Genomic DNA, 72,089 nt, shown 5'->3' with positions numbered 1-72,089 from the left:
CATCCTCAACTCTCTTCATGCGATCGGGCAGAAAGTCGAGAATCGCGACGTCATAAGGTACGCCCTAAACTCATTTCCGAGGAGTACATTGTGGGCATCAATGGTAGATGCCTACAAAGTCTCCAAGGATTTGTCTTCTTTAAAGTTAGATGAATTATTTAGTGAATTTGAACATCATGAACAAACTAATGCACAGCCAACCGAGAAGTGTATTGCTTTGGTTGCAGGTACCAGTCGAACCCGCGATCCGAGATCACGGTGAAGAACTGAACCGGAATCAGAAGACGAACCCGACTCAGAAGATGAAGAAGACGAACTGACCAGCGAACTGGTGAACCTCGTGAAGAAGCTCTACAAGAAGAAGAAGGGCTTCAACAAGAAAGACCTGAAGAAGGCGGTACAATCCAAGGAGGCCCAACCGAGTTTTAAGGTAAAATTTGAAGTAACATGCTACGGATGCAACCAGAAGGGGCACATCAAAGTCAACTGCCCCAACCAAAAGGAAGCCAAAAAGTAAAGAAGAAAGAAGGCCCTGAAGGCGACGTGGGACGAATCTTCTTCGGAGGACGACGACGACGAACTTGATCAGACAAGTTTACTCGCATTAATGGTCCGGGACCAGATCGACGAATCTGAGAGCAAGAGCGAGTCAGAGGCTGAGTCCGAGCGAAGCCACGGATCCGCATTCGTTTCCGAAGGGCCAGACTCCACTGTAAGTATTCCTAGACTTAATAATTTAGTTAATTATTTATTACGTAAGTTAGCTAAGTCAAATCTTAAGATTAAGTCACTTCTAAAGGAAGTAGCTGTCCTTAAAGAAGTGACTAACACTAAATCCTTACCTGATCAAGTTCAGACCGAAAATTCAACTCAAGTGCAAAAACTTGAGGATGAAAATTCGAGTTTGAAAAATCAGGTCAAGGATTTAAAAAATACCTTAGAACGGTTTTCTTTAGGCTCCAAGAATCTTGACCTAATTCTTGGGACACAAAGAGTCATTTACAATAGAACTGGGCTAGGATATAAAACTAAAAAGAAATATAAATCTTATTTATCCTTAATAAACAAACCAAATAGAAAGGTAATCCAAGCATGGGTCCCCAAGTCCAAATTGGTCAATCAAGTTGGACTTGGCTAATACTGGGTTCCGAAGGATCAAATACACTACCTCGATAGACCATATCGAGGTTATGAGCCAGGGGGAGTAAACACGAAAATAATTCAAATTTTAAATCAATATTCGAAATTAAATTAAATTCAAAAATTCAAAATTCAAATTACAAACTTAAAATTCGAAATTAAATTAAAATTCAAAAATTCAAAATTCAAATTACAAATTCAAAATTCGAAATTAAATTAAAATTCAAAATTCAAGTTACAAATTCAAAATTCAAAATTAAAATTCAAATTACAAATTCAAAATTCAAAATTAAATCAAAATTCAAAAATTAGAAATTCAAACTTAAATTAAAAATTCACTTAAAAAATTCAAAATGATTCGAATTCAAATCAAATAAAATATAGATGGAGGATCCAGAATAGCTGGCACCCCTAACTGAACTACCCGACTGGGTAACTGAACTTAAACTACCTGAAATGGGTAAAACAAGAGTAGATTACCCGGCAGGGTAATTAAGGTTAGATTAAAACGAGCTAGGTTTAACTTGACCCACAGTACTGGTGAAGTTTTTGGATGATAGTACGTTAGGGAAGCTTGGGCATCACATGTCTAGGAAGATATGGCTTCGACCTGGTGCATTTGGCCAAGTGGAACTGACCGAAGCTACCCTTAAATGGATCCTAACTAGTTAGACCAAGGTTTAGTATTAAGTTCAATGGGTAGGACTATTTGGGAAACCTCGAAGGCATGGTTACTTTAATGAGTTCCTTGTGACTCACCATAGCCTAGAAGTTTATCCAAATAATGCTTACTTGTTGAACCCAAAGCTAAACCTGAATCTAACACAAAGTTAAACCGAACCCTAAGGCTGCGTTTGGTAGGGCGTAATCTGTCTTGTAATTTAATCCTGATTACATTACAAGGCAGATTATTTTGTTTGTTTCACTTTTAAACTTGTTATGTAATGTAATCTGGATTACAAAATGTAGTGAAGTTTTGTAATCTGGATTACAAAGCAAATGCTATGTAATTCGATTACATTACGAGGTCACCGTCCCACCAAAATTTAAATACCGAATATACCCTTAGTCCACCGTCGGCCCCCGCCGGCCGCCGACCGCCGCCGCCGGCCGCCGACCGCCGCCGCCGGCCGCCGACCGCCGCCGCCGGCCGCCGACCGCCGCCGCCGGCCGCCGACCGCCGCCGCCGGCCGCCGACCGCCGCCGCCGGCCGCCGACCGCCGTCGCCGCCGACCGGCCACGGCGGCGGCGGTCGACGGGCGGCGTCGATGGTCGGAGGCCGGCGGCGGTGGTGGCGGAGGCCGGTAGCTGCCGCAAGCTCCGGCAGAAGTGCAGCGACCGTCAGTAGAGGTCGTACGACATTGTTGTCATTTTATAATAATACAAATTACATTCCTGATAAAAAATAATAGATACCAAACAAAAGAATGTAATCATTCTTGTAATCAAATATTACATACATTACATTTCCAAACGTAGTAATGTAATCAAGATTACATTACATTACATTACAAATTTGATTACATTACAAGCTTGATTACATTACAAGCTAGATTACATTATACCCAACCAAACGTAGCCTAAAATTCAACCATAATTCATCTTATAACAATTATAGGGTTCCCTGATTGAAAATTTAGATCGGGTGAGATAACTAAGAAATTAAAACTAAAGATTACTTAGGAAAATTTACACCCAAGTCTAACCAAGGAATATTTTTAGGATACTCCTCAACCAGTAGGGCCTTTAGAGTATATAATCAAAATACCTTGAAAGTTGAAGAAACAACTAATGTAATCTTTGATGAAGAAAACAACCTACCTAATATAAATGAAAATATTGACATCAATCCAAGAGCTATAGAAGATGATGAAATCCAACCTAACCTTAATGAATCAGAAGAACCAGTTTCTGACCCACAGATAAGACCAACTAGAGTAAGTACCTCTCACTCACCTGACCAAATTTTGGGTGACCCAAACCTAGGAGTCAGAACTAGATCCTCCTATAGAAACCTTAGTCATATTGCCCTTATTTCTAAAATTGAACCTAAGACTATAGAAGAAGCCCTACCTGACCCAGACTGGATCATTGCAATGCAGGAAGAATTAACACAATTTGAAAGAAATCAAGTCTGAGACCTTGTACCTAAACCCATAGATAAATCAATAATGGACAACAAATGGGTTTTTAGAAACAAGTTGGATGATCAGGGTGATATAATAAGAAACAAAGCTAGACTAGTAGCCAAAGAGTTTAGTCAAGTTGAAGGCTTAGACTATGATGAGACCTATGCACCAGTAGCTAGACTTGAATCCATTATGATGTTATTAGCCTATGCAGCAAATAAAGGGTTTCGGTTATACCAAATGGACGTTAAGTCAGCCTTTTTGAATGAGTTTATCAAGGAAGAGGTCTATGTAAGCCAACCCCCAGGATTTGAAGACTTAGATTACTCAAATCACGTATTTAAACTAAAAAAGGCTTTATATGGACTAAAACAAGCCCCTAGGGCATGGTATGAAAGATTATCTAATTACTTAATATCCAAAGGCTTTAACCAAGGACAAATAGATCCGACTCTATTTGTAAAAACTATAGAAAAAGACATCTTCATAGCCCAAATCTATGTTGACGATATAATTTTTGGCTCAACTAACTCTAAGTTTTTAAAAGAATTCGTTAGATTAATGGAAAATGAATTTGAAATGAGTATGGTTGGAGAACTCAACTTTTTCTTAGGCTTACAAATAAAACAAAACAAAGATGGAATCTACATTTATCAAACTAAATGTGCTAAGGACTTAATTAAAAAATTCTACATGGAAAATTCAAAAATAATAAATACTCCAATGACAACCAACATCAACATTGACTCTGACCCAGAAGGAAAACCAGTAGATCCAAAGTACTATAGGAGTGTCATAGGTAGCTTACTTTATCTAACTACAAGCCGACCCGATATATTGTTTGCAGTAGGTATGTGCGCAAGATACCAATCCTGTGCAAAAGAGTCACACCTAACATATGTTAAAAGAATACTTAGGTACATTAAAGGAACTCTAAATGTAGGACTTTGGTACCCTAGAACTTGCACCTTTGACCTTTATGGCTATTCTGATTCAGACTATGCCGGGTACAAATTAGACAGAAAAAGTACAAGTGGTAGCTGCCAAATTCTAGGTCAATGCTTAGTAAGTTGGTCAAGCAGAAAGCAACACTATGTTGCTTTATCTACTACAGAAGCTGAATACATAGCCCTAGGAGAGTGTGCATCTCAATTGTTGTGGATGATGCATACATTAAAAGACTATCAACTAGAATATAAAAATACAAAAATCTTTATTAATAATATCAGCTCAATTAATCTGACTAAAAATCCTATTCACCATTCTAGGACTAAACACATAGAGGTAAAACACCATTTTGTAAGGGATTACGTAGCTAAGGGTGAAATTGCACTCAACCATGTTGAGTCCAAATCAAACCTAGCTGACATTTTTACAAAACCCTTACCTGAACTTGAGTTCAGTGCACTTAGAAGGCAAATAGGAATGTGTTGGGTTGAATAGGTATTACTTTTTAATCAACTTGCTTTTACATGTTTTTTAAAAAATTCTAGGAAAAATGATTTTAAAATCCCTTTTTCTTAGAAGTTTCAAAAATTGGATTTAACTTAGGTTTTCCCCCTAGAAATCATGTTCCCCTATATTTAAGCCAGAGCATCTCACAAACACCTAGGTATACCTTGATTGTGTTTGAAAGACATAGAATGGCGTGAGATGCATAGGGTACAGCCTGGACTCAAGAATGCTTATATCTGTGCATCAATATGAGTCTGGGCATTAAACACGTAATATACATCAATCAAGTCAAGTTTTCCAGCTCTAGTCAAATATATCTGGACCAAATTAACTTAACTTGACTAACCAAGTGAAAGTTGTTGCCCTCTAGGCAATCAGCAAGTAGCTAAAGGTTAGATTGTTGGTAAAAGGATACTCAGTTTTCAGATTAAGCATGTGTGATCTTTAGGGCTCTGAAACCTCTAAAAGTAAAACTGGATAATTTGAAATCTATTGAACTTGACTCATGTTTGGACTTAAGGACCAACTAAATAACCTAAACCAAATTTTTAGCTACTCCACTACCTCCTTGTCCTAAAATTTAATATTGTTTAAAATTAAGCTAAGTTTTTTTAACCTAAGCTATAGTTTTCAAAATACAATACTTGGAAAGAGCTTAGCTAAGGTCCAATCTTTATTTTCAAAATTTTAAAACTTAGCCCACAAAAATATTTTCTTAACAATCACTTGGCTCCAAATATTTCACTAACAAATTTTCAAAATCTAAACAAGTACTTCTTTACATATAGTTTTACTAGCTTTTTCAACTTAGTTAAAGACTGTCAAAAGGTTCCACCTTCTAGTGGTTTTATAATTTTAACTAAGTTTCCAAAGGGCTAACATTATCAACCCTTATTAGCTTTTAGATCTTAATTTCACTTAGCTAAATGTAAGAATTGAAAATTATAAAATGTTAAGTGTTATCAAAATCTTGTTATCCCTCTTTAAAAATCAAATGACTATTTTTGATTATTTTTGATATATGGCAAAGGGGGAGAGTAGCAAATTGCAAATTCAAATACTCAAATAATTGTGAAATTCAAATTCAAAAATGAGAGTAGAAAATTTAAAATAATGAATATTAAAGGAGGAGTAACAGTTAAGGGGGAGCTTAAATTTGATGTTATACTTTAAATTCATAGAGTTTACTTTAGCAAAATTGCTAAGCTTGCTTTAAATGTTTTCATCTATTCGTTATTTGATATCTGTTTACTTAACTTTGAATTTGAGTTGCCATAATAAAAAAGGGGGAGATTGTTGGTGCGGGAAGCATCCGACGATCGAACTCGTGTTTTGATAATGACAAATGATTCAAAGTTAAGGTGTTTTGTGATCTAACAAGTCTGCTTGAGTATTTCAGGAAAGTCCTAACTGCGGGTAGGCAAAGGGAAAACCCTAGGGGATGGTAACCCTAGGTCATAGGGGTGGTAACCCTATGCGGAAAGTCTTGGCAGGTCGATGGCTTCAGGCAAAAGTCCTAGGGGGTGGTAACCCTAGGTTGAAAGTCCTGGTGTCGCGAACCAGGTGAAAGACTGGACTAGCCGGGAAGCGGATGTCCAGCAGAAAGTCCGGAAGCGTCGAGTGCTGAGCAAAAGTCTAGTCGATCTGGAGGATCGCACTGCAATAGGTAAATCTCCTGAGTGGAGTAGGTGAGGACGTGTTCCCCGTAGAGGGAACAGTAGGCGTCGGGTCGACCTAGGGTTTCCGGTCGGAAATTTGAAGTCAGACCCGGATAGTTCGGAGACTGTCACAATATTCTTTATCATATTCATACTATTGTTTTATGCTAACTTTGTGTTGCAGGGTGTTTTTGTGATTAACATATCTTGCAGGGACCAAAGTGCACAATTACCCTAGGATGAACAGTATTCGAGGCGCCTCCATGGAGTTTGGAGGCGCCTCGGGTGCAAAACCTGATCTGGCTGCGAAACCAGCTTGGAGGCGCCTTGGAGAAAGCCAAGGCACCTTGGGCAGAAGCCTGAAGGTGCCTTGAAGGGCGTTGAAGGCGCCTTCAGGTCGCAACAGTCAAAGGCTTATCGCAGTGAACTGATCGGGATAGAATTCAGCTTCAAGGCGCCTTGGAGCTTGTTTAAGGCGCCTTGAACACTGTATAAAAGCAGGGGTCGAGGCAGCAGCTGAATCAACAATTTACAAGCTTTCCTTCTGCTGTATGCTGCTCAAGAATCGATTCTAAAGTGTTGTTGCAGTCGCCGACAACCCGAAGCTTCATTTATTATTATTCTGTTGTCAGTATTATTTCAATTCCAGTTGTACTTATTTCTACTTGTACTTATTCACGATATTTTAGTTGTTGCCCACGGAAAGCGATTAAGGATCGCGGGCCTTCGAGTAGGAGTCGATCTAGGCTCTGAACGAAGTAAACGACTGTGTTCTTGTGTGTTTGCTTATTTTTATTCCGCTGCTTTAATTACTCGATCAACGTTTTACGATTCCGATAATCGAACGAAATAGCCGCGAGCGCTATTCACCCCCCCTCTAGCGCTTCTCGATCCAACAATTCCATCATCGATTTCACCTTGCGTTTTCGGAATCAGACGAATTTGAAAAATCTCCTCTATTCTTCGATTGTTGGTAAATTTAGGTTGTTGCGAGCTAGGTGGGCGTTCCCTGAAGGCTATGAACATCACCTGAATGAACTGGGTGTTCAGAATTTCTCCGTTGAGTGCTTGATGGGCGTTCCCAGATGCATCTTTGCTTCACGACAGAGAGAAGAAGTTTGAATCTGGGATTTGGATTGTGGAATGTTCTTTCATTTGTTTTACTTTTGATTCCTTATACCTTTGCTCAGATCTAAAGATTTGATAGATAGATTGCAATTAATTCCTTATTTTGCATTGCCTACTTCAGTTTTTGATTGAGTTTTCTTATGCAATTCAGTTCTGATTTTCTTACTTGAAACCCCCCATCTTGTCGAATTTTTGCAATTCAAATCGTGTTTCAGATACATACTTAATTTGCAATTCGTGTCCTATTTAGACTTTGTAGTTCAGTTTGTTACTAACTTGTCACTTTAGGTTAATTAGTTAGAAAGTTTTTGCTCTATACCATTACTCTTGTGACTATGAATATGCTCGAATGATGAATATTTGACTTGAGCTTTTGAGATTAATTGTTGAATTTGACTATGACAGTGAGTTGAATGCTAATTTGATAACCTATGAATTTCATTGTTTTCTTTTGCCTAATTTTGTTGATCATAATTTAGAATTGAAGACTTGGTGGCTCATTTGAATTAATGATGCATTAGAATCTGAATTGAATTATTCTTCATTACTTTTGATTGTAGAAGGATTCAATTTGTAATGTGAATGAAAAAGAAATGCCGAATAGACCTTGATGATGTAAGAATTCCATTTGAATCAATTCTAGAATTCGCACATACTAGTTAGCTATCCTTAGAAAAACACGACTTGGGACTCATTACTACAACGCTTGTTTTAATTTTAATGAGTTTCAATTTTAATTAATTTGGAGCGCCTAGTGACATGTGAAACGGCGACTACCAAATAGCAACTGAGGTCGACAGATCAGAGGACTCCCGCCCGAACGGCTACCCCGCTCGGCCAAGCAACGGGACTTGACTGCGGACGGAGTGGTCCCGACGGAGTGACTACCTCGGTCGGCCCTCTAACAGGACCACTGTAGTATCTCTTGACATCCTTTTGGGAGGTAGTGCCGCTGACATGAGGCATGGTCGACAGGCAGATCGTACGATGGAAGCTTCTACTGTTTTATCAGGGATATGCATGCTCTGTTAAGATATGGTGTCAGAGGTACTTTCTATTAGATCGAGACATACGTGAGAGGGGGGGGGGGGGTGAATCACGTGGTTTTTAAAAACTTGTTTTATCATTTTTTAAAGGAACACGAGTACGCAGTGGAAAACTAAGTAAGAAAATGAACACAAGAAAAACACGATCGATTTTACTTGGTTCGGAGCCTTCGGCGACTCCTACTCCAAGACCCAGGTCCCGTGGACCTATTGATGAATAATCTACTAAAATGCCTTTTCCAATACCTCCGGAAGAGGGAATCAAGTACAAGGAAAGTTAGAACAAGTGCAACACCCTGCACTCGGCTACCCCGCTCGGCCAAGCAACGAGACTTGACTGCGGACGGAGTGGTCCCGACTGAGTGACTACCTCGCTCGACCCTCTAATAGGACCACTGTAGTATCTCTTAACATCCTTTTGGGAGGTAGTGCCGCTGACACGAGGCATGGTCGATAGGCAGATCGTACGACGGAAGCTTCTACTGTCTTATCAGGGATATGCATGATCTGTTAAGATATGGTGTCAGAGGTACTTTCTATTAGATCGAGACGCGCGTGAGAGGGGGGGGGTGAATCACGTGATTTTCAAAAACTTGTTTTATCATTTTTTTTAAAGGAACACGAGTACGCAACGGAAAACTAAGTAAGAAAATGAACACAAGAAAAACACGATCGATTTTACTTAGTTTGAAGCATTCAGTGACTCCTACTCCAAGACCCAGATCCCGTGGACCTATTGATGGATAATCTACTAAAATGTCTTTTCCGGTATCTCCGGAAGAGAGAATCAAGTACAAGGAAAGTTAGAACAAGTGCAATACCCTGCACTTGTTCTTTTGCAATAATTAATTACAAAGAAATAATTTCGTTACCAAAACACTTTGATGTGAGAGAGCTCATGTGTCGGTATGCCGGTCGTGATCGCCGATCGAAAATCCTCGGAGCAGTAGTTGGGCACAGCATCTTCGGAACAGAGTCGCAGCAGGAGCCCGGAGCAATCGGAAGGTTGTTTAGACGCGTAGAAGCTCGTATGAGTGTTGTATATGAAGCTTTGGGCGAGCATCTTTATAAAGGGCTTGGAGGGAGCCTTCCATAGCCATTGAAGGCGCCTCCAACTTGAGAAATCTGATTCTGATCATCCTGGCCTTATCCGTGATGAAATTCAAATTTTATCCTGCGGAAGGCGCCTTCAAGGCATGGAAGGCGCCTTCCATGAACAGTGCGAAGGTGACTTCCATCAGTATTCAAGGCACCTTCAGGTACTGTTCATCCGAATTTTTTTTTCTCTTTTGTCCTGTAAAAAGATGTTAGTCCAAATCTAAAACATCTACCCTATAAAATAAAGTTAGCATAATTATAATAATGAGTAGTAATTAGTTCATATCCTTCCAGGACCAGGAACTAGTCAAGGTCTCATATTAGGGATCTGAAATGAACCTAACCTGGACCGACGCTTAACATCCCCTCAACCAGGACGCGTCCTTACTTAATCACTCTCCTTTAGTGACTTACCTTTACTTACAAGTTTGCTAGTTGTCTGATTCGCAGACCCAACTGTATTTCCTGCCAGATATCCTGTCAGCCCGTCGACCTATCTGGACTTCTTGTTAAATATTTGGTCAGTCCGTCGACCTATTTGGACTTCTTGCCAAATATTTGGTCGATCCGTTGACCTATCTAGATTTCGAATCAGATATCCGATAGGCCCGTTGACCTATCTGATTAACTCCTACACACTTGGTAAAATTGTTAGATCACAACAATACCTAACTTAACTTACTTTGTCATTCATTAAAGCCTTAGTAAGACCGTTAATGCAAACTGCACTAACACTTTCCTGACAGGTCCTTTCGCGGGATATATTAGAGAGTGTGCCAATGCCTGAGAAGCGCTCATGTTACCCACCAGAACTCTATATAAAGGGAGTCCATCATAGGTGGAGGTATGCGTTGTCCACTGTTTACGCATAGTTCTACAGTTGCTCAACTTTTCTCCACATTCAGGTGGTTGACTTGAACGTCGAAGAGCCAACGCCGGGGACCCCTTCCCTGGCTCGGCACTGACGTTGTTTGTTTTGTAGAGCGAAACGAAGTCCATAGCCGGTCAGCGAAGCCATCATGTCCTAACTTTCCAACTTTCCGTATGGATCAATGAGCAAACTAGGAACTCCAAAAATGTAACAATGCTAGTAATGCCTATTTAACACAAATATGAAGCTTTTAAAGCTATCAATTACTTTTGATTAAAAATATTTGAGGGTCATTTAGGGCTCAAGATATGAAAAAAAAATATAAACAAGTTTAGGAGGACCTTAAGAGTACAATAATGTTAATTTAACCTGAATCTAAGTATATGATATAAAATATATTTGATGACATGTTGATTGAAATCACATCTAACTCATTAGAGCAACTTTTAGTTCATTGACCAATCGACCAACTAATGGTCATCAACATCTTTAGCTAGGACTGTGAATAAATGCAATGTTCATGAATAAATTTAATACTTAACTTGATAAAAGTTTGTTTATATTTATTCAATATATACAAGATAAATTAAATGAATAAATTTAATCAACTCATTAAATTATACGAATAACTTGAACATATATGTGTCAAATTTGTTAATATTCATAAATAATATTCGTGAATAACGTTCGTAAACAATGTTCAATAATCTGTTTATCAGTAAAACTATTATCAATATTTTAAATAAATAAAGAAAATTTTAAAATGATCAAACAAGTCCAAAGATAATCAAACAAATTTAAAATATAAAAAGTTTCAAACAAACTTGCATTGAAATCTTAATAATATCTAAATGAATCAAACTCAAGCCAAATTTAAATTAAGCTCAAGATCATTAAAAAGAAACCAAGTGAGTTTAAATACTTATTTTAACGGTTTAGTTCATTTTAATAAAAATGGTTAACAAATGACCAGCTCGACCCCACAGAAGTTTACCACCGACCACTTAGATAAATTAGGAAAATACTCATGGAACTCCATTCTGACAGCCAACATTTTCAGGTCAACTACCTATTAAGGAGAAAAAAATTCTAATAATACGTCATAGTTGAGTTTCAAATTCTATATTCCTGATCTATTACTGGAGGACTTAACCATAAACATCCTACCTCTAGAGGCAAGATTTGATTCATTTTAAATTCAACTTGACTTGATTTGATTCGATTTGTTATTAAATAAATTTGAACACCATAAAATTTGATTTTACTTGACTAATTTACCATTCTACCTTTGGTAAACAAAAATTTGATGGCAAGAAGGACTCAAAATCTGGAACTAGATGACTCAAAATTCTAGGAAAGCAACTATTTCCATTTAACATAAATTCGAAGCTTTCAGATTACCCATTTATTATTATTATTATTTATCAAAAGCATCTGGTATTCATGAAAACTCAAAATTGAAAAAAAAAACTGAGTATGATCTTAAAGAAATTTGATGATAGCCTATCCACAAGAATCAATATCTGTACTTTTTTAAATATGTAATTCAGATATCTAAGTTTTCAATTCAATTAATTTTGAGAAAATTATAGTCATGTAACTTGCATCTTTTTCAATTTTAATCTGTTATGAATTAATTTACGTTTTTAGTCTTGTAACTTATAATATTTTCCAATTTCAATCCTTTTTCCTCTAAAATTAAAATTTTTCAACAGAAAATGTCTAGTTTGTGGTTGGAATATAAAAAGCAAATGAGTCATAAAAAAATCAAAATCCTCAAATTCAAATTACAACTCATCATTTTCCGTTGAAAAATTTCAATTTTAGAGGAAAAAGGATTGAAATTGGAAAATATTACAAGTTATATGACTAAAAATATAAATTGACTCATAACAAGATTAAAATTGAAAAAAGTGAAAATTACAGAACTAAAAATATAATTTTCTCATTAATTTTAGAGGTGAATAACTCAATCTCACAAACTAGCCACTAAATAATACAGATGGATATCTAATATTGTTCCAATTTCATGACCATTCCAAACTATTCCTCATGAGATTTAAATTCTTATTATATAAGAATCATTCTGACCTCTTTCCGCGGTATTTATATTTAATTGATTGATGAGTCTTAGAGGCGAATGACTCGACTCCACAAACCGACTATCAAATAAAATCAAAATGTATAGACAAATTTGACCTAACATCCAACATCACTAGTGATTCAAAATTAATGAGCATTCTAAAATATCCCACGTAAGATTGAAATCAGCGTTACTTAAGAATCATTCTGCCTCTTACTTCACATCTAATCGATTGATTAGTCAAATGATCAAAATGGTAACGCATCTGATAAAGTAGGTCGGATGAAGGCTATTTTGGAAAATTTGTATGCCTTTTGGTGAATTTAAAAGTAAGACACACTTTTTTTTGATTATTTTTCAACATTGGATGCATCATTTAGTACAATATTATAATATTTGAATAACGCTTATTTTATTCTTTTTAACGAGTAATAAAATAAATATTTATACGGGAGAAGTAATTTTCAAATATGACAGGAGCAAATGTAAAAATACCGAATACTAAGGACCAACATACAATTTTGTCGAAAGAGGGAAATAAGGAAATTCTGTCGATTTCGTTGCGCGATCTCCTTCTCCTCCCACAGTCAGATCTCCCGATTCGCTGCCCTTCTTCGATTTTCCCGTCCGAGTCTCAATCGAGGAGGAGGATGTTCAAGTTTTTGAAGGGAGTAGTGGGAGGATCTGGGACAGGCATCAAGGATCTCCCCTACAACATCGGCGAGCCCTACCACTCCTCCTGGGGCTCCTGGACTCACTCCCGCGGCACTTCCAAGGTTCCACTTTTTTGTTCTCGGGCATAGCTATTATGATATTTGATCTTGTTGATCTCTACTCGTTAAATTTCTATCTCGAGTGCCATTTACCGGTTCCTGCTGTTTATTTGCCTTCGTCGTCGAATTGGGAACAGTTTGGCTACGATCTGATAGTGGTAGGAATGGTAAAATCGATCGATCAATTATTTTCTGGAATACCATGTTATATTATTTCTTTTTTCCGTTAGGTTTAGCGCTTTGGGTGAAGTTAACTAGCTGAAGTTGCACAAGTTTGCAAGGGTTTTTAGGCTAGTAATACTTTGCATTTTGGGTACCTCAATGCTGTCATTTTAACTATTTTCAGAGATCACAAATCAAAGTGGGCAAGCAGTATTGATTCTTACCCTCATGGATCCTGTTTAATTAGCATAGGCCATAGAAAACCTTCAAGACATTCTCTGTAAACTGTTTGTTTTCAGTTGTTGTTGTTGTAGTATTTATGTTTCATCCTACAATTTGTCAGTTTTTCCTTCTAGTTTTATTGACTCGTAGCTTTGTTGATCGTGCTTCCAGGAAGATGGATCGGCTGTATCGATATTTATTCTTTCAGGAAGCAGCAGTCAAGATGGTCACTTGATAGCAGGCCGTAATGGTGTTAAGCGCTTGCGGACGGTATGCACTTATATTGAGCTTCCACTTGTCGGTTTCAGTTATGAGTCCTTTTCTTTTGATCAGAATGATACAATATGTTTCACTTTTCTTATGTATAAAGGACCAAAAGGTCACGGGTTTGAATCCGAAATAGCCTCTTGCAAAAAGCAAGGTAAGACTGTGTCCTTCCCCGGGACCCCGCATGGCGGGAGCTTCGTGCACCGGGCCGCATTTTTTTTTCTTATGTATAAAGGACAGGAATTCTTATTTCCTATTCTAAAACTTGTTGGATTAATTTCCCCTATTTGCATAATCTTGTTTTGGTGAAAATTACTCTGCTGCAATTCATCACATCATGTTTGAAATTTTAATTTCATTGGATTATATTTGTCACATTCCTGGCATGCCCATATGAATGTATCAATATCATGTTCTCCATATTCATCTCTCATGTTCTATGTTGCAAGTGTTCGAGATTTAGTTGGCAAAGTAAGTTGATGCGTTTATTTCCAGGTTAGGCATCCAAATATCCTGTCTTTCCTACACAGCACTGAGGCTGAGGTTTCAGATGGATCTGCTATGAAATGTACTATTTACATTGTGACAGAACCGGTCATGCCTCTGTCAGAAAAGACCAAGGAATTAAATTTAAGTGGCACACAAAGGTAAGTGAATTTTCTCATGGATTACATGAAAATGTTATTGTGGTAATGAAATATTTATGGAAATTTACCCATTTAGGTTCTGCCACCATGCTCATTTTGCTGGCGAGTAACTCCGTTTTTGTGACAATATTTTCTTCTGATAACCTGATAAGGTCCATAACCAACTTAAAGCAACTAACTTTATTCTTTTTGACAATGACCTGATAATGCATTTTCAATAAGGTCCACATTATTTTACCACTTACCTGAAATGGATTCACCTGTTTGAGTTTTGATCCATTATAAGGCATGAGATTTATAAAAATGAAGTTTAAGAGACTATGATTTTCTTACCTTTTTAAGTGAGTTTGGCCATCTGAATTTTTGTTTTCTGAATCTTAAACTTCGTATTCGATGTCATTGAATTTTGTCTTCTTTTTTTTCCAAATTATGTTGATTTTCTTCCCATTTCACCTGAAAGTCTTTTCATGCAGGGATGAATATTTTGCGTGGGGTCTACATCAGATATCTAAAGCTGTGAGCTTTCTAAATAATGATTGTAAGCTTGTAAGTAATCTCTTACCTCTTAGACCCCAAAAAATTCAATCCAACTTTTATCTTGATGCTCAAGACATATAGTTCTATTATTTCCTGACCTAAAAACTGCTATATTTGATCATGCCGCTACTTTCTTAATGTAACTTTCACCATGTTTATAGTTTAGAGGTTTACTTCATATAATATTTTACAAGATATTTCACTCCTGTCTTTGTTACCATGGAAAAATGTAGCTGTTAGTTATTTGTATTTGTCATGTTTATCTTCTTGCTATCGATTATGAGCTATTGTTCATAAATATTGAATGTTTGTCAAACTTAAAGACACCATTGTGTGTGGTAAAGAATAAAAAGTTTTTTATACCATTTATTTTTATGCTTGGCTGTCAATTTTTTCCCTAGAAAATGAAGTTTTTATTCAGTATTCCATTGACTTTGCAGACAGATTCTTCATTATGAACCAATCTAGGATGAGTAGGACAATTACTCTTCAAATTTCTGGTGCACTAATCCTTATGTCATGTAAAATTACTAAAATATATTCACTTGAATCTGGAATCCTCTGGCATTATATCTTTCTATTGGACAATGCTGTTTCCATTATGGAACTTTGACATTGAAGTAGCATGATGCTAATGATTTTTTGTACTTATTTGATTCCAGGTTCATGGTAATGTGTGCTTGGACAGTGTTGTGGTGACTCCAACGTTAGACTGGAAGCTACATGCCTTTGATGTGCTATCAGAATTTGATGGGAACAGTGAAGTTTCTAACAGTGCAATGCTGGTATTCTAATTCTAGCTTTTCACTAGATTCTATTTCAATTTCAGATGACATTCTTTAGTGAATAAATTATTAGTTGATCTTGTGACATGCTAAATTCGTACAAAATTGAAAAGACATGTCTGCAACATGCTTTTAGCATATACAAAATTGAAAAGACATGTCTGCAACATGCTTTTAGCATATTTCTTCTTATTATAATCAACTAAACCATTTTCACAAGAAAAGTGATTTTAGGTGGATAATTTTGTAGTTATACAAATCGAAGTATTTGCAAAGTTTATTCACAAAAAGGATCCATCTGATGCAAAATGGATTTAGGTCTGTTTTTTTGCTTTTGATGTGTGAGGTTTTACACCAATTGATCTATAATGGCATCTATTTCCTGTAGATTACAGTAAGTGCTCCTTGTCTGGGAATTGGTAAAGGCCACACTCGCCAATTTCTAGGAAATATCAAAGTTAAATCCTGCTAAACTAATCCAAACTACAACAAATCCCAGACCATAAATTACATTTACTATTGAAAGAATCTCTTCATCTGTACATACTACATAGTCAGTTTGAGATGGAGAAGTTCAAGAGCGATGTTAGTATCAGTAATCCAGGAGATAAAAGTCGACACCTATGGTTCTCAGCTGATGCCATTTACTGAGATCAAGGAACTTTTGATGTTATTCAGAACTTGACTCCAGAAGAACTGTTAAGGATCTTTCTATTTCATGAATCACTAAACATCTGATTCATCTTATTCTGAGTTCCTAATTATCAGATCTAAACTACCACATGAACATAAGAGAACAAGATAAACTGAACTGGTATGTCATTAGTGTAGGATCAAATGACTTGCCTCTGTGTGTGTGCGTTGGGGGGGGGGGGGGGGCATACACCTTTCTTTTGATTGTTCTAGCAAAACACAACTATGTAATGTTAAATACAAAGTGGGACATTGTGATCAATATTAAAATGTGATATGTGATATAAGCAACACTAACAAAAAAAGTAAATAAGTAAACACTAATATGATAATGCAATGTAGTTTGGAATTTCCTTATTCCGCGACCTATGACTATTCCATGACCTATGATGTGCCCTTTGCATCACCTTTTATAGTTAGTTAAACCAACCCTTTAAACGAGATAATAAGGCAATGCTCTGCAAGTATATGATATATTTCTAGTGTCCCTTCACAATGACTAGCTACTAATAAGCACTTGGTGAAAATGACCCAAACTAGAGCCCTTTATTTTACTCTAGTCAATCCTTTGATCTAGAGTTCATCCTAGATAAAAAGCCTCAAGCTAACTTTCAGTGACCTGCCTAGGTCATTTTGGTTAAGTTCTTGTCACTTCTAGAGATCTTCTAATATTCTAATATATGGTACAATCTAAATCCATTGTTTCTAGATACCCTCTAGAAGAAAATACATTCTCAAGAAGATATAATAAGAAAAATTCTTTCTGTTTCACCCCATACCCCATAGATAAAGATTTAATCCCAAGTTAAAAGAATATTATCGAGAGAACTTTCAAAAATAAGAATGATACATTAACTTTTACTTTTCAAGTTCCTTGGTGTTACTTTTGGCACTTGTGTAAAATTGAGGAAATTAGTGATGTGTTCTTTGAAGCATTAGTGCTAAAAGATCTGCCATGCAAGCTTTCAAATGAAGCTCCAATGGCTCTATTTAGGCATCTAGGCCAACTGAACAAATACCCTTGGTCAAAGTTACGATTCTTGGAGACTCCAACCTAAAACATTATTTTTTGTTAAAAAAAATAATTAATTAAGCGCAAACAAATTGCGACTACTCTTGAACTTGATCCTTATACCACTTGACGCAGCACAAATGAATATCATGTGCTTCAATCAACTATCTCAGAGCAGAGAAAATTGTAAAAATTAAACTTTATTGATGTTTCAAAGGTATAATTCACTAGGTTTGCTAGAATTGTTAGAATGTGTTCATCAAAAACGAAGATGATTAGGCTATTATGATTAAGATAATGCATCTGTTGGAAACGGGTAGGGCAGCGGTTTAAATTATCATTCCCATTGACATAAAAAGTGAACAATGCAGGTTATGAAGCAAATTCATCTTCCTCATTCTGCCCTATCTTACTTGTTCAAAGCAGGTTCAAGTACTGAAACATAATCCACATGCAATAGAACAACTCATAAAATATTATATTCATTAGATTTCATGCATCCAAGTGGGGGAAATGCAGTAGGGCAAGGTGGGGCATAAAATTCTTGTCCCATCCTTCTCCAATCTACTTAGGGGTTGGCAAAAATGAGCATGGTGAGCTTGTATGGGTGTTCACCAGGGTGGATCAAATTGCCATCCTTACCTATGTTGGTGATCTCTGAGAGAGGATTATATTTTGAGAAAAAGAAATCCATTGAATTATGATACCGATGAAAGGGAATCTCCTTTGTAGGTTTTACAATAACTTGGTATTGGTTCTCATAAGATTCATACACAGTTTACTAGGTTTGATAGAAGATAGAAATAACAAAAGTTAAAAATATTAATTTTACAAGTAGAAATATATTTTAATAGGAATATATTTATTGCATCATTGTCACCCTTCGAGAGGAATATTCACCCTTCAAGAACAACATGATCAAACAGATGAGACCTAGGAATCACGGTCAGATCTTTAGATGATGAATGTAATACCTAAGTGGTCAGAGTGAAGCCTTGGGGGAGTTAATTTTAGCTCTTGCTGTTGGAGCCCAAAGAATTTGTTTGGTGTCACAAGCACACTTTCCTATATGCATTTTTTTTATGGAAGCATGTGACCTATCTTGATAATTTGTGCTTCCTTTTGAAAAGATCTTTCAAGTATTATGTGTCATCTGCTTTCCCAGGCCACAATTATGAGGGAAATTGAGGTATTGCATCAGATAATAAATGGTCATCACGTGATATATTATACTTTCCATGTTTTTCTGATAAGAAATGATGTTTGGGTAAAGTATATTGACTTAATTTTTCTAATTTTTCACTACACAAATACTACAGTATTTCTTCATTATGTGCCAGTCATCAAATGGTATCATGGATTTCTCATGTATATGTCTATACAAAAATAATGCATCTAAAATCATATTTTTCTGCATTATTTTCCTTAATGGTATTTCTTTGCTCCCGTATAATTATAGTTAAGTGTGGTATTTCATACTTCTCATCCTTGCAATGCAGCAATATGAGTGGCTGGTTGGATCACAGTACAAGTCAATGGAGTTGGCAAAATCAGATTGGCAAAATATTAGGAAGTCACCTCCTTGGTCTATCGACTCATGGGGTTTGGGTGAGTAAAGTCTTCAATTAAAAAGCATATCAATTCCTTTTTCCTTTTTTCCCCTTGGGCTAAAAAAAGTATCAGTTCTTCTTCCTGTGCATGCTAAATGATGTTTATTGATGCACATATATAAATTATGGGTCTTTCCTTGAAAGAAATATTTTTTTTTTAGAACTATCTCCACAAATCTGTTTTTATCTACTACTATTAATGAACTATGGACTCATTAGCATAATGCATGAGAATGCAACAGTATTCAGAGTTTTACCCTTTGACATCTAGCCATGAGCAGACATCATTCATTTTATTGATGCAAACTAGCTTGCATCTGTTCTTAATTGATGGCAATTATTCCACATACTAAATCATATACTTAAAGTTATACCTAAAAGCCTTAATTTAGTTGCCACTAGCAAACGTGAGGATGTCCAATCTTAAGATCTCAAGTCATGGAACCTAAAAGGATCTACCTACTTTGATTTAGTTTAAAGTAGAATCATGATAGAAGGCTGGATAAATGAAGCTGATAGTTGATGAATCACATGCATCTAAGTATACCTATTGCATCTTCCTATGGTTACTACAACAACAACAACAACCAAAGGGGTCGGCTGTATGAATCCTTTACGCCATTGAACTCTATCTCCTACTATATCATCATTTATATTTAAATAAATTGTATCTTGTTTTATTGTTGCTAACCAAGTCTTTTTTGGTCTTCCTCTTTCTCGTTTGATATGCATGTTTATCATAGTTTCACATCGTCTGGAGCATTTATTGGTCGTCTAAGTACATGTCCGTACCATTTTAAACGTGTCTCTCGAAGTTTTTCCTCAATAGATGCAACTCCGACTTTCTCTCTAAAAATCCATCCTCGTATGTCCACGCATCCACCATAATATCCTTATCTTTGCAACTCTCATCTTCTGCTCATGTGCTCGAGTCATAGTCCAACATTCAGCTCCATATAACATAGTAGATCTAACTGCGGTTTTATAGAACTTACCTTTAAGTTCAAGAGATACTTTACGGTCACATAAAACACTCGACGCTCCCCTCTATTTCAACCATCTTGCTTGTATTCTATGTAAGCCATCTCTCTTAATCCCTCAATCGTTTTGCAAAAATGATCCAAAATATTTAAATCTCTCGGTTACGGACAACTCGTCCTCTCCTATTTTAACAATTATCTTATTACTTCTAATATTGTTAAACTTAAATTTCATGTATTCTGTTTTTAATCTACTAAGCTTAAAACCTTTCCCTTCTAGTGTTTTCCCCCAAGATTCTAGTTTAGCATTTATTCCTTCACGTGTTTCATCTACCAAAATAATATCATCTGCAAACAACATGCACCACGGTACTGTGTTTTGAATGTGCGCAGTGAGTTCGTCCATAATTAGTGTAAAAAGATAGGGACTTAGAGCTAATCCTTGATGTAACCCTATCTTTATTGGAAATGCTTTAGTTACTCCGCCTGAAGTCTTTACTCTGGTCGTTACATCCTTGTCCATATCCTTAATTAGTTCAATATATGTTACGCTAATACCTCTCTTTTCTAGAATTCTCCATATAATTTCTCTTGGACTCTATTATAAGCTTTTTCTAGGTCAATGAATACCATGTGTAGATCTTGTTTTTGTTCTCGATATTTTTCAATTAATTATCTAAGAAGATGTATAACTTCTATTGTCAACCTTCTAGGCATGAACTCAAATTGATTTTCGGTCACTGTGGTTTCCTTCCTTAATCTTTTTCTATTACTTTTTTCTAAAGTTTCATAGTATGACTCATTAGTTTAATACCCCTATAGTTTGCACAATTTTGTATGTCTCCCTTGTTCTTATATAAGGGAACTAGAGTACTTATCTTTCATTGATCAGATATTTTTTTCGTTTTTAATATCATGTTAAATAATTTTGTAAGTCATTCAATACCTTGTTTCTCTAGGCACTTTCATACCTCTATCGGAATATCATTTGGTCCAACGATTTTTCCATTACGCATCTCATTTAAAGTTTGTTTTACTTCTGAAATTTGAATTCTATGATAAAAATTAAAATTTTTATGTTCATTTGACCTACTTAAATTACCTAAGTTAAGTTAGTCACCTAAACGTTCATTAAAAACTTGATGAAAATGCCTCTTCCACCGTTCTTTTATTTCTCCATCGTTTCCTAATACCCTATTACATTCATCTTTAATACATTTTATTTGGCTAAGATCTTTTGTTTTCCTTTCTCTCACTTTAGCTATTCTATAAATTCTCTTTCCCCTTCTTTTGTATCTAATTTTTGATATAATCGTTCAAAAGTTTCATTTTTTTGCTTCACTCACTATTTTCTTAGCTTCTTTCTTGGCTATTGTATATTTTTTTATGTTTTCTTCGTTCTTACAAATATATAATTCCTTATAAGCTATTCGTTTTTCCTTCACTTTCTCTTGTACTTTCTCATTCCACCACCAAGATTCCTTACTTAGTGATGCATGGTTCTTTGACTCACCGAGTACACTCTTAGCTACTATTTTCAATTTTGATACCATCTTATCCCATGTTGTATTAGAGTCATCGTATATTTCACCTAATGCTTCTACTTCTACCTTCTGCTTAAATATATTTTGCTTCCCATCTTTTAAGTTCCACCACTTAATTTTAGGAATCGTATATATTTTCTTTCTATTGATACTATGTTGGAGGCGTATATACAACTACTAACCTATGTTGGGTAGTTAAGCTTTCTCCAGAGATGACTTTGCAATCTTTACAAATATTTATATCCTTCTTCCTAACCATAAGAAAGCCAATTTGCGATTTATTATTCCCACTTTTAAATGTGACTAAGTGTTCTTCTCTTTTCTTAAAAAACGTATTAGCTAATATAAGGTCATATGTTATCGCGAAATCTAATATAGTTTTCCCTTCCTCATTTCTCGTTCCAAACCCATAACTCCCATGTGTCCTCTCATATTCCTCATTTTTCACTCTAACATGCTCATTTAGATCACCTCCTATTAAAGTCATTTCATTTCATTTGGTGGAATTTTTTATAATATTTCATCTTAAGTCCTCCCAAAACCTTAATTTGGTATCTTTATCTAATTCTACTTGTGGTGCATATACGCTAATTATGTTCATAGTTTCTTTTGCCACTATTATCTTAAGGGCTATAATTCTATCCCCATTTCTAACTACTCCTATAACTTCATCCTTTAACAAATTATCTACAATAATACCCACTCCGTTTTTTGCTTTACTCTTTCCATATCATAACTTAAAACCCGAGTTCTCTATCATCTTTGCCTTCTCGCCTATCTATTTTGTCTCTTGTACACACAAAATACTAATTTTTCTCCTAATCATCGTATCTACTATCTCCATTGATTTACTAGTGAGAGTTCCTATGTTTCATGTTCCAAATCTTAGATTATTAGTGACGACCAGTCATGGCCGATCCCAAGCCCGGATAAAGGAGGAGGGTTGCATTAGGTTGCCAGCCAGTGTTAAAACTATGGTAAATATTCAATTAATGGATGCATTAAACTATCTTCCTATGGTTACTGTAGACTCAAAATACTTTCACATCTCTATAAGTGCTACATTATTGAAATTCAAAAAATGAAGAAGTCTGGATAATAATCTTCCATGTTCTAGGATTGCCTGTTCGAGTTAATTGTGAAATTTAGAAGGTTTAGTTTAGCGTGTGAATGAATTCGTTGCACACATGCAATGGCAAAAGTTAATGTAAATTGAAGACAAGGCTTCATTACTACTCAATTGATTTGATTGTGTTGACATCCTTGTAGGTTGCATTCTTGCATGATGCTTATTATCCATGAGTGAGACTGCAATCTTTGTTGTTTCCTGACTGTCTACTACTCCTCACCCTATCCCCAGCAAACCATGTTCATTACATTGGTTAAAGTGGCCTAAGTTGAAACACCATCAAGTTGATGGTTATATTATCAATGCATGTTTTCACTTGGGTAATACTGATACGGTTTTGTTAATGCTTGTCAGATATTTAAGTGTGTGAAGTTCCAGTTGCAATGGCCTATGTTAGTGCATATTCTGTGGATCTGCATTTGATTTAAGTTTGCTTAGCTCTGGAATTTTGGTATGATAACTTATCATCCCCTTTCCAGGGTGTTTGATTTATGAGATTTTTTCTGGCACAAAATTATCCAAAACAGAGGAACTTCGAAACACCTCTTTCATTCCAAAGGTTAGCATTGATTAGTTTCATTCTCTTTATGCTTGTTCCTTCTTAAACAAACTAATTGCTGCATTGTCATTTTGAAAATGCTTACTTACAATCTATTATATTTTTGTATGAATGGAGGCTTAGTAAACAACTAGAAAAGGTTATTTGTTGTTCTTTATATTTAAATGTTAAGCTACTATTGAAAGAGTACTATAACATGTGTAATTTGTCTTTTTCGTCGTGAAGTCTCTCCTTCCAGATTACCAGAGGCTTTTGAGTTCCACACCATCTCGCAGATTGAATCCATCAAAGCTTATTGACAACAGTGGTGAGTTCCTTTTCTAGTGTTTATAACCTGTCTTTTAGGATTAACATCTACTATAATCTCAAATTCAGTGCTTAAATAGAAGTTTCCATTTTAGAGAGATTCAGTTTTACTACTCCTGGAAGAACATAGAATCACCAAAATATAGTTTTTGTATTTACTAGATATGAACAGCTACATGTTAGGCCTCTTTTGTATTAATCTGTCATTCTTCCCTTGCTGACACACCTGTGCTGTAATTTATTCAAGTCTGCCTAGAATTTTGACATTTTTGATAGTGTAACATGTACTTTATGTAACATTTCCTACAGTGTTAACTGCTAATTTTCATGTTACTTGAAATATTCTTTGTCATGTTCTGTTTAACTTCTTTTTCATGCAATGTTTTTCCAAAAAAATTTCCTGCCAACCAAAATTTTCATTTACTATCTAACCATATTAGTTTAAAAATAGATAACATTGTATACAATAATGGACTAGGTTATATTGTTTTCTACTTTCTAAAATCTCATATCAGTGTCTCTGTATGAAGAATTTTAGCAATTAAATGCTAACCTTGTTCAAATAAAAATGAATAGTTTGAAAATAGGTGCCAAGAAATTGTTTTTTTTTGGGGAAAACAATTTGCAGGAAAGAAAAACATGATGAAAAGTGAAAAGTTACTAATAGTTTGGCCAATAAAAATGAAATATGGTAATTTTTGACAGACTCTTATATCATTTTTCATTATATTTGATAAGCATGTTTGACTTTCTAGTATGAAATATGGTAATTTTTGAAAATTCTTGGACCTATTATAGGACATAGATTTACTAGCCTTGTGAATGTGTATTACTCAATTATACTTTTGGACATTATAGATTTACTAGTGACTGTGTATATATTTTTATTTAATTTTAAAACTCATTATATATAATAAATTATGAAATATAAATTAATAAAACATGACTGGCAAGAAAATGTTCTTGGGTAAACCACTTTGTGTCAGCAAGAGCTTGAAAAATATATATAAAATATAGATAGTTGGCTAAAAAAATTTAGATACTACTTATTCTTTCATATTCTGTGTACTTTTTAATAGTAAATGGATATATTTTGTAGATGCTCATTCTAGTATCATGTACGTGCATATCAATTAAATGAGATTGTTTCCCTAAATTTGGCATGTTAACAAAGTCTTCTAAAAAAATCTTTTGATTTAGAAGGTTGTTATGTAAGCCATACGCAAGGACTTGGATTGTATACTTATCTGTTTCAGGGGGCTAATTTGCAGAAGTTGCAATCATCAGCCCCAATAATGAGGTAATAGCATTTTGAAAACTGTACAACTTCCATGGGATCTGTAGGGAAAAACTAACTATTGTCATCCACAGGAATATACCTTTATATTTTTATTATTCCTAACGACAATCTTCACTTGTACAATCTGTTACATTTATTTATTGTATTATGAGCTTTGTTAGATGTTATTTAAGGCCTTTCTCTTTAAAAGGGAAAAGAAAACAAAGTCTGACCCAATAATTATTACTTGTTAGAATATTTTCATAATAAGTTGGTGGAGACTATTCAATTCATGGAGATTCTAAACTTAAAAGACAGTGTTGAGAAAGATTCTTTTTTCCGTAAGCTTCCAAACCTAGCTGAACAGCTTCCTCGCCAGATTGTGTTGAAGAAGGTTCCTGAATTCTGCACCCTCATTTGTTCATTTTATATTAACTAACCTTATGATGCCTGCAAAAGGTTAACCTTGCCTTTTGATTGTCTACTCTAGTTGCTTCCGTTGTTGTCTTCTGCCTTGGAATTTGGTTCAGCTGCTGCTCCTGCCTTAACTGCATTGCTGAAAATGGGTTCGTGGCTTTCAGCTGAAGAGTTCAATATGAAGGTCAATATACCAATTTCATCTCTTTGATTTCACCATCATTCTCTAATTAAAATAGATTGTTAAATTTCTACTATTATGCAGGTATTACCAACCATTGTGAAGCTGTTCTCCTCAAATGATAGAGCCATTCGAGTTGCACTTCTGCAACACGTAGATCAATTTGGAGAGTCATTGTCCTCACATATTGTTGATGAGCAAGTGCGTTTCCAATATCAATGTTACATATCACAGAAAATTTTGAATTCTTCTAATGGAAAGCAATGTTCTAAACTGTCAGTATATGCTAATTAATTGTGGTTGTACTTTACAGGTTTTTCCTCATGTTGCAAATGGTTTTGCTGATACTTCTGCATTCCTACGTGAATTGACATTGAAGTCCATGCTAGTTTTAGCACCAAAGGTGGATGGAAGTTATCCTTCAACCCTTAAAATTTGTTTTTGTAATCTCTGAAAGTTGGATCTCCTAAGTTATTGCATACGATATCATATTCTTGCATGCTATAGTTTCATATGTTGTTTTTCCTTGTAGTGCTTATTATTGTTACTTCATATTCTTTTTCTTTCATGACTAATATTTTGACTCAGATATGAAAACTCTCCCCTAATAAGGCATACTGTTATTCAGGATAATCATATTTTTCATGGTCAGCAGATTGGTGAATGTCTTTTGTGGGCACAGTCTGGCATGCTGCTGACGTTGATTGACACCTTACCTAAGTTTAATCTACTCACCTGTAGGTATCATCTAGATCTGCATAATCTTAGCAAGGAGGACTCTGTTTAGGTTGGTATCTTACTGATGTATGGCTAAAGATTGGAGATGATCAGACTAAGAGACAAATGAAAAAGTGAAAGTGATAGTAATATTTCCCAAGTTATTCGTCCATCTATTGTGTGAGTGCCTTGTCAAGCACCAGAAATTGAATCAAGTTAATCTTCTAATGCATGCACATATGCTTCTGGCTTGATCTTTCTACTACATGTGCGTGGTTGCTAATTTATCCTCTCCAAAGAAATTAATTTGGCACACTTGCTCCCTGTGTCATATAAAATGTCTATCAGAAATTGGACCTTTTTTTATCAGTGTTCACGTTATAATATGATGTTTTCATTTTTCTATTGACAAAATTTGCTGCATAAAATACAGACAGTTTCATGTTTGTCCTATCTGTTTGAGAGTTTGATTGTTCCTAACCTATAAATCATTAATCTCATTGCAGTTGTCTCAGCGTACTATGTCAGGATCTTTGTTGAAGTATCTGTCCAAATTACAGGTATCTTTGAATTTGATTTTAGGATGTAGAGACATATCATGGCAAATCATGTTCAGTTGGAGATTTTTTTGCTTGATAATCTGGATTAACTACATGACAATCTTGTTGGCAGGTGGATGAAGAACCTGCTATTCGAACGAATACTACAATCCTGCTGGGAAATATTGCTAGCTACCTAAATGATGCGGTTTATCCTGACCCTTTTTCTTTGCTTTTAACCAGTTCGGTTTGGTTGTCACTTAATATTTTGACAAAATGCATCACATGCTATTTAAATGAAAATTACTTAAGAGTTTTAGAATCACTTTTATGCTAAGAAGTTTATATTGCAGCAACTATTTGCGATTTCATGTGCTTATAGGTTCATTAACAATGGACACTGAAAAAAATGTCATGCTTAATGCAGACAAGAAAGAGAGTGCTAATTAATGCATTTACTGTTCGTGCTTTGAGGGATACTTTTTCTCCAGCTCGAGCTGCAGGCATGTGAATTTTTACAGAGGTTTATGTCTTTGTATCTGTCTTAGTATCATTTTGTCTTTAGTTATTCTAGAATTCATCGGCTGTTTTACCAGATTAATAAGATGGATGCATTTGCAAGCTACAGAGCCATAATTTGTTCATATACAATCTTATACTTGGTTACGTGTGACAGGAATTATGGCTTTGAATGCGACTGTTCAATACTATGAAATGACAGAGATTGCCACACGTATCCTTCCTAATCTGGTTGTTCTGACAATTGATCCTGATGGGTGAGCTCATTAACACTTTTTCAAGTTGATTTCCATGTTCTTTTGCAATGCACATGGGCTCCATTTGTTTGTTCACTTGTTCGTTGGTCACTTTGGCACTCCCTTCAATGATGATAATCATATATAATTGTATATTCTTGTTGTTCAAGTTTCTCAAAGAACAAAATCATGAGATTGATAGAATGCAAATTGCATGAAAATAGGACGATATGTGCTAGTGTATTGATCTGAGAATAAGTTTAAAGTTATATTAGCCATACCTGAAACATGAAGCGTAGAACTGACTCATCCTCTTTCAACTACAGATCCTTAACCACTAATATGATCCCTCATGATACTCATTGTACATCTTTTATATTTAGCTAAATCATTATGGGTGTAATCAAGGAAAAGAATGTCGTTCTGTGTTGGGCGGCATGGACGGTTTTTACCGTTCCGTCGCCTTGGCAAAACCGGCACTCGACGCGCGATGATTTCGGTGTGCCTCACGCACACATCGCGAAAGCATGCTATCGTGATCGATTTATCGAGCGACGGAAGGAATCAAATCGATTGCTTGTATCGTGGTTGATTAATCCCCGCACGGTAGAAGGTAAAAAAAACCTATAAAGAGGCACCAGAGAGCATTCGATCAGCAGTGGCGAGGTGGCAGCAACGATGCAAGTAGCGAGAGGCGACCACTCCGGAGGTATGATTTTCCCTAATCACCGGCGTCCCTGTCTCGGATGCGTCACAAGCGATGTTGGAGGAGTCGCTGGATGCCACCGGTGGCACCGGAGGTGTCGGAAGCATCCCACGACGCTTTTAGTGCCGGAATTGCCGCCAGACTCCTCCGACAATCCCGGAATCATTGCCTGGCGCCTCCGACAGTGCCGGAGATGTCCCGTAACACTTTTGGCGCCCGAGGCTTCCCATGGCCCCCAGCTGCTCGCGGTTGTTGCCTAAGAAAATTATATTTTAAATTTAATTAATTTATACAATTCCCATGGTATGTGTGATATTCCAAATAGATTTTTATAAACCCTAATTAAATTATCCCAATAAAATATATAAAAAATATATTTAAAATTAAAATTTTAATTAATATTCTGAAAACTAATTTTTTAATTTTTAAATTGTATTTACAATTTTTAAAAATATTATAATAAATCTGATTTATATTCTAATATTTTTTTATTATTTTAAATTTCGTTTATTTTTTTTAAAATTATAAAAATTCAGATTTATATTCTAATATTTTTTTTTATTTTAAATTTTATTTAAAAATTCTAAAAAAATCATAATAATTCAGATTTATATTCTAAAAAATTTACAAAATTCTATAAAAATTTAATTTATATTCTGATGTTTTTATTATTTTATATTTTTTACTATTTTACTATTTTACTATTTATTTGATATTTTTTTAGTATTTAAAATTTATATTATTTAAATTAATAATTAATTAAATGAATAAATAATTAATTTGTATAATTATTATATGTAAAGTAACATCTTTGTGTTAATTTATATATTTAATATAGATAATATTTTTTTTATCTTAGAATTAATTTGAAATTTGGATTCATAAATATTAACATATTTAACTTTTTTACTTTTAAGATTTTTGTTTACTGAACCTATAAAATATATATTTTTGTCTTAGAATGTTTGATCTATCACATATATTTTTGTCTTAGAATGTCTTTGTTGATTTTTCTAGGAAATATTACATGTCCTTTATTTTAGAAGTTTTGATAAAGGTATGCTTTTAAGTTTATAATTCCTAATAAAGCATTTATAATCTTGTGCAATGCTAATCATTCTAAATTTAGAAAGTTGAAATAATATTCTTAGGAGATTGTCAGGAAGTTGCTCTTTATAATTTATATACTTAATTTATAAGTTTACAATGATAAATACATTCTTGATGTTATAAAATGATGACCGTTACCTGGAAATGTGTATTATTCTTAATTTTTTATAATGTATAGGTAATGACACCAAAACAATAATCTCATGATCTAGCTTGGAGACATGTACATCGATTAGAAAATTGATTCCATTGGCAATGTTTGTATTGCGATATGATTGGACGTGGCGGTGGGGTAACACACCTAAAACATCTTGCTGGTGGATATCCGGATGTTTCTAATTGTCCAAAAGTTTCTCAAGAAGTTCGTCGTGTAATGAAAGAGGAACTTGATGACAAAAAAACATTAAAGTATAACCAATGACGACAATGTGAACTTGTTGATAGCCGAAGTTCTAAAGAACTAATGTATGATGAATTTGAAGGTCATGGTGAAGTTCCAAATGACGAAGACTTTTTAGCAGCTCTTATTGCTTCTCGAACTCAATATGACTATGAGCAAAATATGCGACATAGAAGTGGCTCTGGTGCTAGTGGCAGTGGCTTAACTACTACAGCAACATTAGAAAGAAGTGCAAGTGTTCGTATTACTTTAACACAAGGTGGTATTGATCGTTTTTTTCTTCTATGGGATGAAGACGTGCAGTTGATATTGCTGTTAGCATTCCTAGACTAAGCTAACAAACAGGATAGGATTGATGACGCATATTCAAAAGAGAAGAAGAAATCAAAGTATCGCTAAATTTTTTCATTTTAATCATATTCCCCCTCATGCAACAAACAACACATATACTGTAGCATGATGTCCAATATCCAAAAATCTGGTCCTAGTATTCAACTTCTGACTGCATATGAAATTACCAGCCCATATTTAGATGAACAAGTGGAGGAGATCAAGACTTAGATCCTATCATGCAAGAAGCAATGAAGCTTATATGGGGTTACGTTGATGTGTGATAGTTGGACAGAACCTACACGGATGAGCATTATCAACTTTCTACTATACTACGATAGAAATGATATTTCATAAATCTATTGATGCAACTATAGACTATCATGATGTATCCTAGATATATCGTTTGACGGATAGTGTAGTTCAAGAGATAGGTGCAGGACATATAGTATAGGTGGTTACTGTTAATGGCGCTAACTTTAAAAGGGATGGAGAGTTATTGGGGCAAAAGTATCAAACATTATTTTGGACACATGCGCAGCACACTGTATCTATTTGATGATAGCAGATATCGGTAAACTCGATATAATGAAGAAGATAGTGAAAAAAAGGTCAATCATTAACAAAATTTCTCTATAATTATCATTGAGTTCATGGATTAATGATGAAATTTATTGATGGGGAGATTCTGTGATCAGGAGTGATTAGGTTTGCGACTTATTTTCTCTTGCTAAAATCGTTGAATAAAAAAAAGTTAGATTGGAGGCCATGTTATCTTTTGAGGATTGGGAAGCATCTCGATATTCTAATACGACCGAAGCTAAGGAGGTGCAAAAAATTATTATATTTTTTCAGATTTTGGGGCTATATTATATTCTTATAGCAGTAGAACCATTGTATGTTGTTCTACGTAAAGTCGATACAAACAAGAAGCCACAAATGGACAACGTTTACCGCCTAATTCATGAAGCAAAGAGGAAATTAAGAGGCATCTACAATCACCAATCAAGTATCAACATTACATTGATATAATCACTACAAGATGGGATAATCAAATGGGAAAATATATTCATTTGGCCGGTACATATTTTTTAATGATAAAGAATTTTTAATATTGTTATTAATAATTATATATGTTTAATTATTGTAGGTTATCATCTCAATTCGGCATATCAATACCGTTATAATCTTGGAACAAATGATGGTTTATTAGTGACCCTCAGACATATAATATTAAGACTACATTATCCATTGCTGAGACTGTTAATGAAAGTTGCTTATTTCAAGAGGCATATGACTCTTTTAGCGATCGTATTGCAGCGTCATGCAGATATAAAATGGATGTAGGTAAATATAGTAAAAATTATTACTAATGATTGTCAACAAATATAAGTACTATTTTAATTTTGTTCTTATTTATCTTACAGTTGAGTGACGGTTACAATATGGAGAATCAACTCTAAATTTGAAAAAAATGCAGTACAAATTCTCTCACAGACAATGCCTTCAAGTGGTTGTGAAAGAAATTGGTCAACTTTCTCCCTCATTCATACAAAAGTACGAAATCGTCTTTTTTATCGTCGCTTGGAGAAGATGGTCTACGTTCATTATAATATGCGTCTTCAACTAAGTGCAATAACAGAAGAGAATGAAGAATTAGAGTCTGGTGATGTAGATCCATTTGATATTGGATTTGTTTAAACTGAGAATGATCCAATGATGGATTGGTGGAGCGCTGTTGAGGCTGAGAATCCATTACTTGATGAAGCAGGAGACCGAGCAAGACCATCTCAATTTCTTACTCAAAAGATTGAAAAAATACAAGCTAGAGGAGATATCTGTGAGGAACAAGATGATGATGAAGCTTTTGATCAAGAATTTCTATTTTCTGGATCTCGGTCTAGACATTCTCAAACATTCCAACCCCAAACCCAACTAAAGTCCATAGATAAATGCAAAAGCAAAGACAAAGCTATTGCAAGTTTTACTAAAAAGAAAGAAAAATTTAAACCTCCTACTTTTACGGGAAGGGGTCAATTGAGAATTAGAGAAAATCCACTTGATGCAATTGATGAGCAAGAATATGCTGATAGTGATGAAATATCATCACCTTCTGACACTGTAATTCAACGAGAAGTTTGAAATGAGCATAGTGATGTTGATAATAGTGCAAGTACTTATGGAAGTGATGACAGTGGTGATACATCTAGTGGTAAAAATTATGATTCCCCTACTCTAGCACCGGAGCCATGGACATGTGAGATAGATTACACACATGCAACTCAAGATTATGATCATGGAGCTAGAAGTAGCGCTATTCAATTTCAACATCGATACAAGGGTGACAAACAAAAGAAAGCTCATAATTATCAAAATATACGAGGGAGTTTTGCTGAGATTGATTCTGGTCGAAGTTCATCCGACTCTCTACCTTCTTATTATAACTTTGATGCATCATATAATAATCCATTATACTAGAACTTGGGGATGTATACTTATCCTTATCCCATGCTTGTACCTGTACTCGTTCCGATTTCAATAGTGCCAGTTCAAATCTAACATCTAATAATGAATCGAGACACGCTGATGGACATGTGGAGAAATCAATATCAATATTACATGTCATGGGATGATTATTTAATCTGGGCGTTGGAGAACTATGGAGTTGACCTAAGCAGAATGTTGCAAGAACCAATGTTTCCATCTGATTCATGCCACTCCTTTTGGTATTAGTAAAGTAACATATTATGATCTATCAATTTTAATTCAAGTTATTGATAGATCAATTTTTTTTTAAAGAATTATATTTAATTATTTTTTCTAACAATATTAAGTTGTTCAATAATTGAGAATTTATATAAAATTAATATACAATTTATTTTAAAATTATATACATTAAGTATATTTATCTAATAATTACTATATATAAATAAAAAAATACTGAAACAGTATCGGCACGGCACGATACGATACTAAAATTGTATCGTTTCAGTTTGGGATCACTTCGGCACGGGTCGAGATTTTAAACCTTGAGTGTAATATTCATAAATGCTACTTTGTATTGTTTAGAATGTATAAATTTGATTAAGTCCTAATAACTCAGGATTTTGGATGAGTTGTCACCTAGTCAATTTTAGTTCTATATCTGAGCAAGAGGTTCTGTATGTGAATCCTAACATGTGGAATTGAGTTGATTTATTACTTGTAGAGCTTGATCCATTCAAGTCTACTTTTCCCTCCCACATGAGGGAGATTGAGGCTACAGAATTTATTCCTCTTCCTCTTCCTCCTTCCTCCTTCCTGTTGCTGCTGCTATTCCAACTACTTCAACTCCTGCCAGCTCTTGGGTTCCCTCTACGTCTCAAAATCCTCTGTTGGTAGCAAAGAGACTGATGATGGTTCGAAGAACATTATTGATGATAAGAGTGGCAGGAGCAAGGAGGAAGAAGAGGATTGGTAGGAGCAGGAAGGAATAGGAAAGGAGGAAGAAGTTGAAGGTATTTTCATCCATTAAGTGGGGGAGGGTGCCTTTTTTGGGGAAAACTCAACTTGGGCATCCTCTTTAGGAATTGTTGATTAATAGGGCCCCTCCTAGGGTAGCTGCTCTTGAGGCTATAAATATGTAGATTGATTTTTTTTTTTGGCCAAAAGTTCTAGTTTATGGGATAAGTGGTCATTAGGTCAACCTCAACAAGTATATTCTAGTCATGATTTAAAAGTTGAGGATAGTTGTTGGAAAAAAAATTCCTTTCATTTGATCTTCAAGCTTTCTCTGTTGCTATTGACACTAGTTGATTCTTTTAAGATTCAGCGAAAAGATATGCCTCAGTCTGCTCCAATTATTGATATGCTTATTGTTTAGTGTCATTTTTACATGCAACAAAAATCCTTTAATGCAACATGTTCACGAACTGCTGAATATACATGCAAGCTTAACTACTATTTATAACAAAAACTAAGACACTTAAACAGTTTGTTCTACATTTTTGACCTGCAAGATTTTGAATTTGTATTTTACACTGATTTCTTTTTAATTCAACTATGCTCGCTTGTTCCTCTCTGTATATTTCTTGTTTCAAATTGGAAACATGAATTACTAGATGAAATTGTTTTGTACAGTATCTTCAATAGAGCTGATTTTTAACAGGAAAATACACAGAAAGAAGACCCTTTCTTCATAATTGTAATTCTATGAATGAAATCTGATTACCTTAAAAAATTAATTTCACTTTAATTGTTTGGTTTGCTTCAGCGAGGTGAGGACAAAAGCATTTGAAGCTATTGATCAGTTTATGCTTATTGCAAAACAACATCATGAAAAGGTGTGTGCTGGTGGACAAAATGCTCTTAAAATTTGCTTCTTTTGGTTTTCATGAATCTGTTGCATATGTTAGGAGGCCTTATCTTTAAAATAAATGTTTCAAACATACAGTCACAACATACCTAGTTGGTCCAGTTGATGCTTGATGGGGTTGATCAAGTTTTACAGTCAAAATATGATAAGTAGCGAGCATAAGATGATTGATAAATTGCTAAACTGTCTCACTTGCATGATCATCCTTTTGTCTTAATTCTTCTACACGATATGTACAAATAAAATCTGGCTTAGGGTTGTACTTGGTAATGAGTTATGGATCTGTCACAGGCACATTCTTGGTACATGGATCTGTTTTCCATGTGCATTGGGTGTTTATTACACGAGGGAGGATCATGGCATGGATCACTTTTCACTCTTTGCATCCTACTATTTATTTCCAAAGTTACATATTTCGCTGCATGTAATTTGCTATTGTAGGACTTTTTTATGCAGCAAGCATGATGAGTTAATGTTTAGTGATGACCTGGTCCTTTGTATTAATGTTAAACTTCAGCTTCAGCTTTAAGCTGTCTTTTCTTTTCTGTAGCTTGTCACAGGGGATACAAATGAGAGTGGACTTTCTGGAATACCTTCAGTGAGCAGCAATTCTAGTTTACTGGGGTGAGTTATTGGCCCTAGACTTTCTCTAAGATCATGACTGTTTTCTTGTATATTTATTAAATTAATAACTGATTGCTTGAACAAGATTTGCTATAAGGTTACATATTTTTCATTGATTTGAGGTATTTGGAAGTTGCCTTCTGATTGAAATGCATTTTTCTCATTTTGTTATACTGCCATACAACATAATTGGAGAAGCATCATACTATTCTGTAATCTGCCTGATGATCATGCAGAGCAATCTTACCACCATCCTTATCCTGATTCTCATTATTGCTTGTACAATGATCGATTTCTATTATTAGGAGGCATGCATAAAGTAACATGTGCATCTGCGTGTGATGTTTATTAGATCGATCATATATTTCTTGCTGGTATTCAAGTATTCTTCTACTTAGACAATAATTTTGAACAAACTTATGCAGATGGGCTATGAGTTCCTTAACATCAAAGGGGAAAGCATCTGAACATGGTTCCCTTACATCAGCAAATGCTAGTACGGTGCCAGTTCTGGCAACTTCAACTAGTAGCTCTGGTACTTTTCTCTTATCTATTTTACCTTGGTTATATGATTGCTTAAGCCTTGTGTTAATATCTTTGTAATTTGTTGGAAATAATCAGCAGATCATCAACACCCATTTCTGAAACATCAGAAGTATTTGTAGGGATATATGTTAGGCCGTTCAAACTGAAAAACTGATCAGAACCAAATAGAGAATTTGGTTTGGTTTTATTCTTTACCAAATCATTTACTTTTCTGTTGTATTAATTGAAGCATATTAAAATTTGTTTTGGTGTTAGTTATGCTATTGGAAAACCAAAATTTTGTTTTCCAAATAATAAAAGAATATTTATCATGGAGTCTTATTTCAAATAACTCAAAGGTTTTTAAAACTTTTTTTTGAAAAAGACACGGTACGACAACTTAATTTAATATATTATTGTTTAGAATAAAAATTTTGGCTCATAAAAAGTTATAATTCAATATTTAAATAAAAACACATGCTATTTAATTGCAAATTCGGTTCAACTGAACAAAACCAATAATTTTGTTTCAATTGCAATTCAGTTTACATGTTGGTTTAGTTTGGTTCTTCAATGTTAAAAAAAATAAACAAAAGAAAATCTTGATTTGATTCAATTGGTTTGAACCAAATGGAAATCCAAGTACTTGTGCTAAACCAATTGCCTTTATTATGGGATTTTTTTAATAACTTGAGGAACATATACAATACCAATCATAGTTGACTAAGAATCTTGTCAGTGAATAATAGTTGGCTAAGAGTTTTATCAGTTAGTATTTACAATCTTAAGAGGTGGTCACCCATACCTTATTGTCGGGAGCAGATCTCTTGGTCCACAAAAAAGTGGACCAGGGGATGGACCACTCCCAATTGCGGTCGGATCGTAATTGCAATATGGCCGCAATTGGTTGCGATCCTTTTCTGAATTCACCGTCCCTACTAGGTTATAGTTTGGGTCGGAGAGGGCGGCCGGAGGCCGCCTCCTACTTATCGCCCGGCAACCTGGACACTTGCCCACTTCCAGCAGACTCCGACCGCCCGCTCCGACCCAAACTATAACTTGATGGGGATGGGTAAGGGATTGCAACCAATTGCGGCCAGATCGTGGCCAAGATCCGGCCGTAATTGGGAGTGGACCATCCCCTGGTCCACTTTTTTGTGGACCAGGAGATCTGGTCTCCCTATTGTCAATTGTAGAATTCTCAGTAATTGGCAAAATTTTCTTACAACCTGAATTTGCCATGCCCTTTAGAAGGATGAAATACATATTCGTAGCTAGTCACAACATAATCACTACACATGTAGTCAACTAAAATTATGTCATTGTAGCCTTTTGACTATGCTAAAATAAAAAAAAAAAAGAAAAAAGAAAAAAGAAGCGCCTGCCACATTCTAGAAGCTGCTTTACCCTATATGAGAGGCCGTCTCACTTAGGACAGTTCCACAACACACAACACATACACAGAACAACAGGTTTCTTCATAGGTTAATGGAAACAAGTGAAATAACGAACTCAACAATAAATAACAAATAACTCCATACTTAGATATAATTGTATAAAAGTGATGGATGCATGCAGTCTGAGAATAGTGACACGATGCATGAATATTGATAAAATGTATCCGACTAACACAATGCATTTGCATACCCCTAAATAGACAACACTCTGATCATGAAGTCAACCAAACTATGATGGTGTTCAAAATTATCTTCCTCAGGACTCAAGAGATCCAACACAATCACACAATGAAGTACTTGAGAAAATTGAATAAACACCAAAAGCAGAGAAACTTGTTGCACGTTACAGTAATGACGACTCTTGTGATGGATTTTGTTTTATCACCATCAGTAGTAACAGTGATTGTCGTGATTGCTTTCTATCACCACCACTGTGCTATTTAGTATAAGTGGTATGTGTCATTTTAGGAAACCGAGGATCACAGTCCAAGATGTAGACTTCATGTCTTGTTGTTTTTGTGCTTTTTAAAATGGGGGCTCCTATTATAGAACAAACAAAATTTGGTGGACTAATAATCCACTAGTTAACTTTTTTTTTTTATGTTTGATACTGTACTCTCTCTGATCATATCCAAATGACTTGTTCAAAGAAAAGTTGTTCTTCATATCTGTTTATCAGTCATTCTATTTCATATTTCACTATACCTCTGGGAAAGCATGTGCTGATTGAAACAGGGATTAGTTGAGGAAATATGATGATAAAAGTTATTCTACTGCAGAAAGATTCTTTTATCACTCGTACCTATATCTGAATAATGGGAGGCTAGGCCTATTTATAGCTAAAACAAAAGTAGTGTCATCTTGATTTTAAATTATTACCTGAAATATGTCCCCTATGTTTTGCATTTGCAGATGTGAGCTCTTTTGCAAATGTCTCTGATCAACCTAGACCCTCATCTCCAACATCAACAGATGGTGGTTGGGGAGAAGTTGATAGTGGGCTTCTCCATGAGGACCATGATAATGACAAAGAAGGATGGGATGACATTGAACCGCTTGAGGAAAAGAAACTTCCTTCACTAGCAAGCATACAAGCTGCTCAACAACGGCCAGTGGTGCATCAAAAGGCACAGAGTAAGTATTGTCTACAGATTTTTCTTGGTTAAATCGAGTGGAAAAAAATCCCATCTGGCTTTCAGCTGATAAAATGCGATAAAATTTATTTAAATATAAAAAATATAGTAGTTGATTGAGCTCAATGACGTAGGAGGATCTATATAGTCAACTCTCATTTAATGGGATAAAAGTTTGGTTATTGGAGTGGATAAATCTCTCAAGTTGATTTTGTAGAATTTCAAAGTGACCATGATTTGCATGACTTGCAGATGATTCAGCTCTGGCCACAGATTCTTCTTGCAATGCTGATGCCTTGATTAGATTGTTTTACTTTCATACCTGTCTGTTGTGGTCAATAGATCAAATTGCTTAATGATTTTTCAAAGCAGTCATGAATCAGTTAAGTAAATATCAAAAGGTTGCATTTTTTGTGCACCTTCTCTTCTTCAACCTTTTTTTTGCACCTTCTCTTCTTTGGGTTCATGATGAATTTAAGGGAAGAATTTTCATTCTCCTTTTTCTTTCCTTCTAACTATAACACAGAATAGCATCTGTTCAATTTTTTTTTTCCTTTTCTCACTTTTCTCTCAAAGTAAAAGGATCATTTGCTTATTGATTTTGGCAACCAGTCATAATTCAGTCAGCAAATGTCAAAAGGTTGCATACTTTTCTTCTTTTCATTAGGCTAAGACTAATACAAGGGAAGAATTTCATTCTTTCTATTCTTCCTTTTCTCCCCCCTTGCAACTACAGCTAAAAAAAATCCATTTTTTTTCTTTCCACTTTTCTCTCAAAGTACAAGGATCCTTAATCTCCTGTACCATTCAATGATAGTGACTGGAATGTAGTGGGTGCCAGTCATCTGACTTGGTGACCCGACTGGCAGAGAAATGATTGCTGAAATATGATGGCTAAATCTGTATATCTATTAAAATCCTGTGATTATTGTATTACTTTTTTCCATGTCTTTTGACCACACTTTCAATTTTTTTGCAATTGTTTCAGATGCCATATGGGAGAGATTTGTTTATTTTATTTTGTTTTCAGGTACTAGTTCCTTGCTACCCAAAGTTGCAAGTAAATCATCAAAAGAAGCAGATGATGATCTATGGGGCGCTGATGCAGTTCCAGAACCAAGAACTGCATCAAATTCTCTAAATACGAAATCAGCTGCACAACAAGATGACAATTTGTGGGGTTCCATTGCAGTGGCACCACCAAAATCAACTTCAAAACCCCTAAATAAGAAGACGACAGCTTCTTTAGATGACAATGATCCATGGGCAGCTATTGCTGCTCCACCTCCAACTACCAGAGCGAAACCTTTGTCTCTGGGCAGAGGTAGAGGCACCAAACCAGCTACAGCAAAATTAGGTGCTCAAAGAATTGATCGGAACTCCTCAGGGTCATAGAATTTTGACAGTTTAGATTATTGGCTTATATTTTTTACCAGCTGTCTGGCTCCATTTAAGGGCTTGCGTTCCTGTAAGGTTGTAACATTCTTTGCTGACAGTAGAAGTATATGGTTTTTGGCTGTATTCATATTCATCCTCTCTCAGACAACTGACACTATCACATATTTTTTTTTTTAAATTGAGATATTGTGAAGTTGAATTGTCTAATTAGGGATGCTCTGCATTTGTTCTAATCCTATCATTCACTTGCTACTTCCAGTGTCATACAAGAATGCTAATCATGCCGACTTTATCATAATATCTAATATCAATTTGAGACCATATTTCAAGGGTGCTTGTCTGTTAATCATTTGATGTATTTGATTTTATACAATATGTTGCAACTCTAGATTCTAGAACACATCTTGCAATCTTCAGTTTAGTGTGTTTAAAGAACCTTCATCATGCTGTGTGAAACGTGTAATTTACAGAATTTTTTTTTCTTCAAATGGGGGGTTACCAAGCACTGAGTTTGCATCTCGTTTCATACAAAATGAATTGGAAAGCTGCAGTAGGTCAGTGTTCCAGTGGTGTTATTTCACTTATGGAGAAGTTCTCCTGAGCAACGTTTTTGTTCGATAAGAAGCTGAAAGGAAGTGACAATTGGGTCTGGCTGTCCTTGGACTGAGTCACAATAGGGCTTAGGCCGGGTGCGGCTTTGGCAAAATTTGGTGCCTAGCCTAGCCTATGTTCGACACGCAAGCATATCGATTGGGCAATCAAATCTATTCTTAATTGATGTTTGAGCAGTCAAAAGAGTGATTACAATGTAAACACAAGGATATGCTGTTAAAATATAGTTCACGAGGCAAAGCTTTGGATCAACTCAATATTCTTACATACAAAATCCTCATCCAACCGGTCCATTTAACCACAATATGATACACAACTTCAGAATAGATTTAGGAGCAACACAAAGATACTCAGGATATCAGAAAATAGCAGCAACTCACAAGACAGGATTTTCTCAACCTGATCCGAGAAAAGCTGATCAATTTGCTACCATGGCCGATCGCTTGTGATTTTGGAGCAATCCAAGAAGACGACAATAGTTGTCGCGATAATGCTCAATCGAGAAACAGAGTTGTCGAATTGCTTCCCTCTTCCGCTCGGCGACATCAGAGATCACAATCTTCTGTCTGTCCACCTCTTCATTGAGTTCTTCTTTCTCCTTGTTCAAGTTTGCATATTCCATTTGGAGCTGATGAAATTGCTGCTCCATTTCGATAACTCGGTCGTGCCGACATTTAAGTTCACCAATGAGAGCAACTTTGTCAGCTGTGAGCATCCCGACTGTTGCCTTTAAAGAAACAATTCCCTCATCAAGCTCAGAAATGTGCTTCACTCTATCCATGTTAGCATTTTCGAGTTGGAGAATCTGTTCTTCAAGGCTAGACTTCTCCTTCAAGAACTTTTCCCTTTCATTAGCTAACTCATTTTCATATTCTTCGATCGCCAAAGCCTCGTTCGACAAGTCAGTTTGAAACTTCTCAGCAGCTGCAGCAGCTGCTCCCTTCAGAAACTCGACTCGCTCCTCCAATTCAGCAGTCTTCTTCTCCGCCAAACCGAGCTCAGTCTCCTTCATTTGCAAATTATTGTTAGCTTCCTCGAGCTTCTGTTTAAGGTTCACAATCTCCATTTCAGCTGCGTCATGGTCACTCTTTTCTTTTGCCTCGAGTTTTCCCTTCAACTCGGAAAGCTCTGTTTCTAGTTCATGGACTCTGTGTTGAAGCCTCAGGGAAGCTTTGTCACTGTTCACATCAATGGCATCGAACTCCGATTCTGAATCAGGTTCAGATGATGATGAATCTGATCCCTCACTCCCCTTCCTCGACATGTCCGAACTTCTTCCACTTCCCGAACCTTGAGATTTGAGTTCGGATTCGATGTTCTTGCGGAGATCTCCAGTGACTTGATCATAACGCTCAGCGAGAGCACGATACATGCGGTAGAAATCCTCAACAAAGGAGATCAACTCAGGACGCCTTTGGTAATACATCTCGGCCTTCTTCGCAAAGGATTCCCCTTCCTCTTCGATCAGTTTAAGCATTTGTTTAACACTTCCATCCATCTCTGCAGGCATGGATGGATGATCAAATTGGTCGAAGAATTCTCATCATATAAAAAGTAAGTAAAGATCTTACTCTCAAGATTTTCCTCTAGCCATTTTGAGTTCCTGCGACTGATATGGCTGTCCCACCACCAGGAGTGAGATTTTTTGGATACCATTCGCTTCATCTTTTATCTCTGAATTGTTTGTAGCCTGATCAAGAGAGATCAGAGATGCTGCAGACAATTGAAGTATCGTATCCAATGAGTGAATAAACTTCTGTGACAATGAGCATTAAAAGAGCAAACTTTTCTGGGAAATATTTGTGAAGATACGAACGAACTTACTTCCAGCAGGAAAGTAGGAACAATAATGATGAAAATAGAGTTGGGAGGGGATGTTAAAGGGATTGAAGAGATAACTGAGTGGGTGAGATGATTGATTGAATGCTTGGAAGTACTCGAATGCCATGTGAAACCGGTGTGTTATCGGTCAATGATTAGAAAAACAAACAAGATGGGCAGGTATATGTCCAGATGCAACCATGTGGACAGAAAACCATCCCACCTTAAAATATATAAATCAACTTCCAGCACGATATTAATGTAGTTAGGAGTTGATTTGAGATTAAAAAGCTCATTTAATCTTGATTTGCCCCATGACTCTGACCGTAAGCATACATGATTTGGAGATGAAGATGCAGTTTAAAGTTGTCACGGATTCCGAAGATAAAAGATTAGGAACAACCGATTGGATACTTTTCCGTAAAGCCCAAGTTCTCAAGGACTCTAAAGGTGAGAGATTAAAAATAATTCTATTGGGTACATCTCCGAAAAACCTAAGTTCTCACAGACTCTGAAAGTAAGAGATGGGAACAACTCCGTCATATACATCACCAAATCTCCTAAGTCCTCACAGACTTTGAAGACAAGAGAATGAGAACAACTTTATTGGGTACATCACCGGAAAGCCTGAGTCCTCACAAACTCTGAAGGTGAAAAAAATTAAGAACAACATTATTCAATACATCCTTGGAAAGGCAAGTCCTCACAAATTCCAAAAATAAGGGGTTGAGAACAATCCCATTAGGTGCATCCTCGAAACCATTTGACAATAAGGGTACTTTTTTGGGTAAACCCTTACTAGTTTTCACTCTCTACAACTTATGGCTGACACAGGAGCATCCCGAGTAGGGAACGTCTGCGACCCACTACTCAGGCAAGCAAGAGCATCCCTCATAAGAATATCTATTCTAGGCTCCTCCCCTTCGACTACCCTCTTTTACCGTCTTCAATGATGGTGGCTAAAGGTGATAACTCGTCCCAGGCGTTCCTCATAGCCCGCCCCTAGGTTATATGAAAGGAGGTAAATCACGGGTGACTACTAGCCCAGAAGTGACCAGTGAATGGAGGAGGGCAGGAACCTAGCTACTAGTCAGGAATTGACCTCCAAACCTCATGGTGGAAACACCCCATGCACTAGCCAACTGCCCATCTCAAGGGGATAAAAGTATGCCGGGAGACCCTCGATTTACTATCTCCAATGGTACCTTGCTTGTTAACAGTTCGTTAGGGAACCTTGCTAAGATGGACACAGGAGCCATCCGGGAGGACGTTTCCTCCCATGCCACCTATTCCTTCAATTTTGTTGTCTCCCCTGACTCTCATGGGGGTTGTGATGGTCAACTGAAGGTCAAACTTAGAAAGGCATTTTCTAGACCATGAGTTGTCCCACACCTGAGAAGACAGGCTGCTTCTTGGCACCTAAGGATTGGTCCCTGATTGTTTGTGGCGGGAAGAAAACGGGGCATGTCAAGGCACCGGAATGGTCTCTTGCCCATACTGCATAAGGATGATGTAACATGGGTAAGGGGGCACGGGAAACTAGGTTTCATGGATATTAAAAGCAACCAAAGTTTGAAAGGGAGGGTGATCTTGAGCTGTGGGAGCTTCTTCTTCTTCTTTATCTTCTTCTTCTCTGCTCCCCTCCATTTTTCTTCAATTCCAACAAAAGCCTATCCTCTAATGTAAGGCTTCCCAACCCACGGCTAGCTAAGACCCTTCCCAGTCGAAGGCTCATCTTTTACAGCTTAATCCCTATCGTCGTTGAAGGATGCACTTCTTTCATTCATCCTGTTGCAGACTTAAGCATTAGAGGGCTCAAGTCGACAATGCCGACCCCTGCTCACGGGTCTTCAATTTGCTATCTTGGTCAATATCTTGAAGGTGCGCCAAGTTGCATATGGAGATAATGGAACCCTAAAGATCAAAGGAGGACCCAATGCCACAGATAAGAAGGTTGAAGGAGGATAACGGAATCATTGGAAGCAGAGGCTCTACCAGTGTGAAGCCTTATTGAAATGTTACGACAGAAAAGAAGGTCCAGGGGCAGTGGAGGAGATTCTGACAGCATCATTTCTGATGTTGTCTGTGGGAACGGAGCACTGAGGCATGAGGACGGTGAGCACCAGGAGAATAATGGTTGAGTTGCGGAGGGAAAGGTCTGAGCAGCCAAGGCCACTAGCTCCCCAACCAGTGGAGGACACTGCACGCGCGCGCGCGCCGGGGGGGGGGGGGCAGCTAGCACAGTTCATTTAAGCTCATGTTAACAAAGCAATCTAGTGTGACCTAGCTGCACCTCCCCTCGAAGGAGTAGGAGAGTCAGTGGGGATGACTCCGATAGCTGAGCCTATGGTGTAGAACTCAAAAGGTGTGGTGTCCATTGTTGGATCAGTGCACCAACATCCATGTCTCGCCCCCAGCGAAGGTCTACTAGTCCAGTCAAATGAATTAGTCAAGCTCTGCTAGTGACCCCGGTCCAACCGCTGGTAGGGAGGGTGGCGGCCCGAGAGATGCCATTCTCGGCTGCCATCTTAGATAAAGTGTTGCCAACCAAATTTAGGCCTCCATAGATGCATGAATACAATGACACCATTGATCCCGAAGAACATCTTTGCCATTTCAAAAATGCAGTCCTCCTCCACCAACTTCCTAATGGTGTGAAAGTGCAGGGTTTTCGTCACAACCCTTATCGGGCCAGTACAATAATGGTTTGACATTCTACGTCAAGGTTCCCATCGTTTGATGACTTTCCAACCTTGTTTTTGTGGCACTTCTCGAGTTCTAAGAAATATCCTCCAACTCCTTTGAGTCTCTTCAACTTCAAGAAGAAGCAGCGAGAGTGCGGGTCCTAGTGTGACTGTCAATAAGGGGGAATTGCTATGAAATAAAGAATTTAAAACTTCTATTATTTTTCAAGTTAGCAATAAACACATGTTAGTTAGTGAGAAATAAAATAAAAACATAAATTAAATAAAAAAGAGGCTCTGAGTTTATTTGGTCTGCAATCGAGGAGGTTATTAATCTAAGGCAGTCAAAGCTCTAATAGAAAGATATCTTTTGTTAAAGGTGGAGAAGTCTCTTACAACGAAGAGAGTACAAAAATTCGAAATTAGAAAGAATACAAAGTGTGCCTCTCGAATAGGAGAACAAGCTCTCCTTTTATAGCTCTCTGTTCAGATTTGACTATTGGCTAACGTGACATCTCCAAGTACTTGAGTGGGTCTGGGCGCCCCTAGCTGTGCACTTTATCTTATTCCCAACGGCTCTTCAACAACTTCAGTATAAACTTTTATTCCCCACCGAAGGCCCATCTTTTACAGCTTAAGTCCTCTCCTCAAAGGAGGCACTTCTTTCATCCATCTTGTTGCTAACTTAAGCATCGGAAGGGCAAAGTCGACAATGCTGGCCCCTACTCACTGATGTTCAATTTGTTGTCCAGGTCAACAACTTAAAAGGTGCACCGATTGAATATAGAGATAGCAGAACCCTAAAGATCGAAGAAGGACCAAAGGCCATGGATAACAAGGTTGAAGGAGGATAGCAGAATTGTCGGAAGCGGCGGCTCTACCAATGTGAGCCATTATTAAAGTATTGAGACAAAAAAGCATGTTTGGGGTAGCGGAGGAGGAGATTTTGATTGCATCATCAACAATTCTTAAACCTTTGTTTAGTTTTATCTGTGTTTAATAAAAGTTTATTATGCTCAGTTTAAAAAAGAGTGTTAATCATTAGGATTATTATAGTATTGTAGCTTCAGTCTTACATTAATATTTTAGGTATATAATTTATCATGAGACCAATATGCCGAGTGTCGAGTGTTGACAGGGCCAAGTGTCGAGTCAAGAAGGAGAGAAGTCGAGATCTATGTTCGACTAATTTTCTTAAAATAGATTCGTTCCCAACGGTATTTCGAGGTTAAGATGGATATTTATTTTCAAAAATATAATGAATGGTACAATCATGTATACAACCGAGCATGGACTATTCATGATTAACCGAGCATGTATCCAAATGTTATTACCAAAAAGACTGCTGATCAAAATGCATGGTAGAGAGAAAGAAACCAGAGGAAATGAAGATGAACGGAGTTATGTGCTTAGTAATCACTATCGTTTCTATCCGGGCAGTTACAGATTCACCATTAGTATCCAACAATTTCATATCCAACACATTAATGTATTCATTATATCTACATGATCAAACTATTTCAGATGGCAAAATATAGATTGATCCGCTTGAGAAAATTTTATCCCGACTATTCCAATATTTGACACGCGCAAGTCGTGCTCCCATAGGAGTCACTTAGATTTAATACAATTTAGGCCCTGAATCTGCTCCTATTTGGGCACAAGTATTATATATCTTTACAACCTCATCGCCACAATGCACTCAAGTGAGTTAAAAATACCCTTTCATGTGGGACCAATATCCCATCCATATTGAACACAATGAAGTCTCTTTCCATCTACCACTTTTTCCGTTCACATTTTCCTACAGATTAATCACATTTTCCTATCCTAAAACTAAACACATAATTATTACTGAAAACCAACACTAAATAAGTCATCGACATATTTATTTCATGCCGACATCTTCGTCTACATTTCACACACAAGTCTTCGTCTAGATTTCACACACAAGTGTAGGATTTATTAGCATGTCTTTACTTGCCGGTTGACCAAAACAATAGCAAACAGGTGAACGTCTTCATAAAAAAAACAATATATAGACCAAGGGAAGCTTGGTCAGAACTAAGTGCTATAGTCGACCTCATAATTCACGTTTCACACTATTCAAGCACCAAAACACCTTCACACATGTGGAACCGTCACATCAGCGGCCCCCCTAGAGCCGGTCCCACGGATATGGAGGGAGATAAATGCAAGTACACAGGTGGAAAGTGCATGACGGAGACGTTAACCCCAGGCAGTGACACCCCGGGGATCGACGCCTGGACCTTTCAGCCACAGAACCATACACTCCCCATCTGTGCTACGCCCTGGGGACACCAAAACACCTTCACACATGAATTATAACATTGAGGACAGGATATATTTAGGGATGTAAATGAATTAAACGGTTCATGAGTTATTTAGAGCTTACTTCGATAAAAAAAACTTGTTCGAGTTCGTTTGTTTAACTTATCTAGTCGAGTTCAAGCTCGACAGTTTTATCGAGCCGAGCTCAAGCTTAAGGATATTCGGCTCGTGAGCTCACGAACATGTTCATTTATAGACTCACAAGCTCAGGCTCGAGCTCAAGCTTGACTCATTTAAAGGGTTTGAGAATATTTTCGTTTATAGGCTCGTGAAATCGGGCTCGAGTTTGGCCCATTTAAAAGGCTCGAGAACATGTTCGTTCATAAGCTCGTGAACTCGAGCTCGAGTTCGGCTCGATTAAAGGGCTCGCGAATATGTTCAATGGTGTGTTGAGTTTGGAAATTTAATGTAGTAGTTTGGGATGTTCAATGATGTATTAGTTTATATTATTTTAGTTGTTAGGTTTGTTGAATATTTATTCAAATGAGTTTTCGAGCTCGCTTAACAAGCTTGTAAAATGAGCCTTAAAACGAGTCCTAAAAAGAGCTCTAAAATGAGCTCAAAAATGAGCTCGAGCTCACTTAACGAGTTAGACTTGTTAGCTATGATAATCAAGTTAATAAGAAGTCGAGCTCGAACTGTTCGCGAGTTTAGTAATTCTAAAGCGAACCGAACTCAAGCCTTGTGATAAAAGCTCGATTCAAGCTCGAGTCGAACTCGAGCCCGAATATAACTTAAACGAGCCAAGCTTGAGCTTAATACTGTTTAACTCGATTAGACTCATTTACATCCCTAGACATACTGAACAGCTCATGCAAGTTTTGATTACATTTCTTATTTTGCTACCTAATTTTCATAATATTAAAATCATATAGTGCATTCCCATTATACCCCTTCTTCTTTACCAAATAATTACATGGATTTAGATGCATATCTCTAAATTTTTACTTATTAAAAAATTCACTTAAATTCATATATAAGAGCATAAATATATTAAAAAGACTTTTAAAAGAAATATATTAATTTTGGTTAAAATGGTTCCGAGTTCTCTATATCAATCAACTAATTTCAATTTTTAATCAAAACTAATATAATTCTAAAAATTCTCTATGCCCTTATATTTAAATTTAATAATGTAAATTGAGAATAGTAAATTTTTTACCAGATAGAACAAAAATTTAAAGATACGCACGCAAATACATGTAATTATTTAATGAAAGAAGGAGAGGGGGTACAATGGAAATGCACTGTATAATTTGGTATTATGAAAATTAGGTACCTAAAATGGGAAATCCCGAAATCTGCATATGCGGTTCATTAAAATTCCAGAAAAAGTATATGGAAATTAATACGAAGAGGTTTTTCATCATCTTTTGTGCGGAGATATATCTTTATAAGCATTAAAATGGTCAAAGATTAATTTCTGGCAAATCTATTCAGATTATTGGAATTCATTTCAGTATAAAAGATGGGGCTTTTTGCTTACCTGAAATCGAGAAGGCTTCCTTCTTCAATGGTGGATACTTAATTAGAAGAAGGACAATCAGAGTGGAAAGAACGAACTCAAACTCGAAGCAAGTTCTTATGGTGCTTCGGAATGATGAAGAGAGAGACAGGATAACCATGGAAGATGACAAGACCTCGCTCAACCTGGATGCTAACGATGCCTTTTCTGCACCTTTTCAGCTGTACACATCCAACTTTTAAGAAATAATTGAGGATAATCTGGCAATGAATAAAGAAAACCATTTAAGAAATTGAGAAAGTATAATTTGGATAAACATTATCAAGATCTCAATTTTAAGTAGGACGGTAAACAAATTAACTCGAGTTAAATTTTATAGTATTTTAAATTTATATGATAAAATAATTGAGTTAAATTTTATAATATTTTAATTTATTTGATAAAGTAATTGAATTAAGTTAAACTTAAATGGAAATGATTATTCAAGTTTAATTTAATTTCTTTTATATAAATTGGAATTTGATTTAAATTTAATTCATATTTATTATTAAACTCTTAATTTAAATTTATTTAAAATTTTTACATTTTAAATTTATCTGATTGATTATTAGACTTAATAATATAAATTTATTTGATACTTTAAAAAATTTATTTATTTATTTAGCATATTGATAAAAATTTTATTGATTAATATAATTTACAAATATCAACACATACATACACTTTATGAACAAGTGTCCTCGAGTATACACTTTATGAACAAGTGTCCTCGAGTATTTTGTAAGTTGTCTTTCCTGTATGTAAAAAGATGTAAAAGTCTAAATTTTTGTCTGTAAATACTGTTTGTATTTTCTCAACTTCATCATAAATAAGATCCATACATTCTATTCTGTCTGTCTTTTCCTCGTTTTTTTCCCTCAGTCCTTATCTTAGTAAACGATAGGTGAACAGTAACTGAATCAGGAATAACCAAACCCTATAAGACATGTGTGAGCTAAGTAAGAAGGGTATCTTACCCAAAGTCTTACGCATAAGCCGAGACAACGATTAATCGGTGAGATCCTGGATAGGTGAGGCTCCATGAAAAAACGACCAAAAAAAACATAAGACATAGTATATATATAAAAAAAAGAGTATACAATTTACCGCTTCATTACTACTGTCATTAACTTACTTTGTTCTACTGATAAGATTTACTGCTACTATTATTTGGTTCTATTGTTATGATTACTGAAAAAATTTACTGTTCTACTATGTACTGTTTGCTATTTATTATTCACCGGTCTACTATTTACTATTTACTGTCTACTGTTTACTATTCACTGTTCTACTATTTACTCTTTGTCGTCTGTTGTTTACTATTTACTGCTACTGCTAAATAATTTCTACGAAGCATTAAAAATTTGTTTTTGCTAAATAACTTCTACGAAGCTTTAAAAATTTTGATATCAAAGCCTCAAGATCCTCCAGGGCCTTACACTTTATGAACAAGAGACAATTTAAAAATACATATTTACAAGCAGGATGGGTGAAATGGAGGGGAGCGTCGGGTGTTTTATGTGACAGTAAAGTATCTCTTAAACTTAAAAGTAAGTTCTATAAAACCGCTGTTAGACCTGCTATGTTATATGGAGCTGAATGTTGGGCTATGACTCGAGCACATGAGCATAAGATGAGAGTTGCAGAGAAGAGGATGTTAAGGTGGATGTGTGGACATACGAAGATGGACAAAATAAGGAATGAGAGCATTAGAGAGAAAGTCGGAGTTGCATCTATTGAGGACAAACTCCGAGAGACACGTTTAAGATGGTATAAACATGTACTTAGACGACCAATAAATGCTCCAGTTAGGCGATGTGAAACTATGATAAACATGCATATCAAACGAGGAAGAGGACGACAAAAAAAGACTTGGTTAGCAACAATAAAACAAGATAAAATTTATTTAAATATAGATGATGATATAATAGGAGATAGAGTTCAATGGCGTAAAAGGATTCATACAGCCAATCCCACCTAGTGGGAAAAGGCTTGGTTGTTGTTGTTGTTGTTATTGTATATTGCGAAGAAACTATTGATTTCTCTCAACATTTTGCTAAAAATAAAGACACTGGTTATAGTAACGCTACTCTAGTAAACCAAGGAGACTAAATACTAGTACAACAAAATAACACCATATTAGCACTACTTACTTCTTTACATTATAGGCTCATGGTCTTAGAAACCCAATTTCTTACCCTTGAAAATCATATTTATAAAAATACCCCACAAACGATCTAAAAGAAGTCCTAGAAAACATAAATAAAGATCTTAGTAAATTATCTTTAGGAAAAATAATTACTCGATAATTACCTACTACTTATAAATTTTTTACATACAAGACACAAGACCTCATTTCTAATGGATCTACAAACAAAAACACAAACTAAAAATTTTTCTGGACTATTACAAACTTTAAGACAATCAAATAGGTACTTATCTATAATACCCAGAAGATCATCGACAAATATTGCCACATACCAATTAGAGGAACTTATTGATATTGAACATAATCTAGACACCTTTTCTAATAAACAATTAAATACCTTAAATCCAAGAAGAATATATAATCAAGGACTACTATCATTCTCCACATCACTCTATAGACATCATAGGATACAACCACTTCATCTACCAGACGGAGGTGAAGAGAGATTTACCCTTATGACTGAAGAATCTACACGGACACTTTTGCAAAGAAAACATAATTACATACATTTAGGACTAATTATGTTTGCCCTAAGAGGACTTACTAGAAAGAGCATAGGAGCCAAGGTATTTTTAGTCCTTTACGACTCAAGATTTTATGACAATGATAAAGTCATTATTGGACTCATTGAAGTTGATATGAATAGCAATTTAGGAATTGCATACTTCTGCCCAAACTTCAATATGACTATTTTAGACTTTATAGAACATATTAAAATTTTAGTCATAATTTTAAAGCTCTATGAGAACTAATTTTAGTCATAATTATAGAGATTTTCAAAGACATAATATCCAAATAGACATAATTTTTCTAGAAAAAACAATGACAAATATTAACAATAGCTTTAAAGTCCAAATTACTAATATTATTGAAACCCTTACTACAAAAGGCATTTACTTCCTCAAATCGAAGGACTTTTCATCTACTCTACTTGCTAGATTAGATTGGACTCTTAATATAGAATTAAGTACTAAACCACAAACTTTACAACTAATGGAATCCATTATTTATAAAGATAGACATGGTAGCTCTATAGTAAGATTTCATAATTACAAACCCTCAACATCACAAGAAGAAGATCATGAAGAAAATCAAACTAATATGAACTTAATGAATATAGAATATAGTATACTGCCAGATCATATAGGCCATAACAGTGAGAATAGATATTTATTTTATGATGACTTAAATGAATATGTTTACACCCCATTTGAAATAACTACCTATTTCACTAAAGAAGATTTAAAAGAATTAGAAGCTTTTGACCTTTTACATCATAAATTAGAACTTGACTAGATGCTATATTTTGATGAAGACCATAATATAATAGCTAAAAAACAAGATTACTTCTCAACAGTAAACCTAATGAATCCAGCCGAATCTAGTAGCACTAGTAATTTCAGGCTACAACCTTTACAAGTCGGATACCCTGAAAGCTCTATGAGAACTATGGATTATGGAGAAGGGCATCCTCCATGAACAAAGATTACTCCCTATACTAATAATAATCCTTTGTTGAGAACAATAGGAAAAAGGAGACCACCTGAAATTACTTACTTTGGCAAAAATTCGGTCTTATTAAATATTGGAGAATGTGATGATCCACAACTTTATGATAACTATTTAGAACAATGGATAATCTTTGTAAAAAGAGATTATCAAGCTCGACATGAACTAGACATAGAAACATGTGAAACCATGATAAGAATAGGAGAAAATTACCTAGGCGATATTGCCAGGGCAGCATGGGAAGCCTATAAAGCTACTTATCCCGAAGAAGTAGCAAGGATGGCCTCACAAGGAAATAACATACTAAATTTTTGCTATACAATTCATAGGTTATTTACGACCAGAGATGCGAATACTGGATTAGATATAAGACAGAGAGAAGTTATGGGAGACTTAGAACAATTACAGCTCTTTAGCTGGAATTGGATTAAACATTTTTGTAATGACTTCCTAGCATTAACGGTAGTCTCAGGAAAGTATTGTAACCCAAAATTAGGAGAAAAACTCTTTAGCAAACTTCCAGGAGACTTAGGAAAAGAAATACATAAAGCTTGGATAGATATGAATGTAGCACCACAATATGATAACATTGAAGTAAGAATCCAACACATTATTTCCATACTTAAAGAAAAATGTACCTATATCCGCATACAAAGCAACTTAAAAATCAACAATATGGATTTTGTAGCCAGATATATACTCCTTAACAATATGGTCTCACTCAACCTAGATCAAGAATAACTCATAAAAACCATTCATCAAGAATCCCTAGACCATTGGTATCAAGATCCAAAGTAGTAAAACCCCAAAAAAACATACTATATTAGAAAAAGTAGAGAAAAGAAACCATATCTAAATAAGGAAAAACATGTGCAAAAGTTCAAACCAAAGAAAACGTATGCTAATACCATTACATGTTTTACCTATAATGAACCAGGACATTTATCTTCTGCGTGCCCAAATAAGAAGAATTTATATACAAAAGAAGCAGAACTAGTTGTCTGCACAAACCTTGATTTAGTAGGAGTACAATCAGATGTTTCTGATACATCCTCCATCTACTCTATTATTTTTGTAGACAATGTGTAAGAAGTTATTCCTTCTTTTAACTATAGTCTTGTAAATTCATTCTTGCAACCTTCATACTAGCAATATAACCTTCATCCTGGACTCTAAAATTACATACCCTTAGATACTCTAGATAATCTAGAAGAATTATGGGATGAATTGCCGGATACAACTCTAACAGATACAAATCTAATGTTTAAACAACTTAGTACTAAAACCACAGAAGAACTTAACTGTCCACATGATTGGATACTAAAGATAGGAACTGATAACATTCCTTATTTTTTTTGTAGTTATTATTCATCTTTAGATAAGAGAGGTTCCTGCAAGTTATGTAGAAAACAAGTATGTAATCTTTGTCTTCAACAATCATTCTCTATTACAATACCTATAAGCCAACTGGAGGTACTCGAAATTTTTTTTATTAGAAACAAGAGTTTCTGTATTAGAAACTCGTATTAATAAATTGAAAATAGAACTAGATACTCTGGATAAGAAAAAAAATGAAAGAAAACCTTCCTCCACTTGCTTCTCAGGCGACTCTTGACAAAGGCAAAGACTTACAACTTACATCAGGAGAGATAATAGATAAAGATCTAGTCTTTATAAAAGCCTCTAGTATTTGTAATACAGGAAAGACTCTAGACATAAGAGTCAAATGCCTGGTTAATATCCATAGCCATGAGTTCACACTACATGCCTTTCTAGACAGCGGAGCCACTAACTCTACAATAGATGAAAATACACTTCTTTCAGTCTTGCCAAAAACTTTTATAAAAATACATCACAACCATTACTAAGTACATAATTTGATGGTCAACAATTAGTTTGCACACAATTTGCCACTAATATCTATTTGAGGTTTTATGACAACCGTGGCAAATATAGCACACCACTCTCACTCTCCAAACTTTGGATTAAACCATTATTACATCCTAATATTCACTTAATCTTAGGCTTAAATTTCCTTTTAGCACCAGATAGAGCTTTCCTTCTAACAAAAGATTATGCTCTTTTCTTTTCCTCACCCATAGTATCACCAATAGTCTCAGACTATCCATCTATTGTCCATCCCTTAACTACCAAACCACTCATAGAAACTATGCCTCCTGATGATATGGATAACTCCTTATCTTGTCAATGTTCTCCTAAAAATGCATGTAAACAACCAAGTAAGTAACCACAACCTAATAGTAAAACTTGTGCCATAGCTCTTTCTGATTACCAAGATCAAGAAAACTAGCCTCACTTGGTTGGTCAAGTCCTATAATTAATCTTGATGATACCTGGATCCCACTGGATCTCATACTCCCAAAATAGTTACTTTAAATAATAAGCACTCATAAACCTGATTTAGATTCCCTTATTTCTAGATTAGAAAATACTAGAAATTATTGGAGACAATCCTACTAAATATTGGGACTGAGACAAAGTCTATTGCAAGCTATCAATACTAAACCCAGACCATATAATTAAAGCTCAAGACTTAAAATATACAAATTGGGGAATCGAAGAATGTAAAATGCACATTAATCAACTATTAACTTTAGGAGATATTCAAAGATCCACATCTAGACACTAAAGTCCAACTTTTATAGTTAATAAAGGATCGCAACAGAAACATGGCCAATCTAGAATGATATTTAACTATAAGAGACTTAATGATAACTGTCATGAAGATGGTTATAAAATTCCTGACAAAGACCAACTCTGAAATAAAATTCAAAACTCGAAATGGTACTCTAAATTTGACATGAAATTAGGATTTTGACAAGTCAAAATGCATCTTGAGTCCATTGAATAGACAACCTTTTCCTGCCCCGAGGGCCATTTTGAGTGACTTGTTATGCCTTTTGGTCTTAAAGTATCCCCTCAAATATTTCAAAGGAAAATGGATGATATTTTTCGAGATGTTTCCCTTTTCACATGTATATATATAGATGATATTTTAATTTTCTCTAAAACTAAATAAGAACATTATGCCCATCTACATATTATTGTTAACTTATTCGAAAAACATGATCTTATTATTTCCCGAAAGAAAATGACAATAGCAACTACTCATATTGATTTCCTAGGAGCTGAGATAGGCCAGGGACAAATACCCCTTCGACTGCATATCTCTCCTAAAATCCTTGCTTTTCCAGATAAAATGGACGATACAAAAGCTCTAAGAGCTTTTTTAGGACTCCTCAATTATGCAATACCTTATCTAAAAGATATAGGAAAAATTAGTGGCCTCTTATACAATAAGACCTCCTTAACTGGACAAAAACATTTTAATCAACAAGATATAGCACTTGTACAATAAATTAAACAGTTAGTGAAAACAATTCCCATGCTAACACTCTCACTTGATTCCGACTACTTAGTTATTGAAACAGATGGATGTGAAACAGGATGGGGAGGTATTTTATTTAGAAAAACTTCCAAATATGACCCTAAAACTACTAAAACCTTATGCAGGTATGCCTCTGAAAAATTTCAAGAAAAAGGACATTTAACTTCACTAGATTTTGAAATATTAGCTGTTATTTATTGTCTAGAAGCCTTTAGATTATTCATTTGCAATAAGCAAGAAATTACTATTAGAATAGACTGTAAAGCTATAGTCAAATGCAGTCAGCAAACTAAAGGATTACGAAAAGGATTAAGTACTAAAAGCTAGTTAAAATTCACTAATACCATTATTAATAGAGGATTATGCATTCACTTGGAACATATAAAAGGAATTAACAATTATTTAGCTGATACTTTATCCCGTTTATTACACTGATCCTCCTTTCTTCCAGATAATGGATAGACCAAGGAAGGTATGAACATCATTTGCTACTAAAACATTAAGGTTTGGAAATCAAGAATTACAACAGTTCATACAACATGAAGATCAGTTCAACTCTATATTCATAGACAAGTTAGACCACATACAACATTGTCTTATTGATAACATTTGGCACATTCCAACCATTCTTGACAGTTCTGGACATAAGATAGTAGTTATCAATGCTTTGACAAATTATTTCCTAACAACCATACAAAAGCTAGCAGGCAAGAAATTCTCTTGTTTTATCGTTTTCTCTGGACCACAAGCTAGGGTATATGCTACTTGGGAAGAAACAAATTTGGCAATACAAGGTCTAGAACATCCTTTCTTTAAAGAAAATTATTCACTTGAAGAGGCTTTTAATGCTGCCAGAGCCCAACTTGGTGCTAATTTTTTTATTAGCACTTTATTAAAAACAACCATACTGATGACAAACCCAGCTAGCTCACAAACTCAGGAGATTCTTAGTCCATACATTCAAGACATTTCTACATATGCACAAATTACTATAGAAACTCATGGGTCCCCTTCCTCTTCTACAGCAATAATAGACAAAAAGCCATATCAGCCTAACTACTTAACACTTGCTCAATTAAAAGAACAAGATGCTACAACCTCCACTCAAAGAACTTTCGCAGCTCATGTATTAAGCTTGCCCAATACCATACATAAGGACATCAATTCTTATGTTTGAAACCTAGCAAAATAGTCTACATTACAAACTTTTATTGAACTATATGAAGCTTTGAAAGCCTTCTATAAAAATCCCCCTCCAGGGATAACTATTGTCTATGAAACAGAATTTGACCAAAAACTTAAATGTCAGAAGATTGTCCCAACTTGTGAAGACTCTGCTAAATACGAGTGTCCATGCTAGCTTTTATATTCTTTCCACAAAGCCAACTTGGACTATGAAAAGTATAAATCAACCTCTTACAAAGGAAGGCTCATTACTTCTTTTCTTCTAATGGACTATGGTCTGCTTTATAAAGTTTGGATACATGATCCAGATTCTGTTAAAGATTTTCCTAAAAAGCTTGACAGTATTATTTCTCTAGCTCTAGAAGAAGAAGAAGAAACTTTTGTCGTATATAGTTCTCCTCCTGAATGGATTGACCTTAATATTGAACTAGCTAAACATCTGATTAAACTAGACATTAATGAAGTTGGAAGTACTCAAACAGAACTTGAAGATTATCCTTCTAATCCAGATCTTGATTGAGAAGCTCCTCCTACTTTTGTAGATCAACTAAAACACTGGCAAGCATCTATACAAGGAACTAATTAGGCTTGAGACTGTTTGACAGACTTAGACAATTACGTCCTGGTAGGAGAAACTTATATTGAAAAAATCTACTAGCCAAAAGATATGGGCACCATATTTTTCCTCTTTTCCTTTAAAACACAACACACAACTTTGCTCCAACATTATAAAAAAAAACTGAAAGATACTGCTAGAAACAACTAGCCAGTTCTGTCCTCTCTACTAGAGCATACAGAGCAACACTCCACAGAAGGATGTAGTCAAACTTAGCCGGAAGCTCATAAACTCCCTCTCTGGACTTGACAGGTGACAATAACCTCGATAACCTAATGGAAACTTAATGGCAACACGATTACTTAAAAAAGTCATCCATGATGTTTTTTTTCCATTCACACAACAATAACACCTCCCATGTTTAAAACGTCATCCATGACGTCTTTTTCCATTCACACAATAGTATGTCCACCCAGACAAAGGATAGTCACCTGTCCCACACTAAGCCTTCCTTCCGACCCCTCTTTTCCCTTCTCTTATTACTTTCTACCTGTCCCTCACCAAGACTCCTCTTTCCAGGTCCCTCTCTTCTCTTCTCTCCCGGATTTCCTTCTTCTCCAAGCAAACGCTCTCTACTCTTGCCTATAAAAAGTCCTCAAACCTCTCCTCTCAGGGCATCAGTGTTCTCAAGTATTTTGTAAGTTGTCTTTCCTGCATGTAAAAAGATGTAAAAGTCTAAATTTTCGTCCATAAATATTGTCTGTATTTTCTCAACTTCGCCATAAATAAGATTCATGCTAGTTTTTATTTGAACTCTATTCTGTCTATCTTTTCCTCATTTTTTTCCTCAGTCCTTATTTTAGTAACCAATAAGTGAACAATAATTGTATCAGGAATAACCAAACTCTACAAGACCTATGTGAGCTAAGTAAGAAGGGTATCTTACCCAAAGTCTTACGCATAAGCCGGGGCAATGATTAACCGGTGAGATCCTGAACAGGTGAAGCTCCCTGAAAAAATGACCAAAAAAACATAAGACATAGTATATATATATATATATATATATAAAGAGTATAACATTTACTGCTTCATTACTACCGTCATTAACTTACTTTGTTCTATTGCTAAGATTTACTTTCTACTATTATTTACTATCTGTTGTTTACTATTCACTATTCTACTATTTAATATTTACTGTCTATTGTTTACCATTTACTATTCTACTATTTATTATTTATTATTTACTGTATGATGTTTACTATTTACTGCTACTGCTAAATAATTTCTACAAAACATTAAAAATTTGTTACTGCTAAATAACTTCTACGTGTGTGTATTAAAATTTAGTTTAATAAATTATTTAAACTTACTCATTTAATTAATATAAACATATATATATATATATATATACAGAAATGCTAGCCTGCGGTGCTTATGCTGCGGCATCGGTGTGGTTTAGTCCACGTATATATATATATATATATACGTCATATATATATATACTGCCTTCCTGATCGGTCTCTGGACCGATCAGGGAACCTCCTGATCGGTCTACAGACCGATCAGGGAAACTCTTGATCGGTCAGGGAACCTCCTGATCGGTCTACAGACCGATCAGGGAAACTCCTGATCGGTCTGTAGACCGATCAGAAAATGATCGGTTCCCTGATCGGTCTCTGGACCGATCAGGGAACCTCCTGATCGGTCCAGAGACCGATCAGGAAGGCAATCCGCAGCGATCCGCACGGCTTTGTCCGCAGCATAACATTTCTCTATATATATATATTAAAATTTAGTTTAATAAATTATTTAAACTTACTGATTTAATTAATATAAACAAACTCCAAGTCAAATGTTCACAACTATTCAATTCATTTAAAACCCTAATTTTAAAGAGTTCAAGTACTATCAATTTGAACTGGGGAGGGGGAACATAGAAATAAAAGAAATAAGGAGGAAAGATATAAACTCACAGATTCTTATTACTTCTTGTTTAATACATAACCCAAAGTAAGAACCAAGGATCGCTTGATCTCTTGCAAGGGGGAGAAGCCATCCATATATAGCAAGAGGGTAGAAATGTCAGGTGCTCATTGAGCCCCATCGCCGCCAGAGTTCTACCGTCTTCTAGTGAGGGCAACCTTCTTTATTGCGAATTTACTTTACAACACACATAATCTTATTGCGAATATTATCATGAATCTACTTTACAACACACATAATCTTATCGCGAATATTATCGTGAATCTACTTTATGTTGGGACCTTTGTGCCGGCTAGAGGGGGGGTGAATAGCGTTTCATCGCGCTCCTTGCATTATCTGCTTTATCTTGATAATGTGCAGTGGAATACAAAGACAAAACAAAACACAATACTCACAGCGTTAACACCTAGGGTTTACTTGGTATCCACCTCAAGAAGAGGTGACTAATCTAAGGATCCACACACACGACACAATCTCCACTATGCAAACCTCCTTCTCGGTCGCAGCCGGAGGCGGAGAAGCCTCGTACAAACTCACACAACAACACAACACCACTACAAGAAGAGAATACAGAAATACAAGTGAAATACACTTCTTCTTGCTTACTTGTTGCTTGTTGTTGCCTCTTGAACCTTGGAGAAACACCTCCAAGTGCCTTTAAGAACTGGCAGTGAAGATTTGAAAGCTCGTGTGAAGAATCGTAGAAAAATCGCAGATGAAGCTCACAAAGAACTATAGAGAAAACGCTTTGCAACGACTATATACAGTGCCTCCAATCGATCCAAAACAGCTCCAATCGATTGCCACGTCAGCTCTGCACAATCCCAGCCATCCATCGCCTGCAACCTGCGCAACGGTCGAATTCCCAATCGATCGACCGATCGATTGGGACCATCTGAATCGATTGGCTGATCGATCTAGCTGTTCTCGCGACTCCTCGCGCGAGAACTCCAGGTCCCAATCGATCCACTGATCGATTAGGACTCCCAATCGATCGCCCAATCGATTGGGATGCCTTCTGTGCTCGTGAGTGATGCTCTCAATCGATCGACCGATCGATTGGAGCCATTCCACACTCGCAGCACACTCCAATCGATCTACTGATCGATTGGAGCCTGTTCAATCGATCGCCCGATCGATTGAACACCCTGGACTTGACTCAAACTCAAGTCCAACTCCCCAAACCCAATTCTCAGTCAACCGTGACCTGTTGGGTTTGCACACCTAGTATTTGGCTACTCCCGACCAACCTCGAACTAGCCTTCTAGCCTCCTCCATCAGTCTTGCGTCCCTCGAATATCTCCCCATCCTTCATGCCTTGCCTTCTGGAGCTTCCATCGACCTCATCCTAGTTGTCGGGTTCTCCTAGCCAAATCACACTAGGACTTACCTTTCTAAGACCACATGCTTGGACTTTCAACCTTTGCCAAGATCACACTTGGACTTTCCCGTTGCCTGGCTCCTCGCCAGGACTTTCCTTTTGCGAAGATCACACTTGGACTTTCCAATTGTCTGGCTCCTTACCAGGACTTTCCTTTTGCCAAGATCACACTTGGACTTTCACCACCAAATCTGGTCAACACTGACCTACATAGATTTTCACTCTTGCCAACCTTCCTGTTGGACTTACTTTTGCCTAATCTCCAATTAGGACTTTCCCAGTCAAGTCTCCTGTCAACATTGTCCTACTTGACTTCTCTCTTGCCTAACCTCCAGTTAAGACTTTCCCATATGCCTAAACTCCAGTTAGGACTTTCTCATTGCCTAAACTCCAGTTAGGACTTACTCGGACAAGTCTCCGGTCAACACTGACCCACTTGACTTGTCTTCTCATCAACTTGGTCAATCCCTTGACCATCTCCACAATCGGATGATTGCTCCAGCAATCTCCATACATTGTCAACCGGATGATTGCCGTAGCAATCTCCATATATTGTCAAATATCAAAACTCAAATCCCGACTCAAACTTGACTCAACTCAAGTTTAGTCAAACTGGTCAAACTTGACCTAGGGAAATTGCTCCAACAATCTCCCCCTTTTTGATGTTTGACAATTCCTCTAAGTTAGGCTAAATCTCATAGCCTTAACTTATTCCTTAAACCAAGGCTAAATCCCATAGCCTTAACATTTTCCTTAACCAAGGCTAAATCCCATAGCCTTAATCTCTTCATAATCACAAGGCTAAATCCCATAGCTTTAACCTTTTCCTTAACCAAGGCTAAATCCCATAACCTTAATATCTTCATAACCACAAGGCTAAATCCCATAGCCTTAACATCTTCTTTATCACAAGGCTTGAATGAATGTTTCCTTTATTCTCTCCCTTTCTTAGAGGGCAAACTCCCCCTACTTGGGATGAAGGTCTAACTTAACCTTTCATTCTCCCCCTTTGTCACACATCAAAAAATGAAAACAAACTCTTCTCCAAAAGAGTTAACTCTACGTTGTTGACAATCCCATAATGAAGATCTCATAGTCTTCATTGTCGCCAAAGCTCCCCCTTGAGCTCTACTTCACTTCACAATGCTCATCCTAGAGCATGCATCAACTTCCCAATGAAACTCCCATTCATTGTATTCAATGCTCCTCCTTGAGCAATAATCATCTTCACAATGCTCATCCGAGAGCATTTTTCACTTTACCAATGAAGGTCTGATCCCCTTCATTAAATCCAATGCTCCCCCTTGAGCAAACATCTACTCCAAAATGCTCATCCAAGAGCATTTAACATCCTAGTAATGAAGATAACCAACCTTCCATTGCTCTCCAATACTCGATCCTGAGTATTAATTCATCACGAAGGTTTAACCCACCTTCCAAAGCTTTTGAAAATATTTTTATGTTTCCAAAGAGTAACTCCCCCTAAAAACATGGTCCAACTCCTATCATTGTACCAACAATGACTTAGGGTTCCTAAATAATTAGGAAAACCAAAATTTGAATTTTTGAGGCTCAAAATTCAATAATGAAACTAACCTCAACCTAAACTTCACCTAAGTCGACATTAACCAAACCATGTTTGTTTTCATCATGAAAACTCCCCCTAAGTGTATACAAATGTATTCCAAAGGGTTAGGAATGATTAATGACCCTTTAAAACCAAAACTTGAAGTTTTAAGGTTTCAAGATTCAGAACTGAAACTAAACCTTATCCTAAACTTCACTTTGGTTTCTCTTAACCAATCCATACTTGTTTTCATCTAGGAAACTCCCCCTAAATGCATACAAATGTATTCTAGGGGGGTTGGAATGGTTAACGGGACTCGACGTGACTTGAAGTGCTGAAATCAAGTTTTTCCAGCCAAAATCAGACTTCCCAATCGATTGAAGTTGGGACTCAATTGATTGAAATCACTTCAATCGATCCATTGATCAATTCCGTAAGTTACTGCTTGCAGAAATTCCCTCTGAATCGATCGACTGATCGATCCAGACTGGGTCAATCAATCGGCTGATCGATTCACTACCATTCTGTTCGCGGGAATTGACTTCCCAATCGATCGGCTGATCGATTGAACCCAATCCAATCGATCGGCTGATCGATTGAGTTTCTGATTTCCTGAAATTCAATTTCAGCGAACTTCAAAAACTCTCCAAAAATTCTATAAAAATATAAAAATCATGAAAATTCATGTAGACACTACTTAGGGTATATACTATTAAGGAAAAATAGTTTTCTATGAAAATACTTCATATTTTCAAAGATTGACATAAATTTTGAAACTTGTAAAAACTCTAGTGTTTTCTTCCAAGTTTGTGCTCAACTATTCAATGATGATTACTATCAAAAGATAGCTTTTATCAAGGTTTTCCAAAGTACATTTAAAATCATTTTCAAAACCAATATCCAACCATGTTCTTTGGGCTCAATGCACATAACTTGTACATTAGCTTTCCCAATGATTGGAAAACACATAACTATGTGTTTTGATGAACCTAAAACTCAACAAGATGCACTAAATCAACATCTTGAGTTTTGTTCACCATCCTAACATCTCACTTGTATCTATTGTGTACTAAAACACATACAAGTCACCTTATGATTCTTTGTAAGATGTAAATTTGGTTTTGTCCTAAACTAAAGGATCATGCATATCTATCTAGGCATTATGAGACTTATGATCATCTACTTAGGATGTCATTTTAGTAGAATCCCACTTGTTGGGATATTCACCATTCATAATAAATGCCTTTGTCCTTAATCACAAGGAAATTAACTTAATGCATGATGCTACATGGCATACAACAAAATAAGTAATTTTCAAAAGAAAAACATGCTATAACTACATGATGTATGCATGACATGACATGGTATTTTTGTATTTTTCATAATAAACATGAATGTAACACATGATGTCATAACATATGAAGAGCAAGCAATCATGACATTTTAGCATAAATAAAATATACCTAGATAATCTATCTAAGTATCCTTAAACCTTAGCTAAGCCTTAAACTTAATCCTAGATTGCCTATACCTTCCTTAAGAGAATGCCAAAACCAACTTGGCATTTCTTTTGCCTTTATTCTATTTGTGCCAATTGAAATTAAGACTTCAATACTCAAGTATTTGTTTGGCACATATTACTCCTTTTAAGGATTAAATGTTTAGATTGAGATTTAAATTTGTCCTTAATCCCTTAAGAACATACTAATATCTCAACTAGACAATTCCTTATCCTGTTTCCAAGTGTGCCAACTTACATTAGATATGATTCCTCAAAGTTTGACACAACTTACTCTTCCAAGGAGTAATTAACTTTATTAAGGTTTAAATTTTTCCTTAACCCGTCAATAGAATACTAAATTTCTAACTTGGTATTTCTTTTTGCATTTGTGCCAATTTAAATATAAGTCCAAATCCTCAAGACTTGGCACATTTTACTCTTTCAAGAGTAAATGAAATCAACCTAAGGCTTAGATTTGCCTTTATCCTTCTAGAAAGATGTCAAAACCCCAACTTGGCATTTCTTATCCTTTTCTAAATATGTCAATTTAAATTAAGTTCAAAACCTCAAAGTTTGACACATTTTACTCTTCCAAAGAGTAACATAATAATCCTTGTCATTTTCAAAGGTTAACAATAACCTTGAAAATGCTCTCAAGTGTTAACCTTAACAAGGTTGGATTAACTACCCTTCCAAATAGAGTTGACACTATCTAAACCCATTTAGGGTGTAGAGAATATGCTCCTAGGAACCCAAAATCTATTGGTGCTCCTTGGATGCTCTAGGTACTCACTAGGGATGACTTCCCTAGATAACTTCCTAAGGACCTTTCTAGGCTTCTTAGAAGCCTTGGTCACTTCCACTAGGTCACTTCTAGGGTTAACTCCCCTTGTAACCTTATTTGTGACTTTGTTTGACTTTTTTAGAGCCTTAGTCACCTTTACTAGGTCAATTCTAGGGATGACCTCCCTTGTGACCTTCTTTGTGATATTATTAGACTTCTTAGAAGTCTTAGTCACATTGGTCTTTGCAAAAGTACTCTTAGGGACAACTTCCCTTGTACTTTTAGCTTGACCACTAGTCCTAGGTTTGGTTCCATAGCTATATGGGACCTTATGAAAGGAAATCACATCCTTCTTGGCTTTGGGTTTGTGTCCCAAGCCTCTATAGCCATTGGATAACTCTTGTCTAGCTCTCCTAGGTGATGCTCATTTTGCCCCTTAAGCAAGTTTTCATTCTTACTAAGGTTCTCTCTAAGTTATCCAGTCTTGACCTTAAGACTTGATTTTCCCTTACTAAGTCCATAGAATTAGATTTTTGTTGATTCCTATGAGCATTGCTAGCCTTAGGCTTATATCTAAAATCTTTAGAATTGTTGCCTAAGTAGCTATCTACCTTCCTAACCTTAGGTATGATAGATTTAGCATGAGGAGGTATATATTTGTCCTTAGATTTATCATGCATTCTATCTTCATGATAAATAACATTATAATGATTTGAATTTGAACTAGCATGCTTTTTATCATTTCTAAGAGAATTTACATTAATGAAATTTACCTTGGGTTTGCTCTTACAAGCTCCTCCTAGATTTGTGCTTCCTCTGATCACCATGATTGGCTTCTTCCCTTTAGGGCATTGACTCCGATAATATCCATTTTGATTGCATGAGAAGCACACAATGTGCTCCTTGCTCTTGTGTTTCGTGGGACCAATCTCCTTGGGCTTCTCCTTGCCCTTGGGTACTACTTGGCCCTTCTTCTTGGTCAATTTGGGACACTTACTCTTGTAGTGCCCATGCTCCCTACACTCAAAACAAATGATATGACTTTTATTATTTACAATGCAAATTTCTATACCTTTGCTTGTAGGGGTAGCACTTAATCCTCCATTTGATGTAGCTTGAATTGTGGAGGTTGCATCATCTTCTTCTTCTCCTTTGAGGATGCGGGTGCTTCCACCTCTTCAACCCTTGAGGATGTGGATGCTTCCACCTCTTGCTCTCTTGAAGATGTAGAAGATATCTCATCTTCTTCCTTCTCCTCCTCTTCCTTCTTCTCCTTGAATGTTGACATTGTGTCAACATCGGATTGATCCTTCTCTTCTTGGACCAATGAACCCTTCTCCTTGGGCTCTTCCACTCCTTGGACTTGTGTAGGGTCTTCATGATAAGCAATGATCTTTTTCCAAAGATCACCTACATTTGTGGTTTCACCTACACTCAACAAAATATTAGAAGGTAATAAATTATGCAAAATTCTCGTTACCTCCTTGTCCACCTCTGATTGCTCTCGTTGCTCCACGGTCCAATGTTGAGGTCGGAGGCGTTTACCCTTCTTATCCATAGGAGCTTCAAATGGGTCACTCAAGACAACCCATTGGTTCTAATCCATTTGGAGCCATGTCTCCAACCGATTCCTCCAAAAGGCGAAGTCTTCCTTGTTGTATGGAGGAGGAATCCGGATGTCTCATCCAAGTGGACCTCCCAAGTCCATCTTCTTCCTCTAGCTTCTTACTCTCTTGGCGATTAGTCCGTAGAAGAGCGACCTCACTTTGATACCAATTGTTAGGACCTTTGTGCCCACTAGAGGGGGGTGAATAGCGTTTCGTCGCGCTTCTTGCGTCGTCTGCTTTGTCTTGATAATGCGCAGCGGAATACAAAGACAAAAACAAAACACAATACTCACAACGCTAACACCTAGGGTTTACTTGGTATCCACCTCAAGAAGAGGTGACTAATCCAAGGATCCACACACATGACACAATCTCCACTATGCAAACCTCCTTCTCAGTCATAGCCGGAGGCGAAGAAGCCTCGTACAAACTCACACAACAACACAACACCATTACAAGAAGAGAATACAGAAATACAAGCGAAATACACTTCTTCTTGCTTACTTGTTGCTTGTTGTTGCCTCTTGAACTTTGGAGAAACACCTCCAAGTGCCTTCAAGAACTGGCAGTGAAGATCTGAAAGCTCGCGTGAAGAATCACAGAAAAATCGCAGATGAAGCTCGTAAAGAACTATAGAGAAAATGCTCCGCAACGGCTATATACAGTGCCTCCAATCGATCTAAAACAGCTCCAATCGATTGCCACGTCATCTCCGTACAATCCCAGCCGTCCATCGCCTGCAACCTGCGCAATGGTCGAATTCCCAATCGATCGACCGAACGATTGGGACCATCTGAATCGATTGGCCGATCGATTCAGACCCATTCTGTGCTCTCTAGAAATAGTTGGATCGATCGACCGATCGATCCAGCTGTTCTTGCGACTCCTCGCGCGAGAACTCCAGGTCCCAATCGATCCATTGATCGATTGGGACTCTCAATCGATCACCCGATCGATTGGGATGCCTTCTGTGCTCGTGAGTGATGCTCCCAATCGATCGATCGATCGATTAGAGCCATTCCACACTCGCAACACACTCCAATCGATCGACTAATCGATTGGAGTCTGTTCAATTGATCGCCCGATCGATTGAACGCCCTGGACTTGACTCAAACTCAAGTCCAGCTTCCCAAACCCAACTCTCGGTCAACCGTGACCTGTTGGGTTTGCACGCCTAGTATTTGGCTACTCCCGACCAACCTCGAACTAGCCTTCTAGCCTCCTCCATCAGCCTTGCGTCCCTCGGAAATCTCCCCATCCTTCACGCCTTGCCTTCTGGAGCTTCCATCGACCTCATCCTAGTTGTCGGGTTCTCCTAGCCAAATCACACTAAGACTTACCTTGCCAAGACCACATGTTTGGACTTTCAACCTTTGCCAAGATGACATTTGGACTTTCCCATTGCCTGGCTCCTCACCAGGACTTTCCTTTTACGAAGATCACACTTGGACTTTCCAATTTCTTGGCTCCTTACCAGGACTTTCCTTTTGCGAAGATCACACTTGGACTTTCACCACCAAGTCTGGTCAACACTGACCTACCTGGATTTTCACTCTTACCAACCTTCCTGTTGGACTTACTTTTGCCTAATCTCCAATTAGGACTTTCCCAGTCAAGTTTCCTGTCAACCTTGACCTACTTGACTTCTCTCTTGCCTAACCTCCAGTTAGGACTTTCCCAGATGCCTAAACTCCAATTAGGATTTTCCCATTGCCTAAACTCCAGTTAGGACTTACCCGGTCAAGTCTCCGATCAACACTGACTCACTTGACTTGTCTTCTCATCAAACTGGTTAATCCCTTGACCATCTCCACAATCGGACGATTGCTCCAGCAATCTCCATACATTGTCAACCGGATGATTGCCCTAGCAATCTCCATATATTGTCAAAGATCAAAACATAAATCCCGACTCAAGCTTGACTCAACTCAAGCTTAGTCAAACTGGTCAAACTTGACCTAGGGAAATTGCCCCAACACTTTACAGCACACATAATCTTATCACGAATATTATCGGGATCTACTTTACAACTGTTAGGATCGATGGTCGCGGCTAGAGAGGGGGGTGTGAATAGCCGCCCCAAATTCTTCGCGTTTCTTCCTATGATTAGGGTTAGCGCAGCGGAAATGAAACCGTAGAAACGAAAAGGAAGAAGACAAACCTCAAACTCGATGGATGTAACGAGGTTCGGAGGTGATACTCCTACTCCTCGGCGTGTCCGTAAGGTGGACGAGCCCTATCAATCCGTCGGTGGATGAGTCCCCGGAGAACCGGCTAATAAATACTCCTTGTGGGTGGAGAAACTTCGCCACAATAGCTTGTAACAGCAATATGGAAATACAAAGAAGAGCAAGAACAAAATACACAATGAATGTACAAATACTCGCTTGCCTTCTCGTCGACTGAAGTCCCGGATGAAGCACCAACTTCACGGACGAATGCCAACAAGCAACTCAGTCGAAGAAGCTCACACGAAGCTTCGGAGCTCAGCAAAGCTCAAGAGCACAGCTTTCAGAAGAACAGCAGCTCAGTTCAGAGGAGGAAGAAGAAGGAAGAAGTAGTAGCCCTCGATCTCCTTTTATAACCTCTGATATCCTGAGCCAACCTGCGAACCTGCAAGCAAAAAGGCCAGAACACAGAAGCCCGAAATAACCTAGCCATTGAGTCACAATGGCTAGGGCTGGACCGATCAGTCTCCACCCTGATCGGTCCAGGGTGCTGCTGATCGATCATGGGGACCGATCAGGCTCTATGCTGATCGGTCCCCAGACCGATCAGAATACTCTGCCCAACTTTCTGTGCGCACCCTGATCAGTCCCGGGGACCGATCAGGCTTCTTTCTGATCGGTCCCCAGACCGATCAGTAAGCTCACAGAGAACTAGTGATCGGCCTTCTGATCGGTCCAGGACACTCTGGATCGGTCACCAGACCGATCCAGGTCTTGGTTTTTGCCCAAACCAAGTCCAAACCAATATCCGGTCAACCTTGACCTCTTGGTACATCATGCTTAGCATCCGGTCACTCCCTTGACCTGCTAAGACTCCCCACCAAGTGTCCGGTCAATCCCTTTGACTCACTTGGACTTTTCTCTTCGTGTCATGTATCCTGTCACTCCCTTGACCTACTTGACCTTCTCAACACCAGATGTCCGATCACCCTTGATCCATCTGGATTTTCCCTTGCTCGGCTTCACTCACCAGGACTTTCACCTAGCTTCACTCACTAGGATTTTCACCTGGCTTCACTCACCAGGATTTCCAATCTGCCCGGCTTCACTCACCAGGACTTTCCAACTGCCTGACTTCACTCACCAGGACTTTCCCACTGCCTGGCTTCACTCACCAGGACTTTCCCACTGTCTGGCTTCACTCACCAGGACTTTCACCTAGCTTCACTCACTAGGGTTTTCACAACTGCCTGGCTTCACTCACCAGGACTTTCCCACTGCCTGGTTTCACTCACCAGGACTTTCCCACTGCCTGGCTTCACTCACCAGGACTTATCTGTCTGCCTGGCTTCACTCACCAGGACTTTCCACATCCGGTCCATAGAACGAGCTACCGAGCCCTCTCTGACCACAGTTCGGGGAACGAGCTACCGAGCCCTCTCCGACTTCCATCCGGTCCAGAGAACGAGCTCCCGAGCCCTCTCTGATCACAGTCCGGGGAACGAGCTACCGAGCCCTCTCCGACTTCCATCCGGTCCAGAGAACGAGCTCCCGAGCCCTCTCTAACCACAGTCTGGAGAACGAGCTACCGAGCCCTCTCCGACTTCCCATGTGCCAAGCTTCCATACTTGGACTTCTCCGTGCCAAGTCTCCATACTTGGACTTTTCCCGTGCCAAGCTCCCTGCTTGGACTTTTCACCATGCCAAAACTCCCTGCTTGGACTTTTCACCATGCCAAACTCCCTGCTTGGACTTTTCCCATCCCAAGCTCCCTGCTTGGACTTTTCCCGTGCCAAGCTCCCTGCTTGGACTTTTCCGAGTCAGGTCAACTCACCTCGGGTCAACCAGGTCAACCTTGACCACGGGTTGCACCCACAATCTCCCAAGCTTGTATCCTTGTAAAACATCAAGATACAACTTTTCTGTTCACGTCAAATATTGTCAAACATAACTCGTCAAACATCAAAACACAACTCGAGTCAAGTCAACTCGAGTCTGGTCAACCAGGTCAACCTTGACCTAAGGTTGCACCAACAACAACACACATATTCTACTGGGCCCACCGCTTCCTTAAAGGCGAAAGGAATTCATTCTTCGGACAACATTATTTAGTGAATAAGCTATTTTTTTCAAGTTGATCATTAATTTGCTTGGTTGTTGGGTACCAGTCAGACCACCAGTTGTCCTTGGTACTCCTTTTGCGGTAATCCTGAGTTTTCAGGGAGTGAAGCAGCCTGAGCTACTGTAATGCATTTGTTGCTATATACTGTGCAATTGATCCCCGACTTCTTGTTCATATTCAAGGGTGTAGGGATATTTGTAGAGGTCTTGGATGAGCTGTTGATATTTTTCAATGAGGTTGAGAGGGCCAGGAGAGCCTGGGTTAGTGTGGCTTGCACCTCATTGCTGGGTCGTTCCTTGAGCTCGTTGAGGGCTGGTGCTACTAGCTCTAGCTTGCCAAGTATAGTTTCCGTCGACCATTTTGCAGTAGCAAGACAAGATATTAGTCTAGACAAGGCATCTGCCAATTGATTATCCTTCCCATCTATATGTTCAAAAATGACTTGAATTCCAGTGCTAGTAATATAATCTGTAAATGCAAGCCATCGAACTCTGGATGGTTTGTTTACTGAGGATTTCCCAAAGAAACTAATAATAGCTTGACAATCTGTTCGAATTATAAGTTCCTTTTTGTCCAGATAATAAATCTTTAGTGCCTCAAGTGAATTCATCACTGCATAAATTTCTCCATCGATTGTTGCTTTAATAGGTGAATATTTTCCACTGGCATATGCACACACTCTTTCTGTGGATTTGGGGTCAAATTTATTTATTTTCCATTTGCAGACTCCACCCCATCCTTCCATACATCCGTTGGTTTCAAGAATTATAAAATTGTCTGTAGGGGGTACTGTGAGGTCTGGTAATTGTTGAACCAGATCTTTGATTTGCTGAATTAGGTGCCAATCTTGGGCATTCATACGCTTATCTCCTGTAGGGCTAGTTTTTGCATAAAGTGGACTTAAAATTTTTCCCAAATTAGGAATATAGTTGCGGGCATAATTTAGAAGCCCGAGCCACGATCGGAGCCCACAATTAGTCATTAAATCCTCATTTCTAAAGTCAGCTATCTTCTTAATGATATGAGGTTGTAGCTTGATTCGTTGGTTACCAATTATAGCACCTAGAAATTCAACTTCTAGAACCGCAATCTTAATTTTTGTTGGGCTAAGTATTAGCCCATTTTCTTGACAAATTTGAAGCATCCTTTTTAAGTGTGCAACATGTTCTTTCAAATCTTTTGAGAATACGAGAATATCATCAATATAGACTGCAATAAAATTTTCTGTGCCTTTAAAACAAGTATCCATCTTACGCTGAAATATTGCTGGGGCATTTTTAAGTCCAAATGACATAACTAACCATTCAAAAAGGCCATCTGGTACCCAAAATGCAGTCCATTCAATAGAATCAGGATGCATAGCTACTTGATGAAAA

The 72,089-nt window shown here is 36.8% G+C and overlaps 2 protein-coding genes across 3 annotated transcripts; one reads left to right on the top strand and one right to left on the bottom strand.

Annotated features, from left to right (window-relative positions):
* The first annotated feature begins 13,144 nt into the window (after positions 1-13,144).
* On the top strand, positions 13,145-40,000 carry LOC122028683 (probable inactive serine/threonine-protein kinase scy1). Its single transcript, XM_042587531.1, has 21 exons — positions 13,145-13,384; positions 13,937-14,035; positions 14,528-14,679; positions 15,153-15,225; positions 15,879-16,001; positions 19,206-19,314; positions 23,449-23,528; positions 23,754-23,835; positions 25,368-25,507; positions 25,604-25,714; positions 25,796-25,912; positions 26,025-26,114; positions 26,935-26,988; positions 27,101-27,175; positions 27,395-27,470; positions 27,644-27,743; positions 34,521-34,590; positions 35,173-35,246; positions 35,672-35,781; positions 38,141-38,362; positions 39,392-40,000. The coding sequence occupies exons 1-21, from the start codon at positions 13,259-13,261 to the stop codon at positions 39,754-39,756; spliced, it is 2,448 nt and encodes an 815-aa protein (XP_042443465.1). The 5' UTR covers positions 13,145-13,258; the 3' UTR covers positions 39,757-40,000.
* A 582-nt stretch (positions 40,001-40,582) lies between these two features.
* LOC122029796 (protein NETWORKED 4B-like) lies at positions 40,583-48,920 on the bottom strand. Of its 2 annotated transcripts, none has more exons than XM_042588927.1 (3): positions 48,715-48,920; positions 41,943-42,084; positions 40,583-41,871 (listed from the first exon to the last, which is right to left on the bottom strand). In XM_042588927.1, exons 2-3 carry the CDS (start codon positions 42,034-42,036, stop codon positions 40,790-40,792), a joined length of 1,176 nt encoding a protein of 391 aa, XP_042444861.1. In that variant the 5' UTR covers positions 42,037-42,084; positions 48,715-48,920; the 3' UTR covers positions 40,583-40,789. The 2 variants fall into 2 exon arrangements, with proteins under 2 accessions (XP_042444861.1, XP_042444862.1); XM_042588928.1 differs by lacking the exon at positions 48,715-48,920 and adding an exon at positions 42,196-42,334.
* Between the last annotated feature and the right edge of the window lie 23,169 nt (positions 48,921-72,089).

This window comes from Zingiber officinale, chromosome 10B (genome assembly GCF_018446385.1).
Source record: "Zingiber officinale cultivar Zhangliang chromosome 10B, Zo_v1.1, whole genome shotgun sequence".
NCBI classification, from domain to species: domain Eukaryota; kingdom Viridiplantae; phylum Streptophyta; class Magnoliopsida; order Zingiberales; family Zingiberaceae; genus Zingiber; species Zingiber officinale.
Note: the sequence above shows the minus strand (reverse complement) of the source record. Positions and strands in the feature narration are given on the sequence as shown.

Coding starts and splice junctions, on each gene's coding strand:
- LOC122028683 (XM_042587531.1), top strand. CDS start 13,259: ATGTTCAAGTTTTTGAAGGGAGTAGTGGGAGGATCTGGGACAGGCATC. Junction 15,226..15,878: donor TAAATAATGATTGTAAGCTT/GTAAGTAATCTC, acceptor ATTTGATTCCAG/GTTCATGGTAATGTGTGCTT. Junction 27,471..27,643: donor TTCTCCAGCTCGAGCTGCAG/GCATGTGAATTT, acceptor TACGTGTGACAG/GAATTATGGCTTTGAATGCG.
- LOC122029796 (XM_042588927.1), bottom strand. CDS start 42,036: ATGAAGCGAATGGTATCCAAAAAATCTCACTCCTGGTGGTGGGACAGC. Junction 41,872..41,942: donor GCTAGAGGAAAATCTTGAGA/GTAAGATCTTTA, acceptor CCATGCCTGCAG/AGATGGATGGAAGTGTTAAA.